Source organism: Tasmannia lanceolata, unplaced genomic scaffold (assembly GCF_043159265.1).
Source record: "Tasmannia lanceolata isolate RefF3 unplaced genomic scaffold, GAP_Taslan_0.1 ptg000008l, whole genome shotgun sequence".
NCBI classification, from domain to species: Eukaryota; Viridiplantae; Streptophyta; class Magnoliopsida; order Canellales; family Winteraceae; genus Tasmannia; species Tasmannia lanceolata.
This window is the reverse complement of record NW_027518685.1, coordinates 57,183,281-57,255,369: the sequence shown is the minus strand read 5'-3', so window position 1 is coordinate 57,255,369 and position 72,089 is coordinate 57,183,281.

Sequence of the window (72,089 nt, the reverse complement as noted above, 5' to 3'; positions counted from 1 at the left end):
AGGCGACCAATAATCAGATGGCACCTTCCTGTAGGACCCAGTCAAGGTGACCAATAATGAGATGACACCTTACTGAAGGATCCAGTCAAGGCGACCAATAATCAGATGACACCTTACTGGAGGACCCAGTCAAGGAGACCACTAATCAGATGACACCTTCCAAGAGGACCCAGTCAAGGAGTTGCATTGCAAAAAATGGATTCTCAATATAATCAATAATAGAATTTCTAATTGTCAATGAATCATGTAATGTCTAAGTACTTATAATATGCTATTTGCAATATGCATCACAGAAGAAAGCATAAGTTTCTAATCCATAGAAATCTATTTGGATTTACCAATATAATTAGACATGCTTCACTATTTTAATTCCAAATTACTGCAAATTTCTAGGTATGGTTAGTTTAACTCAAAAGTAAACTTCAAGTGTTTCGAATAGGCAAAATTTCACTAAATTCGGACTTAAATTGACAAAGTTATGCTAGGAATTTAAAGTTGACACATTTCATTATTTTTGCCATAACTCTCAAAATACTAGGAATTTTTCAATTCCGTTTCTTCTGTTGGAAATTAGACTTCAAATACTTCGATTTACATATAAATTTAACCAATTTTGGTTTCAAAATAGCTGGTCAAATTAGGTTCACAGTCAAGTTAGAAATTTGCTCAGATTTGCCGTCATAAACAGACATGTCTCACAGTTTTCGTCATAACTTTCAAAGCACTACAAAATTTCAATTCCGTTTCTTCCGTTGGAAAGTAGACTTCGAGTCCTTTGAATATAAATTTCACTAATTTTGATTTTAAAATGGATGGTCGAATCAGGTTCAAAATCAGGTCAGAAATATGCTCGGATTTCCTTTCATAAACAGACACGTCTCACCGTTTTCATCATAATTGTCAAAATACTAGGAATTTTTCAATTCCGTTTCTCTCGTTGGAAATTAGACTTCGAGCCATTCAATTTGACTATAAATTTCACTAATTTTGGTTTAAGAATGGAAGATCGAATCAGGTGCAAAGTTAGGTCAGAAATCTGCCCAGAATTCAATAATTATAGACATACAAAACATAATTTTCTCAACTCATAGAATTATTGGGCAATACTTGTTTCATAAGAAAAAAGTACATATAATCCAAAGCAAGAAGTGGAAATAATTGATCTAAATCACTTACCTATAACATTTATGAACCTATAAAACATAACTAAGTCACTTACCTTAACTTTTCTTCAATCCAAGACACAATCCTTGGATTTTCTTCTCTTAGTTTTCTCCTTTATTTTCTTTTGCTCTTCTTATCTCTACACAAGCAGCTCTCTCTTTCTAAAGTGTCCAAGATGATTCTTGTATTTGATAGATGAGATTCATTTAAGCTAATTCTTTAAATTAGTAATTCTAATAAAGTTGTAACTTTATCTTAATCAAGTTTCTACATAGTTCTAAGAATCTCTATAAGCTTATGGTCTACACGAGTAACACCAACTGTACTTTAGACCTTTCCACACATATCAAGTTTCTACATAGTTCTAAGAATCTCTACAAGCTTATGGTCTACACAAGTAACACCAAGTGTGCTCTAGACCTTTCCACACATATGGACCTTCCTACATGGGCCACCTTACACGGGCTTTTCTACATGGGCTTCTTTATATGGGCTTAGAGTTCATGGGTCAACTAAGGTCAAATGTTAAAAGCAACCCATAGACTTTTCTAATAAAATTTTCATTCTAGATCCAAATATCATGTTAAAAATTCTATAAGATTACTTTAGCATTAAGTTTGACTCAATATTATGTTATAATTATTTTACATTTAAAATTTCCATGCAATCCCAATAATTAAAATTATTACTTAAACACACAATTAAACTATTAAACATGCATAATAATAAACCTAATTATCCAAACTAGGTTCAAGTCGTTACAACCATAATCCATGAAAATCTCCTACATGCCGCTGGAGCTAGGATAGACATGAGAAACCTCATGGGTATAAGAGGTACCAGAGATCCTTGTTGAGAAAAAATCCCCCCAACTAGAGTGTTTTAGACATCAATGTCTCCTTCAAAAGGCTTAAGTCTCATCCTTAATCCTCTAGATCCATTGGAAAGGATCAGAGGTTTAAGGGAGGAGGATACTCAAAAGAAGAGAGAGAGAGAGAGAGAGAGAGAGAGAGAGAGAGAGAGAGAGAGAGAGAGAGAGAGTATTCAATCCGCAACATTAAGCCGCAACATTAAGCCACATCCAAAGGGAAAGGCTCAAATTGACTTTCCCTTAAAGGGTCCAAGAGTGCAATGCTACTCTAATCTCAACATCCATGATCCATAGAAGGGATCAGAGAGCTAAGGGCGACAAGGGAAAGGGAAAGGGAAAGGGAGGAAATACAAATTAAACTACCCTACATCAACTTGAAATGGTGGAAATGCGATGGGACTTGGAGTATATGGAGCCCCAAGCTCCATGGCTTCCCCCTAAACTAGCTTGCTACAAAACTACTAAATGAAAAATAACAAAGAAAGAGAAGAGGAAAGGGATTACCCTAGGGATTGTCGAAACTCTAAAACTCCACGACGAAGGGTTGGCGCTGGTAAACTTGCCGGAATTTCGATGGAAGATAGGTATTATCCTCCGGAAATTATTTGGTGAGGATTCCTACAAACTTTCGGCCTCCTCCGGTAGCTTCTCAAGATCCATAGGCACTAAAGACTAGGGTTTCCCCCAACCAAGTGCACTTGGGAGCCCAAGATGTTTATCCCTTAATACCTTGCTTGCCTACCTATTTATAGGCGCGAAAAATAAGGTAGATTTGTGCAATTCCCGATGTGGGACTAGAAGTTGGTTTTTTTCTTATGATTTTTCTCAGAGAATTTATGATTGTAGCCCTCAATCACTTATGATCTCGATAATGTGTTACAATCGTAAGTCATGTCAGGGACCTGGAAACTGGGAATGTTCTTGGTATTCGCTGGTTTCCAGGTTTGATCTCAGGGTTGTGTTGGCAATTTGGTTCTGACAAGTTTAGGCTGATCTTGTGTGTACTTTTAAGTCATAAGGTCTTAGGAATCTTTCCTCTTTCTGCGCCTATAAAGAGCAAGTAGTCAATTCATCGGAGAGGTGAAGCCTGTTGATTACATCATTTGAGTCAACATCGCGGAAAACAAGGTAGATTTGTGCAATTCCCGATGTAGGACTAGAAGTTTGTTTTTTTATGATTTTTCTTAAAGGATTTATGATCGTAACCCTCAATCACTTATGATTTGTGTAATATGTTACAATCGTAAGTCATGTCAGGGAGCTGAAAATTGGGAATATTCTTAGTATTCATTGGTTTCTGGGTTTGATCTCTGGGATCTCAGACTGGCAAGCTCAAGGCTGTGTTAGCAATTTGGTTCTGATAAGTTTCGGCTGATCTTGGGTGTACTTGTAAGTCACAAGGTCTTAGGAATCTTTCTTCTTTCTGCGCCCATAAGGAGCAAGTAGTCAATTCACCGGAGAGGTGAAGCCTGTTGGTTACATCATTGGAGTCATCATCACTGCAACCCATTGTTATTCCGATCTTGGAAAAATGGGGTGTCTATAGATGCCCCTCTTTGGAAGAGGGTGCCTGGCGCTTGCCAAATCTAAAGAGGCAACAACTATTTTCCAAGGATTAGTGATAGGGGGCAAGTTTTCTTGGGTCCTCGCCAAGAATTCCCGCTATCAGGTCTTCAAGCGGAAATTTCTTATTGACACTTAAACTTTTGAAAATGTTAAAACATGCAATGGGTCGGTGGGTCCTTGAAAGACATCTCATCACGTATTGGGGAGGGAGGTGGAACATGTCAGACCCCCCAAGTCAGTAGTTTCTCTTTGACCGCTCAAATTTTGAAAAGGGGTAGTTAGATATGTCCCTGAGGGGACATCTCACCATACTAACCATTGAATGAGATAGGCCAGACCCTCGAACTTAGAATTTCTCATTGGGCTTTCTCAAAAATCAGCTTCCCACGTTGGGGAAATGAATCTTTGAGATTTTTGGACGGGGGTGCCCTTCTGACACCATGTGCAAAGGATTGATGAATGCTAAGGCATTTGAAAGATGCCATATATGTGATTAGAATCTAAGGAATTCTATAGAAGAAACATTAGAAATACCCTCTCGGCGATCTTAGTATGATTCTAAGAAATCCTATGGAAGAAACCCTAGAAATGCCCTCTCGGTGATCTAAGTCTGCTTCTAAGGAATCCTATGGAAGAAACCCTAGAAATGTCCTCTCGGCAATCTTAATTTGGTCCTAAGGAATCCTATTGAAGAAACCCTAGAAATACCCTCTCGGTGACCTTAGTTTCAACCTCTATGCTGGAGATTTAGACAAATGAGGGTTTGAAAGATTCCCAGTTTCACTGGGAATAGCAAGAATCTACTAAAGATAAGAAACATAGGAAATGGAAATATTTCTTGGAGACTCTATGGTAGCGTGGCTCGAAGAGGACCAGATGTCTAGGAACACAGAAGGCCCTATTCCTTTGGAGGAATTCGAGCATCTTTGATGCTTGAAGGAAGGAACTCTGCTAAGGGGCTAAGGTTCGGAACCTCGACACCTCAGGGGAAGACTGATGTTCGAGATTTCAGAAGATTTGGTTGAAAAAAGAAGACCATTAATGTTTGCAACATCCTGCGGGGATTGGAGGAGGGATCCTTTCTCCCGACCAATGACAATGATGGAAAGATTGACTTTGCTGAGGATGTGACTCCAAGGAATCTTAGCAATTCCGGGAATTTAGACTCCACCGGGGATAAGTAATCCCTTTTGTTGAGAATGGAGACAAAATGGAATGACCTTGCTGAGATTTCAGAATGGTGAAATTGGACCTGAAAAGACCACTTATGATTCAAAATTTGTAAACGAGAAAGGGTTACAATTTACAACTCATAAACACTTACGAGGTTACGATCATAACATGAGAATTTGTGGACCCCGATCCTGAGGAGGCGGCGAGGGAATGAGTCCCCCATTGGTCCTTTGGATCTCCAGATGAAGGAGAGCTCAACCAAGGAACTCTCGAAATAGGTGTCACATTCATAGCATAGCACGAGTGGCAATATAAATGAGATACCTCTTGATCCGGAGCCAGGGCTCAAAACCAAGATCTACCTAAAATAACTCAGAGTCGCCATCCATGGATAGGCCATGGAACCCAAAAAAACAAATCCTCTGTGAAATTCCACTTAGCAACCCAAGAGGGGGGAGGGTGAATTGGGTTTCTTATCAAATTTTACGGATTTAAAAACTTTGGTTTGCACTAGTTTTAGTTTGTTTAGAAAACTAAAATTAAGATTCAAATGCAAAAGTAAAAAGCTTACCACAAGAGAAGAAGAGAAGAGACAAGATGGAAGACACAAGAATTTTTATAGTGGTTCGGTCTTAATCTAAGACCCATTCCACTCTTCTCAAGTTGCTCTCCTTGAGGATTCCACTATCTTCTCCAAGGAACTTAAATACGGCGTTTCTTCCGCCTTGTACAAACCGAGCTTCGCGCTCCAAGGGTCTTCTACGGCGCCCTTTGTGCCAAATACAAAGAAGAAATGAAGGTGTAGCTTACTTGCCTCTAGATAGGCTGATTACATGTAAAGTACACTCACTCTCACAAGAATAAGATGAACAAATGAAAAGCTTAAGGTCTCTTAAGGATAATCTAAGGTAAAGGCACAAGAGAGAGAGGGAGAGTGAAAATCTTAAGGAGAATGAGAATAAATGCCTTTGAATGCTCTTAGAATTTTAGGTAAACTCCTTAAGTAGTTTCCCAAGAGTCCCAAGGTTCATATATATAGGGGAGCAACAAATATGCCTTTTTTAAGCTCCCCAACGGTCTTCTCGGAGTCCGGGCTCGGAGCTTCGAGTGGACCGTAGTCCCTTAATGTTTTGAACCTGGAACGATTCTCGGATCTCTGAGAATTTTCTCAGAGTTCTGAGCTCAGAGCTCCAAGAATAATCTCGGAGTTTCGAGAAGCCTGAAATCAGCATATAAAATGTGTTTTTGTTGCTGTTTTGGTTTGGGCTTTGAGAACTCAATTCTATCATGTTAAATGGAATGTCATGAGGGTCCAAACATGTGTGGATACCACTATGAGCATTCACTAACCATTTAAGATCGATTTAGGTTGATTTTAACTCTCTTGTGTGCCTTTGACCTAGACTATACATGACAAACCAAATACATTCTAAAATTGCTTGGTCTTTAATCTTGTTGGCACTTTGTAGAGGCTTTGACATGTCTTCAATCAACTCCTTTGATGCTTGAGCCAAGCTTGAGCCTTTGAGTTGATTTGCATCCTTGTTGGGCTTGACTTCAACCTTGACTTTGAATAATCTTGACTTGCCTTTGTGTTGGTCTTGTCTTGCTTGATTCGCCATTGTGTTAATGATGCATTCTCCAAGTATTTAAGCTCACTTTGAGCTTGAATGATTTTTCCATTTGTTGTGCAATCTTGAAGGTGCTAAAGCTATGAACATAATCACTTAGCCAATGAAAATCATTACTATATAGAACTTTTTTTGTCAAATTGAGTTTGTTACTCATCAAAACATTTCAATGGGAGTACTTATTGAACCATTGGGCTAACAATCTCCCCCTTTTTTATAATGACAAACACAATTTGCCTTAGGGAAAGAGCTCCCCCTAAGGGATGAATATAACAAATAATGCTCCCCCTAAGAGATTGATTAGATTGACCATTTAACGCATTAATTACAATGATTGAAATTGATTGCAAAATTATAAGCATGGAGCTTTGCTCCACCTCAATATATGCATATTATTATGACTTGGGAGCTCAAATATTCTCCCCCTTTTGTCATCACCAAAAAGGGAAAATAAAAGGAAAGAGGGTATGTGAGAACCAAGGAGACAAGAAAAGTGCAATGACATAGAGATAATATAAAGCGAGTACCACACAACACATCAAGGAGTGTAAGAAGATAGAACCATGAATACAAATGTAGAGCAAACCATAGTATGTATATATATATATATATATATATATATATATAAAGTGAAATGGATACATAGAGAGATAATCCAAAGTACATCCAAATTTTATCCAAAACACAGCTAGAACCATCCAAATATACGCCAAGCAATAGCCATATACACACGAACAACATCTACATAGAGATGAGCCTAATACATCTAAGGAGAACCATACAAGCATCCAAAATGATCCGAAGGATCCAAACCATCATGAGTCCAAATAGAAACAACTAAATACGAAGACAGTGAAACAAACATGCAGAAAGGTAATCCTGATATGTCAGAGGAGTCTGATAAAAAAGATGTCCATCATCAGAGAACAGAGGCCGGCTACTGCTCGGGAGGAGGCGATGACTGATAAGATGAACTGCCTGGCTGCTGACCCCACTAGCCACTGGAGATGTAGTGGTAATAGGCGGCCCACTGGTCATCAACGTGTGTAGTAAGAGTCTGGAAGTGAGTAGAGATCTCAGAGTCGACATGAGTAGACAGCCGCTCAAACTGTGAGGCCATGGATCGCTCAATGGCTTCCTGCATGTGGGCCAAATCCTGTCGAGTGCAGAACTGAGAAGTATCCTGTGATGCCTGAGGTGCCTGTGCATCTAGGTCCTCCGCTACGTCTTCTTCTTCATTGTCGGAGTCGGCGTCATCAGAGACAATTTCAACCGCTGCTTGATCAACTGCCATGTGTTTAAATGTCTGATCATCAAATGGGACAGTAGGAGTCATACGGCAAGGAAGAGCGGTAGCGGCCAGGTGTCTGAAACATGTATCGAAATATGACATAGGGGAGACAAATCTGGTGACCCTCTAGGATGTAGTAGATAAGATTGACTTCTAAGGGTCTCAGGGCTTCACACATCCCAGCATGAGGGGTGAAGATGTGGTACATGAAATTATGAAGCATTTGCCTAACCGGAATGAGGTTGGCAGCTTTCACGGGCATATTTGGTTTGTAGCGCTGGATAATCCTACCATAGATAGTGTCATGAGTAAGATTATCAAGTGAATGGGTCCCATCTTCCGGCCAAAAATAGTGTAAAAAGCCCTCATGGCTAATCCCAAGAAGAGCGGCAAAAGTGTGATAGTTGAGTTTGATGACAGTTTTCTTGACCTTAGATCCGATTTTGAAGAAGGAAGGGGAAATGGTGAGATTGGCGGAGAAGAGACGCACCAATCGAGGATAAATGGGTTGTTGATGTGAAGGATGGGCGTCCAATGTAGGGCATCAAACTTGGCTTGTAAATCAAAATATTGAAGGACAGGGGGATCAATGTACCTACCGGTGAGGATGCCCATAGTGCCGACATCGGCCCATAGTTTCATAGCCTTATCCACAGTAAAGTAGAAGTTGGGCACAACCTCTGCTGCCACATCCAGAGCCTTGGCCTTTGCCCTCTTCCGTGAAGGTCCTTCTTCCTCGGGATCATATTCGTGTTCTTCAACTTGAGAGGAGCCTTCAATGCTTAGATTTTTGGTTTTAGGAGCCATGGTGAGAACGTAGGGTGTGAAGAAGAGAGAAGAAGTGAAGAAGAATTACAAAAAATTGGAGGAAAACTAAGAGAGAATTGACAGAACCAACTAAGAGTGGGAGGAAATGGAAGAAAAATAATGGAAAGGAAGGAAGAACACTAAAGACAAAAGAAAATGAAGGAGACAGAAGAAAAATTGGGGAGAAATTTTGGGATTTTGACAAAGGGGCGAAATCCTAGGGTTTGGATGGAGAAAAATAGGTTTTAATGGAGAAAATAGGATTTTGAAGGTAGAAGAGGGTGGATTAGGGTTAGATTGAGGTGGAAAGTGAAGGAAAAGAGAGAGAATAGAGTTAGGGTTTAAAGGGAATGAGAGAGAAGAAGAAAGAAGAGAGAAAGGGAAGAGAGAAATGAAGGAAAGGAACCGGGTCCAGGCCTTTAATTGTGCCTGGATCGATTCTCGGAGCTTCGAGAAAAAATCTCAGAGTTCCGAGACCCCAACATATTTTTATATTTTCTTCTGTCCCGATTCTCTGAGTTCCGAGAAATTTTCTCGGAGCTTTAAGGATCACCTGGACATATGCTCGGAGTTCCGAGAATTCGTCTAGGGATCTTCTGACCCTTTCTCGGAGTTCCGAGAGATCTCTTGGAGTTTCGAGAGTTTTTTTTTTTTTTTTAACAAGTGTCATTCAACAATAAAATTTTGCCATTAAAAATAACACATTTGTAGTACTCAGTCATTGCACATTCATTGTATTTACTCATGAATAATCGTATTTATATATTGCCAATAGATATAGCACATATTTATCACTAAGTCAAAACATGAATTTCATATATGACTTACCAATGGTTGAGATGATGGCACATGACTAAAAGCTCAAGTGTTTTTTTAATTAAGGTGACGGTACCGACTCCCCCTTTGTATAAAGTGGGCTATGGGCACCAATTGAGTGAGTTTTAAATTAAGTGTTTGATCATCTTAAACCATGTAGTCACTACCAAAACAAGGGTGATACATATACACATATAAGTAGAACACTATCACCAATTCATGCTTCTTTGTTAAACTCTTTAACTTGATCGAAGTTCCAAATATTGAGTCCACTCCTAATGTCACAAAATCTATCATCATTTAGGGGTTTTGTAAAAATAGCCGCCAATTGTTCATTGGTGTGGATATACTTAATTGAAATATCCCCTTTTTTAGAATGATCTCTTAAGAAATGATGCCTTACCTCTATGTGCTTGGTTCGAGAATGTTGAATTGGATTCTTTGTCAAGTTGATTGCACTTGTATTATCACAATGGATTGGAACATTGCTAAATTCAAGATTATAGTCTATGAGAGTGTTCTTCATCCAAAAGATTTGTGCAGAACAAGCTCCAGACGCAATGTGTTCGGCTTCGGTAGTAGACAAGGCTACGAAGTTTTGTTTCTTGCTAAACCAAGACACTAGAGATCTACCAAGGAATTGACATGTGCCACTTATGCTTTTTCTATCAATCCTACAACCGGCAAAGTCGGCATCCGAATATCTGAATTCATTTGATCTTTCATACCATAGACCTAGAGAAGGAGTTCCTTTAAGATGCTTGAATATTCGCTTAACGGCACTCAAATGGGACTCTTTAGGAGCCGATTGAAATCTAGCACAAATGCACATACTAAACATTATATCCGGCCTACTAGTGGTCAAATATAATAGGCTACCTATCATGCCTCTAAACTTCTTTTCATCAACCGGTTTACCAACTTCATCATTTTCTAATTTGGTGGATGTGCTCATGGGAGTTGGCTTGATTTGAGAGCTATCCATTTCAAATTTCTTAAGGAGTTCCTTAGTGTACTTCTCATGGCTGATGAAAATTCCATTATTATATTATTTAATTTGGAGTCCTAGGAAATATGTAAGCTCTCCCATCATATTCATCTCAAACTCTTTTTCAATGGATTGAGCAAATTCTTCACACATCTCATCATTAGTAGCTCCAAATATGGTATCATCCACATAAATTTGAACAATAAGCATATCTTTTCCTTTTCTTTTAATGAACAAGGTTTTGTCAACCTTGCCCATTTAAAAGCCACTCTCTAATAGGAAGGAGCTAAGTCTCTCATACCAAGCTCTAGGAGCTTGCTTTAGACCATACAAGGCTTTATACAACCTATATACATGATTAGGGTATTTAAAATCTTCAAAACCGGGAGGTTGTTCAACATACACTTCCTCCATGATATACCCATTAAGGAATGCACTCTTCACATCCATTTGATATAATTTGAAGTTCTTATGGCATGCAAATGCAAGAAGCATCCTTATGGCTTCCAACCTAGCAACCGGAGCAAACGTCTCATCATAATCAATGCCCTCCTCTTGGTTGTAACCTTGGGCTACTAATCTAGTTTTATTTCTTTGGATATCTCCATGCTCATCGAGTTTGTTTCTAAATACCCATTTTGTTCCAGTGACCGAGTGATGATTAGGCCTAGGAACTAATCTCCACACTTTGTTTCTCTCAAATTGGTTTAGTTCCTCTTGCATAGCAACCATCCAAAATTCATCCTTCTCGACTTCTTTTATGGACTTGGGTTATATTTGGGAGATAAATGTCATGTTGGCACACACATTCCTATAATGAGATCTTGTCTTGACTCCTTGTGATGTTTCACCTATGATTTGTGTAGAAGGGTGACTACACATGATTCTACTATGTTTAGGAGGACCTTCTACTTCAACTTCTTCTATAGGTTGACCATCTAAATCAAGATTTTCTAGAGGTTGAACAAGAGAATCTACTTGACTAGGAGGTTCTAGAAGGTTGGCATCATCATTATCATCATTATTAATGACTTTAGGAGGTTCAAATGACTCATCAAATTTAACATGCACGGACTCTTCAACAATTTGAGTTCTTTTGTTGTAAACCCTATAAGCTTTACTATGAGTTGAATAGTCTAAGAAGTTACCTTTAACGGATTTTGAATCAAATTTGTGCAAAGTATCTTTCATAAAACTTTAAAATAGCTAACTTTAGGGGGTGTTCCACTCCATAGTTCATAAGGTGTTTTGTTAAGGTGAGGTCTAATGAGCACTCTATTTAAAATATCGCAAGCCGTGTGAAATGCTTCCGCCCAAAAATTGCTTGGAACATTGTGCTCATTTAACATAGTTCTAGCCATTTCAATGAGTGATCTATTTTTCCTTTCAACTACCCCGTTTTGTTAAGGTTCTTCGAGCCGAGAAATTGTGTTTGTTTCTATTTTCATTACAAAAGATATTAAACTCAATGTTCTCAAATTCGGTTCCATGATCACTTCTAATTTCATTTATGAAATCTTCTTGTTCATTTTGAATTCTTTTGCACAAGTTGACAAAGTTTTTGAAGGTCTCATCTTTACTAATTAAAAATTACACCCAAATGAATCTAGAATAATCATCAACAAGCACATATACATATCTACTTCCACCTCTACTACAAGTCTTCATGGGACCAATAAAGAATTTGTAGTGGACAAGATGTGGATATCACACTTATGGGTTTGAAAGAATCTTTTGTATGTTTTCTATGAATGCAAGCACTACAAACTTTATCTTTAACATACTTGAGCTTAGGTAGCTCTCTCACTAGGTTCTTAGAAGACAATCTTGAGATCAAATCCATATGAGCATGACTAAGTCTTCTATGCCATAACCAAGGGTTATTTTTCATGGCGGAGAGACGTTGGATGTTTTGATTCTCAAGGTCCTCTAAGGCCAATGACTACATGTTACCATCTCTATATGCAACAAATTCTACTTCATTATTCTTAGCATTCAAAATCTTGCATCTATCTTTTTCAAAGAGAACTTTATAACCAAGATCACATAGTTGACTAATGCTTATCAAATTAAAAGAAAGACAATCAACAAGCAACACATGTTCAGCTTTAATATCTTTAATTTTAAAGGTACATTCACCGATGATTTTGCTTCTTGTGTCATTCCCAAATGTGACATTTCCTTGGTGGCTCATGGTGACAAAGACGAACTTGGTTACGTCTCCCGTCATATGCCTTGAGCAACCACTATCCAAAAACCATTTGTCTTTTGAGGGCTTCCCTTTCAAGCATACCTACAAGAATCAAACCTCATGTTGAAGCTTTAGGTACCCACTTTTTCTTGGGTCCTTCAAGGATAGCAACATCATAAAGTTCATCTTTTCTAACCCAAACAAGGTTAGATGATTTTGATTTCTTGACATTACATGCGAATCTTAAGTGTCTTACTCTACCATAATAGTGACAAGTAGGAATAAATGAGCTAGAGCTAGGATGCATGTTAGAAGAATACAATTCAAACTTACTCTTGAATGTGGCTTCTCCTTTTGAAATGGGTTGATATCCAAGACCAACTTTTTTTAAAGAGATAAGCTTGTTTTCAAGAATTTCATCAAACTTGTTCTTTCCACATGTGAATTTTCTAAAAGTCAAATCTAGTTCTTTGCATTTTAATTCAAGTTTTTCATTTTCCTCTCTTAAGTTCTTGTTTTCAAAAATCAACTTGTCAATTTCTTCATTCAAAGCCTTATTTTCCAAAATCTATTTTTCAATTGTATTGGTTTGCAAATCAAGTTCCTTTTTCAAGAAGCCAAAATCCCTAGTTATATCTAGCAAGGATTTTTTCATGGTTTTATTTTTGGCAAGTTGGAAATTCAGATTTTCATGAAGTTTTTCACAATCAATCAATAATTCATCATTAGAAAATTCATGAGAAATATTATCAAGATCATTTACCTCAGAAATGGTGTCACTTCGGCTAGTCCCATGAAGCGATGGTCATCTTCATCCTTTCCGTTGGATTCATTTCCGGATGAGGCACTCCCTTCATCCCAAGCCACACATAGAGCCTTCTTGCCAAATTTTTTCTTCTTTTTGTTCTTGTCATCATTTTGGTTGAGTGGACAATTTGGCCTAATATGCCCAATCTTCCAACAATTGTAGCAACGCATTTCTTGTTTGGTTGTAGGTCGATTTCTACCTTGGCTTGTGCTTCTTCCTCTCTTGAACTTGAGGAATTTTTTTAACCTCTTAGTGAAGAGAGCAAGATCATCATCTTGTATGTCTTCTTCACGCTCCTCTTCACTTTCAACTCTTGCTTTGAAAGCTATACTTTTCTTTTTAATATCTTCTTTATGTTTGGTTAATGTGTCTCTTCCTTTTTGAACTATTTCAAAAGTGATTAATTATCCTATCAAGTCTTCTAGTCCCATTTTAGACACATCTTTTGCTTCTTCAATGGTGGTGACTTTAGGGTCCAATTCTTTAGGTAAAGATCTAAGAATTTTAGTGACTAATTCCTTGTTGGACAATTGTTTACCTAAAGATTTTACGCCATTTCTTATATTAGTAAACCTAGTGTGCATTTCGGCTATTGTTTCATTTGAGTCCATCATGAAGAGCTCATATTCTCTAAAGAGAAGATTCATCTTAGACTCCGTGACTTGATTTGTTCCTTCATGTGCTACTTCAAGCATATCCCAAATCTCCTTAGCGGATTCAAGAGTCGAAACTCGTGTTGAACTCCTCGGGAGATAAGGCACAAATTAAGGCATTCATGGCTTTAGCATTTATGGTGGAGTCTTTTTTATATTTTCATCCCATAGTTTCATGTCAATGGTGGGTTCCTTATATCCATGTTGAATACTTCTCCATACTTCAAAATCTAAGGATTTTAAAAAGACTTTCATTCTAGCTTTCCAATAGGGATAATTCAAGCCATTGAAGAAGGGAGGTTTAGTAGTGGATTGCCCCTCACTACTATGAGAATAGGTTGCCATTTGGATCTTTCCCTTGTAGGTTTTCAAGAGAAATCCTATATAAGAGCCTAAGCTCTGATACTAAGTGAAATTCCACTTAGCAACCCAAGAGCGGGGTGAATTGGGTTTGTTATCAAAATTTATGGATTTAAAAACTTTGGTTTGCACTAGTTTTAGTTTGTTTAGAAAACTAAAATTAGGATTCAAATGCAAAAGTAAAAAGCTTACCACAAGAGAAGAAGAGAAGAGACAAGATGGAAAACACAAGAATTTTTATGGTGGTTCGGTCTTATTCCAAGACCTACTCCACTCTTCTCAAGTTGCTCTCCTTGAGGATTCCACTATCTTCTCCAAAGAACTTAAATACGGCATTCCTTCCGCCTTGTACAAACCAAGCTTCGTGATCCAAGGGTCTTCTACGACGCCTTTTGTTGCCAAATACAAAGAAGAAATGAAGGTGTAGCTTGCTTGCGTCTAGATAGGCTGATTACATGTAAAGTACACTCACTCTCACAAGAAAAAGATGAACAAATGAAAAGCTTAAGGTCTCTCAAGGATAATCTAAGGTAAAGGCACAAGAGAGAGAGGGAGAGTAAAAATCTTAAGGAGAATGAGAATAAATGCCTTTGAATGCTCTTAGAATTTTAGGTAAACTCCTTAAGTAGTTTCCCAAGAGTCCCAAGGTTCATATATATAGGGGAGCAACAAATATGCCTTTTTTAAGCTCCCCAACAGTCTTCTCGGAGTCCGGGCTCGGAGCTCTGAGCGGACCGTAGTCCCTTATTTTTTTTAACTTGGAACGATTCTTGGAGCTCTGAGAATTTTCTCTGAGTTTCGAGCTCGGAGCTCCGAGAAGCCTGAAAACAACATCTAAAATGTGTTTTTGTTGCTGTTTTGGTTTGGGCTTTGAGAACTACATTCTATCATGTTAAATGGAATGTCATGAGGGTCCAAACATGTGTGGACACCACTATGAACATTCACTAACCATTTAAGATCGCTTTAGGTTGATTTTAACTCTCTTATGTACCTTTGACCTAGACTATACATGACAAACCAAATACATTCTAAAATTGCTTGGTCTTCAATCTTGTTGGCACTTTGTAGAGGCTTTGACATGTCTTCAATCAACTCCTTTGATGCTTGAGCCAAGCTTGAGCCTTTGAGTTGATTTGCATCATTGTTGGGCATGACTTCAACCTTGACTTTGAATAATCTTGACTTGCCTTTGTGTTGGTCTTGTCTTACTTGATTCGCCATTGTGTTAATGATGCCTTCTTCAAGTATTTGATCTCACTTTGAGCTTGAATGATTTTGCCATTTGTTGTGCAATCTTGAAGGTGCTAAAGCTATGAACATAATCATTTAGCCAATGGAAATCATTAGTATATAAAAGCTTTTAATCTCAAATTGAGTTTGCTAATCATCAAAATATTTCAATGGGAGTACTTGTTGAACCCTTGGGCTAACACTCTGTTTGCAATGGATAACCAGAAATATATATGGGTCCACCGTGCCTGATTACGAATGAGGAAGGTCCAGAGAGCACACCATCCGCCCGTGTGCAAGCACTCGATCTCTTATGCCATTTTCATTAACTTTGAAGAATGTTGGGCGAAAATCATGTGAAATGGGAACAGATATCCCGGTGAAGACAGACACCTAAGCATGCATGACCCAGGGATAGGTAAAAGAGAAATAAACATCCAAGTCCTAACTTATCACATCTAATCCTAACTCAACATATCTAAGAAAGCGGTAAACATACGCATGCATAGCTACAGCTAAACAAGTAATAATGAGCAGATATAAAAAACTAAACTAAACAGATATGATGAGATATAATAAGCAGGAAAGCAGTAAAAAAAGTTACAGTTAAGCATGTGATCAAGAGATAATAAACAAGTAACTAGTAAAATGCTACAGCTAACATGTGAGTAAGCAGTAAACTAGATAAGATATGCATACAAATGCTACAGCTAAACATGTAAATCACCTTAAGAAAGTAATCACTCAATAATGTTAAAGGAAATCACACTTGAAAATAGTAAGCACACACAAAATAAATGAAAGAAGTGTCACCTAAGCGTAGCTAGGTCATGAGTGTCATACCTAATTGGTGTCTAAGTTCTGGTGGGCAAACACATGTATGTTACAACTAAAGGTATAAGGTCTATACAAGAAAATAAGAAATTTGATGCCACACATGATACTACACGACAAACCCTAAGACTCTAATGTGAAGTTTGACTCGGACTAGGATGGCCATTCCGGCTTCTCTACGTATCCCGGTCTCGGAAAGAATCAGAGTCAACGTAGTTCGGTGGTCTATTCTAAGCTACGATGCCTAAATGTGCCTACACCACACTAGACTAGACACGACTCGACTCATGTTTGAGTTGTTTAAGTATTTCAGACACGCCTATATGGTCATAAACTAATGCAAATCAACCTAGTCTAATGTAAGTGGGCCCTACCTCCTATGTGTAACTAAGCTGAGGCCCTAAAAAGTGGGCTAACTAAGTGCATCCTAATCTAGCCATTGGCTCGACTAAGAGTCTAACCGACCACGACTCGAGGCCTCCTAACTCTAGGGACACTCACACGACAAGACACAACAAACAAGACCAAACAAGACTCTAGACAATCTAAACCCCCTTTCATACCATCCTAGAATCTAAGGGAAAGAGCTTTTAAAAAAAATTAATTTTTTAAAAGTTTTCACCTTTTTTTAGGGTTTAGAATTTATCAATGATTTTTAAGGAGTTTTGGTTTATTTATTTATAAAATTGTGAGAAATATTTACAAAAATGTGACTGGACCTGAGGTAATGACCTCAAGCTGCCTACATACCTCGTGGAAGAGGATCAAGCAAACGTAGTTCGGAAACAAACTTTCCTAATACGCTTCTAAAAACTTTAACTTTTCAAATATTTTTGAGATTTTAAATTTCTGATGTTTTTTAATTTTAAAATATTTTCAAGTGTTTTTAGATTTTAAGATTTCAAATGTTTTTTGAATTTTTAAATGTTTCATTGTTTTTTGAGTTTTTAAAATATTTTCAACCTTTTGGTCAAAGGCCAAAGAGAACATACAAAACATAACACTAGGGCCAAACCCTAGGGCTAAGGGGAAACCCCAAACAAACAAACTAGTGCCTCAAAGAGAAATAAGTGATAAGGTCCCAAAGCAAGCAAACTAGCGTCCCACCATGAAAATGATCTAAGATTCTAAATAGGCAAACTCTAATAAGACGGAGATAGTATCTAACAAAGGGGAGTGGCAACAACTCTAAAAGGCAAACTCCTAAGCTAAGGACAAACTAAAAATCTATAAAATGGACTCCTAGACAACCGACTCTAAGAGTGGGCTAAATAAGTCAAAGAGTGTCTCACACTCTAAAGTGGGTGCAAATGAGTCAAAGAATGTCTCACACTCTAAAAGTGGGTGCAAATGTGTCAAAGAATGAATAGTAACACAAAAGAGATAAACAAGGGTGCTAGTGAGACTGGGCAAGTCTCCTAGACACAAAAGCGGGCTCCAAGTATCCCTATCATTGCCCTTGCAATGATAAATAGGGGTATAAAGGCAACTAACAGACTAAGATGATCTTCTAAAATTATAGGGGTATAACTTAGAGGGGTTCTGTAAATGAGGCAAGGCATGCCTCCTATGGGTACACTCTTTAACATAACTAAGGTGACCTCCCTAAGGATAGGCTCTAAATGAGGCTCGTCTCCAAAGGAGAATTGCCTTAATGAGACATAGTGTGTCTCCTAGTGGGGCTCTAGATGGCTCCTTCAATGCCCTTGCAATAAGGGATAGAGACTAAACAAGTCCCCCTACATAAAGGAGAAAAGAGGGGAAAGCTACTTGGACTGAGCAAGTCCCCTAAAAGATGGGTTTGGGATGATTCCTTCATCGCCCTTGCAATGAAGGATAGAGAACTAAAATATTTTAAGAGACTAAACAAGTCCCCCTACATAAAGGAGAAAAGAGGGAAAAGCTACTTGGACTGAGCAAGTCCCCTAAAAGATGGGTTTGGGATGACTCCTTCATCACCCTTGCAATGAAGGAACTAAAGGTTTAAGGGTATCTAAAGGACTAAAAACTCTAAGGATTACACACTCTCTATCTAAAGAAGAGGGAAGAAAAGGAAAAATGGTACTACCCTGACCTGGTAAGTCCTTCTAATGATGGGCTTGGGCTAACGCTTTCATTGCCCTTGTAATGAAGGAAGAATTCTATCTAAAGATACATATCTAAAAGACAGGGAGAATTTCTTAAATGAGAGGGGAACGTTATTAGGACTAGGTAAGTCCCCTAAAAGATGGGCTTGGGCTAACGCCTTCATCGCCCTTGCAATGAGGGAAAGATTAAAGGAAAAATGATGATGTGTGCAAAAGATATAATCAATGGGCAATGATGCAACTGAGAGGCAAGAGATATAAGCAATGGATCTCAAAGACGACATGGCATGTCTCCAAGAATGAAACTCGCAAGATTTGGAAGGTTTAAATATGTTTTAGAAGTGATCCTATGAGTTTTAGATGCTAAGTTGTCATTTAGTTCAAGAATCGGAATAATGGAGCATGCTTGTTCGTGGTGCGTATCTAGCAAGGCCTTAGCTTCTTTTAATGCTTAATTTCAGTTTTTTTTAGATATTTTCAGTATGTTTTATTCAGGTTTGATCATGATTAAATCATTTGTTTGCATACATCATTGATTTCATTTAGCATTGAAAAGGCATTGGAAGCACACAACACAACATGCAAATTTTACTAAAAATGCCCAAAATTTAAAATAAATCATAAGAATTACTCCATATATGATTTATAATCTGCTAACATACTCAACATAATAAAAAACATCCATTTAAATTAATCTAAGCTCAAAACAATATTAAAAAAATGTGAAATTTCTACTAAACATGCAATTTTCACAAACAAAGTCTAAAAATACTGAGTAAATCATGAAAAACATCCAAAATATGATTCATGACTTACTATCAAGTTCAAAACATCTAAAACAATCATTAAAATTGAATAAAACTCAAGTTGTCCATGATAAACAAAAATGACATAATTATGACAGTAGTGTGAAAATGCCACTTTCTGTTGAATTTTAGACCTATCAAATATCAAAACCACCAAAAATCTCAGCATTCAAAGTTGTAGATCCCATCATGAATGACCTTCTCTCAGGTGACCACTTTATTTAGTTCCGGCTAAAAGTGACCGTAAAACTGCTGTTTCCGGCTCATCGCTATTAAAAAGCACATTAGTGTTTCAGCTGAAAGTTTGCACTCAGTTTTGACACTTAAAACATCGTTTCTGGAAAAGTTGTTCAACGACAAAATTTTAGGAAATCATTCAAGGAACAAATTTGTCTTCTACGTCTCCGGCCAGATCCAGCTGGAAGTGTTCCAAAAATGGCCGATAATCTGTTGTTATAGTAAACGCAGTTTTTCCAGATAACTGAAATTTTAAAAGTGATTTTTGATACACCAGACATTGTTTCTGGAAAAATGCACAAAAGGACAAAGTTTTAAAAAATCTCATGACAAACAACTTTGTCTTCTATGGTTCCTACCGAATCCGGCTAGAAGCAACCTAGAAGTTACTCGACGCGATAAATTTTTAAAAAACTAATAAAAATTTACACATTGAATGACTGAAACTTAAAAAGAGCATAACTCTCTCATCCTTTGGCCAAATTTGGGCCACCATATGTCGAACTAACCGGCTGGATGAGATCTACAAGATTGATATGTTTGTTTTTGGAAGTTTTGAGCATTTGAGGTCAAAAAAGGGGAAAATTCAAAACTAGACAACTTGCATGTAACCGGTTTTTTATTTTTAACAACAATGTTCCAAATCTAATAATCACACAGATTTCTAAGCAAAATCTCACAATATGCATGTAATAAACATCGAAACCTCAGAAAAAAAAATCATAGCATTTCATGTCATCCATGATGAACTAGGCTAAACATGAATCAAGCATCAAAAGCACACATTTGCATTCTACATGGAAGTTAAAAATTTATATTGAAACTAAATCTATCCAAATGGAAATACTAGCAAACGTGAAAAACATCAAAGTTGTAGAGAACACCTCATGGAACATTTGATTAGTTATGCACTTTGGCCGTTTCTCTCTGGAAGTTGTCGGAAAACGGCCATCTTTGGGCTGATTTCAGATTTCATTTATGCAGTTTTATTTGAAAAGTTTCAATTTTGTTTTGCAAAATAGAGAACCAAAACACATTTTTATGAAAAGTATTCAACAACAAAGTTTCAGTAAATTCATTGAGAGAAACTTTCCGAGTTGACAACTCCGGCTGGATTTGGCCGGAAGTGTCCGGAAAACAGCCATCTTCGGTCAAACCGCAAGCTGGAAATATGGTATTTTTCGCTGATATCTTAAAAATGTCAACGTTTTCATTCCTTAGCCAAATTAGGACCATGATATGTCAAATTGAAGGTATTGAAAAGATCTACAACTTTTATGTGTATCACTTTTGTGAATTCTAACCAAAAGTTAGCGAAAGAGTACAAATACAAATCTGGATAGCATGTATTTTTAAAGTTTTCAACATTTTACAAGAGCATTTCACATCAAAACCCTAGATCTATCATTGATTTCACTAAATATTCACGTTACACACATTGACACATATTTTTGAATTCCAAAGCCTAACACATCATATCTAAAGATTTTCACAAAAATCATCCAAGAATTCACCATTTTGACATAAATTTTCAGCTGAAATCTTAAAATTGGCATGACTTCTTCGTTTCTTGGCTAATTTTGAGCCATTATACGCCAAATCGAAGATCTCAACGACCTCTACACCTCTTGAGAGAAATTTTTATGAATTCCAACAAAACATTGATGAAAAATGATAAAAATGAGGCTGGGCAACACTTAGTTTTGCCATTTTCACATCGAAATTCAACTGGAACTCAAAATCAGAGGTGAATTGCTTTAGATCTTTATATGAGACATGTTTTTAAACATATTTTTATAGATTTTAGCCCTAGGTTGCTAGATCTAACAATTTTTAAGCATTTTCCTCTTAGATTTTCCATTTTAGGTTAGAATTTCAAAGAAAACTAAAAATAAACTCAAAATCTACTAATTTTGTTCTTTTCTCTTGGATCTCTCATTCAAAGCTTCTTCACCTCCTTTCTCTCTCTAGAAAGCTCCCTCTCTCTCTCTCTAGAAAGCTTCCTCTCTATCTCTTTAAAATTAGATTAAGAACCCTAAATTTTTTCAAATGAGAGCTTAAATGCTCTACTTATAGAGTTTTCCCTTAATTTTTGTCTTCGATTAGTTTATAGGACAACCCATTTTCAAAAATTTTACTTTGGTTTTGGTTGCAAAAAGGTGGTCATTTGGAAAAAGTTTAATGAAAAATTAACTAAAAGAAATTTTTCGCCCCTTGAGTTATCTTGGACAACCCCCCTATTCATGTATATGTTGTATTTTAACTAAAAAATGCATAATTTCAAGTAAAACTTTTCATGGGCGATATTACAAGGATAATGCACCCCCCCGTTTTGCTTTAGTTTAAAAACTGACGGCCTTACAGGATATTTCACTCTTCTTTTGCACTATCTAGCTCGGCTTGTCTTATTAGGCAATTTTCAACGTATTTAAACAAAATTTTATTGGGACTTACTTGGGATCCTAACCCACTTTAAGGCATAATTTGGGACTCTAAAACACTAATCTAATAGGGTTTCTAATCGAACCAAGTTATTTGGGGTTCGATCAAAATGGGGTGTCCACAAAACTCGAAGAGTTTTAAAACCCGCCGCGTGGGCTTTCCTTTTTTCCCTCCCCTTTCATCTTCCACAATCCAACACTTCTTGGGTTTTCATCTTGATTTCTCATTCCCTCAACCAGCTTGAATATTTCTTTAACTTGGATTAATGGCCCCCTGCCGCGCTCGAGCAAGGAACAATCTGATCCGAGGATGGCGGAGGAAGGGGCAAAAGCCACATGCCGCCGAATGCTCTCCCTCTGCAATGGTACGGAGGGGAATTTTTGTGGCGCACGGATACACACATATCCAATCGGTTGAGGCTTGGGATTCATCAATTTCATTTGATTTTGGCCATGTTTTTTAGGATTATTTTGCATGGGATCATCATCTTTGATGTTAGGAAATTTTTCCTTCCGTTTTCCCCTCATTTTTGTAATTTTCCATGAAATAAATGATTTTTTTCACACAACCTGTAGGTACTAAATTCGACTTGTAAATTACGATCGCAAGCAATTGTTCCTTACGATTGAAGCTTTATTACTTGTGAGAGATTATTCGTAAGCAAGGTTTTAAATTTCACTCTTCACCGAAACCGAAATCTAAAATTTCGGTAGAATTCTAATACGCCAATTAATATAATATTATATTTAATATGAAACTTTGGACGACATTACTGAAATTTCGGTCGAAATTTCAGTAATTTATGTCACGCCCCGAGACCCTCAGGTCACGTGGCAGATGCCGCACGCTCACCAGGGCGAACCTCGCAAGCGTTCAAGGCCGAAACTCGAAACCGAAGCTCATCAGATCAGATATCATTGGTTCAGAATACAAATCAATATCCAAAACAAAACTAAATAACCAAACTGATTCACACACACACACACACACACACATCTATATATTTATACATTTGTGAGTATGACAAAAGCACATATATACAAGGTAAAAAAATGTTAATTCTACCTAATCAATTACGAAGCTCCCGGATAACCAAATCCGTCCTTATCGATCCCTCTCCAACCTTAGCAATTGAATCTGAAAAATGTTGTTTAATCCACATCAGTTCCGCAGAACAGCCGATTAAATACAACATAGATGTAGCATGTCCAATGCGAGTTTGAAAATGACAACTATCAAAGCATTTTAAATCATATCTATCGCTGGGCATGGCTAAACATATATACAAAACATACTATCAAAGTCATAACATATAGCTATAGTTCACACAAAGATGCTCATGAAACAGAAGGCAATAAACTATCGCTGCGGATCAGGCAAGTACAAAGTGGATACATGTATACGTGGTCAATAATTTTTTTTCTACCTCCATTAACAAGAGGGCCAATGAATTTATATCCCATTGGCGGGCTTACAAATATTGTCCAACTTTTCTTGAGCCAGATACGAGCAACACCGAGTGTTGACTTCGTAATCTAAAATTCTTACATACCCAGGAGTTTCAAAGCACATCACAAAACATATCATAGAAAACAATGCAAGTTTTTACATAGATAACCTTTTCATGTCACATGCAGGGATAATGCTATAAGTGTGCTGAATTACTCACATTCGAAAAAAAAAATTTCCCTTATTCTTCTTCCTTTCCCTCTGCTATGTGCTTTGCAGCCTTAAATAATAGGGCTTTTAAGTACTTTACACAATACACATATTGGGGTTTTCCAAATCAATGCCTTTCTTAGGTCTTAAACATTAAATACAAGTCATATAAGGTGGTGAAACCATGATTCAAAACCCAAAACACACTTTTAAGCAAAAATTCATATCTGCACCCTCTGAAACTCAAATCAATTGCATGAATTATCAAAACTTGTAAACATATAACCTATAGATTATAAACCAAAGAACATCTGTTTAGTTGACAACTCCGGCAAAATCCCACTGGAAATGGCCGAAAAAATTAAAACTTCAAAATGTACAAAATCTGTCTTCTTTCAAAACTGAAGTGTTGTTATAATCTCAACTCTTAAAATATTTCAAACTGGGCTTAGTTAAAAAAATGTTGTTGGACTGATATTTGAAATAGGGTTTCAAGAAAAACTGAAATCTTAAACTCAGTATATCTTTTTGTACACTCAAAACTGAAATAAATCATAAACATAAAAGTTGTTCTACATAATATTTCCAGAAAATTTTATGTTCATCACTCCGGCCAAATATGGCCGTAAGTAACCAGAAAATATGAAAATCACTATTTTATGTCTTTAAAAACTGCAGTTTAATAAAACTGCTACAACTTTCTCAATTCAAAACCAAATCAGAAAAAAATTATATGTAATCATACTAGAACGAAAATATATAAAATTTTGTAGTTAACCAGAATTGCTAAAAATGAGGGTAAATCATATAGAAATCAAAAGAATCTCGGAAGACAATATTACACTTACACTTTTAAGAAATTTCTTCTCTTTTTCCACTTCCTTGTAATCAAACTTTGGTTTCAAACACTTTCAGACCACAAATCAAATAACATGCATTTTATCAAATTTTTACATGAATTTCTCTTGAATATTTCCCATTTTTATCTTCCTTTTTTTCATAATTAAAATGAATTAATATGAATTTGTAAGCTTTGAATGAGAGAGAGATGGCACCTGGATTTCCAAGTGTCATTCTCCTGAGTCTCCCAGCCATGCAAATCTTTAATGCCCAAAATGTCCTTGACTAATACACTTAGCCTTCTACTAATTCCACTTGTGTCTCTTATGAAGTTACCAAAATACTCCCTTAGCTTAAATAATTAAATAAATCAAATAATAAACACCAATAAATTAATCACTTTTATTCTCTAAATCACTTATGATTAATGTTAAACCTAAAACTTGGTCCATTCATTCTCCCCTCCTTATAAAAATTTCATCCTCGAAATTTTAAAACAACTTATTACTATTACATATCTCATATCTATACGAGCTTCCCATACCGTTCACACTAGTACAATTAACTCATATACTAATACAGAATAATATATATAATTTCATTTGAACATATAATATAGTTAATTTATCTAATACACATGGTTCACTATACTGTCCCATACCAGTGTAGTGGACTCACATAATTTCTGATACAAACATATAAGTTAACTATAATGTCCCATACCAGTATAGATAACTTACGGACAAAGTCACATACGCCGTTGTACTGTCCTATACCAGTACTGCTTACTCACGCACCTATACTTATTAATGCAGCACAATAATTCATTCTAATCTCTAACTAATGGCGTTCTCAGTCGACTCGACTTCGTCACCAGTTTATTTTCGCACAATTGCCTTGTGTGTCATCCAGGCGTCCCCAGTACACACAAATCACTTATGCTTTCCTCAAGTTCCTCCTTATCTACATCTAATACTAATTCCCTCTGATCTTAATTGATACCATCTTTTCCTGTCATGCCCAGAGACTCTCAGGACACGTGGCAGGCGCCGCACGGGCGCCAGGGCGAACCACGCATGGGTGCAAGGCCGATACTCGAAACCGAATCTCATCAAATCAGATATCAATGGTACATAATATAAATCAATATCCAAAGCAAAACTAAATAGCCAAACTGATTCACACACACACACACACACACACACACATATATATATATATATATATATGTATATATATACATCTGAGAGTATGAAAAAAGCACATATATACAAGGTAAAAAAATACTAATTCTACCTTACCAACTACGATGCTCCCGGATAACCAAATCTATCCTGAATCAATCCCTCTCTGAACTTGGCCACTGAATCTGAAAAATATTATTTAATCCACATCAGTTCCGCAGAACGGGTGAGTAAATACAACACAGATGTAGCATGTCCAATACGAGTTTGAAAATGACAGTTATCAAAGTATTTTAAATCATATCTATCGCTGGGCATGGCTAAACATATATACAGAACATACTATCAAAGTCATAATATATAGCTATAGTTCACACAAAGATGCTCATGAAACAGAAGGCAATAAACTATCGTTGCGGATCGGGCAGGTACAAAGCAGATACATCTATACATCGTCAATAATTTTTTTTTCTACCTCCATTGACAAGAGGGCCAACAAATTTATATCAAATTGGCGGGCTTACAAATATAGTTCAACTTTTCATGAGCCAGATACAAGCAGCATCGAGTGTTGACTTCGTAATCTAAAATTCTTACATACCCAGGAGTTTTAAAGCACATCATAAAACAAAGCATGGAAAACAATGCAAGTTTTTACATAGATAATCTTTTCATGTCACATGCAGGGATAATGCTATAAGTGTGCTGAATTACTCACCTTTGAAAACTTTTGTTTTTCCCTTATTCTTCTTCATATCTCTCTGCTTTGTGCTTTGCACCCCTAAACAATAGGGCTTAAGTAACAATAGGTATTTAAGTACTTTACACAATACACATATTGGGGTTTTCTAAATCAATGCCTTTCTTAAGTCTTAAACATTAAATACAAGTCATATAAGGTGGTGAAATCACGAATCAAAACCCAAAACACACTTTTAAGCTGAAAATCATAATATCTTGTTTTTGCACCCTCTAAAACTCAAATCAAATGCATGAATTATCAAAACTTGTAAACATATAACCTATAGATTATAAACAAAAAAAAACATCTGTTTAGTTGACAACTCTGGCAAAATCCCACCGAAATGGACGAAAAATTAAAACTTCAGAATGCACAAAATCTGTCTTTTTCTTTCAAAATTGAAATTTTGTTATAATCTGAACTCTTAAAATATTTCAAACTGGGCTTAGTTCAAAGTATAAAATTTGTTGAAAAAATATTTTCAAAAACTTTCATATTGACACTTCCGGCCAAATCTTGCCAGAAAAGTACCTACCGGATATTTGAAATAGGGTTTCAAGAAAAACTGAAATCTTAAACTCAATATATCTTTTTATAAACGTAAAACTGGAATAACTCATCAACATAAAAGTTGTTCTACATAATATTTTCAGAAACGTTTATGTTCATCACTCCGGCCAAATCTGGCCAGAAGTAACCCGAAAATATGAAAATCACTATTTTATGTCTTTAAAAACTGCAGTTTAATAAAACTGCTATAACTTTCTCAATTCAAAAACAAATCGGAAAAATGTCATATGTAATCATACTAGAACAAAAAGATCTACAACTTTGTAGTTAACCAAAATTGTTAAAAATGAGTGTAAATCACACAGAAATCAAAAGAATCTTGGAAGACAGGATGAAACTTACAATTTTAAGAAATTTCTTCTCTTTTTTCACTTCCTTGTAATCAAACTTTGGTTTTAAACACTTTCAGACCACAAATCAAATAACATATATTTATCAAATTTTTGCTTGAATTTTTCTTGAATATTTTCCATTTTTCTCTTCCTTTTTTTCATAATTAAAGTGAATTAATATGGATTTTTAAGCTTTGCGTGAGAGAGATATGGTACTTGGATTTTCAAGTGTTATTCTCCTCTCTCCCAGCCATGCTAATCTTTAATACCCAAAATGTCCTTGACTAATACACTTAGCCTTTTACTAATTCTACTTGTGTCCCTTATGAAGTTACCAAAATACCCCCTTAGCTTAAATAATTAAATAAATCAAATAATAAATACTAATCTCACTTAATCACCTAATCACTCTTATGCTCTAAATTGCGTAGGAATAATGTTAAACCCAAAACTTGGTCCTTTCAATTTTGGTCTAAATTTCTGTAATTTCAGTCGAAATTTCTAAATTTCTGTAGACACCCCATTTTGACCGGACTCTAATTTTTTGAATAAAACTCTCATAAATGACTGAATAAAGGTCCCAAAATTTACCCTATGTTAGGTTAGGATCCTAGTAAGGTCCCTGTAAAATTTCGTTGAAATCTGCCAAAAATTACCTAATAAGACGAGCCAAGTTAGGGTTGTAGTGTAGAAGAATCTAGTTCACCTGTTTAGGAATTCCCCTTAGGCTCTAAGGATTCTGTCCTTAATGTTGACACTCCGTCAAGCTGTGTATCACGGAGTGTTGTCTTATAGGTTCCCTTTAGGCGAAAGGGTGAAAACACTTAAAACTACGAAAACATTGAAAAAAATCTAAAAGACACAAAAACAACTTAAAAAACTCTAAAAATGCATTTCAAAAAGCTGTTTTCGAACTACGTTGGCTTGATCCCTTTTCACAGGGTGCGTAGGCAGCTTGGGTCTTTCCAAGTCCAGTCAAACCTTTTAAATAAAACTTTTCAAATCTTTACAACAAATTTCTCAAACATTTCTCAAATCTTTAAAACAAAAAACCTTTACAGAGCCTTATTTTCAAATCTAATAAAACAGTTTTTGAAAATCTAAGAGAAAAAACAATTTTGAACCAATAACAAGGAAAAAAAGGGTGTTGTCGACGGCATTTTGAAGTCAACACTCTTTTGAGAGTTGATTTCATTGGACACAGACTGTAGGTAAGGACGATTGTCCTCTCGAGTTTATAAGCCCATTTTCTTCCGCAAACCCTTTTTATTGATTTTTTTATTCTTTCACTTGTGTGTTGACATGATTAGCATAGTTTGCTTTGATCACCTGCTTACTTATGCTTAGTTATAGCATTATCTGTTTCCTTATTGCTTTATTCATATGCTTAGCGATAACATTATCTGTTTCCTTATTGCTTTGGTCATATGCTTAGTGGTAGCATTATCTGTTTCCTTATTGTTTTGATCACATGCTTAGTTGTAGCATATTTGTCTTTTCTTACATTGATCATATGCTTAGCCGTAGTATTACCCGCTTATTTTATCTTGATTATCTGCTTATTGCTTCCTCGTTATTACCTACTGATATATGCTTATCATCTGCTTATTTGCTTATCTATGGCATGTTGTGGAGGTTTACTGCTTTCTTAGATGAGTTGTGCTAAGTTGTAGTGGAGATAGGTATCAGGTTCATCTGATATTGGATTTGCACTAGTCTTTTCTGCCTCCCCATGAGTGATGTGAGGATATTTGATTCATATTCTGTATGTATATGACCTGTATATTGAGAGGGGAGACGGAGGACTCTAGTATTTCTTTTAATGTCAGGTGATACTGATATCAACCCTCCTTAGGTCATTGATGGTTTTTCCTTTCTTTTGTGAATGTGATTGCTCATCCTCAAGCTATGTATGTTGTAGATATGTCGTCTTCCTAGGGATGGTTCTCATTACATGTTTTCACCCGAAATTCTTTATAGTGAATAAAAAATGACATTAGAGACCGAGTTTTCTAGGGCGAGTGGGTGCCTAACACCTTCCCCACTCGTAACCAGGTACGAACCCTTCATTTTATGGTTATCCATTGTACAAAGATCATTATGGGTTCCAGGCCTAAATCTGGATGGCGGCCATATTCTGTAATTTTCCATCATATCCTTGGATATGTGTATGGACACTTAGTCAGGTAGGACTTGGTTTCGAGTTTTACTCCAAATCAAGTGGTATCGCATGCCATAAACTCATACTGTAAGGGCACTATATTCGAGAGCCACCACAGAGCTCAACATCTCATGTGGAGATCGAGAGAGGTTTCCCCAACTCCCTTGAGGGTCCCACAATTTTGGGCAAATATTAAATAATTAAATAAATCAGAGATTCTTGGGTTGAAATTTTGAAATTACCACAAATTCCAGGATCTCTATAAATCGTCTAACTTTTTTGTCTCATCTCTCTCTCACACACACACAAACACGCGTAACTACTCTCTCTACTCATATTCCACGTTTCGCCTTTCTCTCTATGTGTCCCTACTCTTCTTCCACGTATCCTAAGACTAAGGGTTTTGCAGTTATCGCAAGGAGAGATAAGAGAAAAGTGCTTTAGAAAATTTCAGCCGAAATTGATTGAAATTTCGCTGAAATTTCAAAATTTTGGCTGAAATAAAGTATATTTTCAGGTATTCATGATTTCACTTTCGGTGCTGACCAAAATCCAAAATTTTGGCACCAAATTTCGGATTTAGGTTGAAATTTAAAACCTTGATCGTAAGCACATTTGCCTACGATCTAACTTACGAGGACCACTTACGAGTGCTTAATCGTAAGGGATGGACCTTATAGGTGTTTTCAATCGTAAGGCCCTTTTCTTACGATTAACCCTAATCGTAAGTGTAAGCCCAAGGGTTCAACCCTACCTATGTTTCGATGATCTACAAACTCAAATTGATTATATGTTGCTAATGTTCTTGCTAGTGTTGTGATTTAGACAGGTTACATCCATATCAACACTTGAAGCAAGAAGAACATGGGCTAGTATTAGAGAAAGTCGAGTCTTGGTGGTCATCCTTCAAGCCGTATTGTCTATCGAAGATTCAAGGGAACCACAAGTGCGAGATCAAGTTTGAAGACTATCTCAAGACAAGAAGAAATCCATGCAAGCAATCAAGAAGATCGAAGCAAGAGAAAACTCAAGGTTCTTTAGTTATTAGAATGCATTGGAGTCCTCTTGGCATTTAGTGTTTGCATGACTTAATATTTTCAAAACTCATTTAGACCTATCTTTACAACTCACAAAAAGTACATGAAAACACATATTAAAGCCCAAAGACCATGGCCCAAAGTCCCTTGGAATAACCTTTTAAAAGCAAGTTTTTAAAATGGCCCGGTCGACCGGGCGACCGCGGGATGATATTTGGAATTCCAGGATCAACCGAATTTAAGCTGTTCGGTTGACCGGGCCAATCTGGTCGACTGCGGATGGAGTTTTTGAAAAGTCAGAAACCATCCAGGAAGATCTAAGCGGGCGACCGAGATGATCCGGTCGACCGCGGAATGTTTTTTCGAGCCAAACAATTTTCAAATAAAAAAGCCCTTGGCGGGCGACCGACGTAGCTCGGTCGAGGGAGCCATATTTTGAACCAAAATGTTTATCGGACAGGAAGCCCTCGGCGGGCGACCGCGACCACCTCGGTCCACCGCGGATGTTCGAATTTCACAGTTTGGGTATTAAAATAAAAAGGAGGCCCCGATAAGAGCGGGTGACCGCCCCGGTCTGGTAAAAGAGCCCTTGGGGCCTGGGCAGGGTAGGTTTATCTAACCCAGAAATCACAGTGTGGCCCCCAAACGGTGATAAATCCTTTAGGGCTATTTAAACACCATTAAAGACCTTCATTCCAACCTTTTGAAACATCACTTATCAAAATCCTAGAGCTTTAACTTTGAAAATCAAAAGGAATCATCTTCTACCTCTTGTGCTTTTGAACTTGCATCCATTATTTGTCAAGAGGGTCTCCAAGAGCATCTAGTTTCTATCATTTGGAGATTTAGTGAGCTTGAGAATTGTATTTGCCTATTAAGAGGCTTGAGTGTTTATTTCTTTCTTTCTTCCATTTTTGTGAAGAGGGTTTCTACACTTCAACCCTAAGAAGAAGAAGCTTGTTTGATGAGAGGGTTTCACGCTTCGGCCCTTGAGAAAGGAGAAGCTTTTGGAGAGGGATTTTACGCTTCTGCCCTTGAGAAAGGAGAAGCTTGGTTGTAAAGGGTTCTACGCTCCGGCCCATGAAAGGAGAAGCTTGATCATTGTAATTGGCTCATTTATCCGGCCATTTGAAGGAGGATCGAGATAGTGGAACCCGTGCATAGACGTGAAGAGTGGAGTAGGTCTTGTGATAGACTGAACCACTATAAATCTCATGTACATTGTCTCTTTCTCTCTTCTCTCCTTTTGTGCAAGATTGTGGTAATATCCTTTACTTATTCATTTATAAATTAACAAGGGCTAGTTGCACTTCTGATTTCTAGGATTTAACCAAATTACAAATTGTAGAGATTTTTAATTAGGCCCAATTCACCTCCCTCTCTTGGATTGCCTTTGGGATTTCAGTAAGTGCCAACAGTTACGATTGGTGAGGCTCATATCTTAATTGTAATAGTAGTAAAATTTGTGGTTTTTTGAAAAAGATTTGATTTTCCTGACATTTTCAAATCTTATTGCAGGGACCACTTGAAATAGTCATTAGAGGGTATGCCTCTGTGGCGAAGAAACTCTGGGACTCTCTTCCGCCCGAGTCTGTAGTCCTGATCAAGCCCCCCGGCTTACAGATCCTTAGCTTTCTGGACCCACGCGGTACGAAAAGGGCTTCATTCTCGCATTTTGATCATGGATCACTGATCATAAGTTCATCTTTTGTAGAGACTGTTGTTGTAGAATTTTCCTCTTAAATTAAAATTATGGCGTACCTGATTTCTGATTTCTGTGAAAAAACAGAGAAATAGATGATTAGTAAAACCTTTTCGATGCGGCGAGATGAGGCACGGACTAGGTCACTTTCTTTAAGGTGAATTTGTGTCTCTGCGGAAAAACCTCTGATGCAACAGATCCGAATGCAATCGCCCCCAGGATACAACAGCCCGATGCATCGTCGATATTTCTTTGAATTGCACGATCAGATAAATTTGGACCAAATAACAAACACTCTGAATGCCCATCAAACAAAACAAAACACAGAGAAGGAAGAAAATGACAGGAACAACAAAACCAGAGAGAAGATCTGAAATGTATGTAAATCAGTATGTATAATACGTTGGTAATGATTCTGCTTTTATAGATAAAAAGTGTCTGTTGAAAACATCCTTTAAAAACAGTAAAGACGCCCTTTAGAAAATGTAGAGACACCTTGTAAAACGTTATTTAAAATATAGCTGTTTTTAAACGTTATTTAAGAAAGTTCTAACGGTTGGATTAAGAGGACTCGTCTTTCAAGATCCGACGATCCGGATAGCACCTGTCCGAGCACTAGCCATTGGGGTGCCAACCGTTTGGTCATCCCATGGGCCCGAGCTCTCAAGCTGCACTGACTGAGCGCTTCTTGACCAACCCCGATAGGCCGACCGACCGACCGGCTATCCGACCTACCCCTTAGAGTTTTAAAAAAATAACTTTGTTTAGGAAAGAACACCCGCACCCACCCCCGCGCCCTCGCCCCGACTCGACACCGTAAGGCTCGGGTCGGCACGAACGCATGTGTGTGATTATAACTTGAATTATTTTGTTCTATGTAAATGCTCCAACCCAAACAAAGTTAAATGCCCTTGAAAGGCCCAAGCCTTTACTCAACATTCCCTCTTATATGGATGTAGAAATCTTTCCCACTTTCCCATGTGGGACTATCTTTTCAAGAAGGTAAGAGAGCTCACTCCAAAGCATTTGAATTATTTGGTGGGAAAAGTACAAAAGAGAAAATCTCTTTGAAAGCTTCAAATTTGGGTGGGAAACTCAAAAAGCAAAAGGAATCTTTTTAAAAGAAAAAAGGAACTTCTTTTTGTTTTATTATTAAAATACTAACAATTCCCCACTTATTATAATAAGAATAGGAATAATAAAACTTGACGTTGGGCAATCAGGAAAGTAGCACGTATAATAAAGGTGACTATGTCTTGAACCTTTACTTAGTGTTAGTGCATTATAACTGTAAGGAATTGATAGTGACTATGTCTTGTACTGCAATCCTTGGGTACAGAAAGACAAATTGATAGTGACTATGTCTTGAACTACAATCCTTGGGTACAGAAAGACGTGCACCACACATATGATACTAAAGTGTTCAATTGGTTCCAAAAAGCTCGCACATTACGGCTATGTGCTACATCCCAGTATCCATGTAAGCATAAGAGAATAAGCCCTCTTCTCTTTTAGAAGTGGCCCACTGTAGACACCCCATTTTGACCGAACCTCTAATAGCTTTGATTTAATGAAAATCCAATCAAATAGGTGAACTAGAGTCCCAAATTTGTCACTAAAGTAGTTTAGGATCCCAATTAGGTTCCCGTAAAATTTTGTCAAAATCCACCAAGAATTGCTTAATAAGACGAGCCGAGTTAGATAGTGCAATAGAAGAGTGAAATATCCTGTAAGCCAGCCAGTTTTTACACTAGCATAGAAAGGGGGGTGCATTATCCCTGTAATGTCGCCCATGAAAAGTTTTACTTGAAATTACCCATTTTTAGTTAAAACACAAAATATACATAAAATGGGGTGTCTTTTAAACTTAAATGGGTAAAAAATTATGCCTAAAATCTATAAATAGAGGGTGTGGGCTCTCATTAGGAGAAGAATTATGGTTCTTAATCTAATTTTAGAGAGAGGGAGAGAGGGAGCTTTCTAGATAGATAGAAAATTCTAGAGAGAGGGAGAGAGGGAGCTTTCTAGATAGAGAGAAGATTCTAGAGAGCTTTCTAGAGAGAGAGAAGGAGATCTAAAGAGAGAGAAAGAGGAGAAGAAGCTTTCATGGAGAGATCTAAGAGAAAAGTCCAAGAGATGCTAGAATTTGAACTTTCTCACACAAGATTGGTGGATTTTTTAGTTTATTTTAAGTTTTCTTTTGAAAATTGGCCTAAAATGACAAATCTAGGCTAAATATACATGAAAATGGTTAGATCTAACAACCTAGGGCTAAAATTCATCAAAATATGTTTAAAATCATGTATAATAACAAAATCTAAAATAATTCACCTCGAATTTTGAGTTTTAGTTGAATTTCAATGTGAAAATAGCAAAACTAGGTACTATTGTGGACCCCGATCCTAGAGAGAGGCGGGGAACGGGCCCCACGCTAAGTCTCAGGATCATCCACGTGAATGGAGAGCTCTACCAAGGAACTCTCGAAAGAAGTGCATCTCACAGCATGAGTGGCGATATAAGGTGAGATACCTCTCGATTCGGGGACTAGCCCAGATTCGAGGCGTACCTTAAACAAAGAAGAGTCGCCATCCAAGGAAGTGGGCCAAGGATCCCATACTATGCTTTGTTGCAACGGATAATCAGAGATTATAAAAAGAGGTTCGTGCCTGGTTACGAATTTGGAAGGTCCGAAGAACACCTCGTCCGCCCAAGTGCAAGCACCTGGTCTCTTATGCCATTTATTATTGATTTTGAAGAGTTTTGGGCGAAAGTCATATGAATAGGGAACGAATATCTCCGAGAAGACGTCTACCTAATCATGCATGTCTCGGAGACGATTAATGAGCACACTTAAAAAGAAATAAAATAAGTCTCACCTAAAAGTAGCGAGGTTATGAATGTCATACCTAATTGGTGTCTAAGTTCTGATGGACATACACATGCAAGCTACAGCTAAAGGTATAGTATCAGTACAAGAAAGAAAGAAAACACATCAAAACATAAAACACAAATCAATCCTATATATGACAGGACAAGACAAATCCTAACTCTAATGCGACTTGACTCGGACCAAGATGGCCGTCCATCCCAACTGCTCTACGTATCCCGGCCTCGGGAAGAATCGGAGTCAATGTAGTTCGATGACATATTCTAACTACGATGCCTAACCATCTAGAACCGCTATCCTAGACTCGATCCACTAGACTCGACTGATTTTTTAAAGCTTTTTTGTACAATCACTTAAGTTCATGTGAATTGTAATTTGTAGGACTCTCTATATGCCCTAACTAATGCAAGTTGATTAGCCTTAAGCTAATGCAAGTGGGCCCTACATCCTATGTGTAACTAGGCTGTGCAACCTAAGGAAAACTATGAGCTGACTATATGCTTCCTAGTCTAGCCATCGGTTCGACTAGATGTCTAACCGATCAACTTGAGGCCTCCTAACTCTAGGGACACTCACACGACATGACACACCATATCAATACAAATCAGGACAGCCTCCTAACTCTAAACACCCTAAACAGCTAGGACAGACTCCTAACTCTAGGGGAAGATCTTTTTGAAAAAGGTTTTGAAGAGTTTTTGTATTTTTGGAAAGTTTGAAATGTTTATTTTTAAAGGTTTGGCTGGACTTGGGATGTGGATCCCAAGCTGCACTACGTACCCTGTTGAAAGGGATCAAGCCAACGTAGTTCGAATCAGAAATCCTAACTACTACTAAAGACTCAATACTTTTGAGATTTTCGGTTTTTAGATGTTTTTGAATTTTCAAGTGTTTTTGTAATGTTTTTGTTGTTTTTAACACAAGAGGACAGAACCCTATCATCATAAGGGGAGGTCAGACTCCTGATATCCCGCAAAGGTTGGACAGCATCCTACGCTCTGCGGGGGAAAAGAACAGAATCACAGCTCTGCAAGGGTTGGATAGCATCCTATACCTTGCAAGGAACTGGATAAAATCATATGATTTGATGAGAGGTTGGAAAGAATCCTAACCCCTATGATGATAGGACATGCTCCTGAAAGATTAACTCTCTAGCTAAGGACAAACTCTTATGCTAATGACTCTGAGAAGGGCTCTAATGAGACATGACATGTCTCCTAAAACAAAAGGATAAGTAGAGCTAATGAGACAAAGCCTGTCTCCAAAAGGTTTGAATTTTCCTACATGAGACATAGCTTGTCTCCTCCATGCTCAAGATGACTCTTTTATTACCCTTATAATGGAAAGGCTCCTAATGCTTAAGGGTATACATCTAAAAGACTAGGCAAGTCTTTTAAATGAAAGTGGGAAGTGCTACTTTGACTGAGCAAGTCCCCTAATAATGGGATACTAATGTCTTAGTTTCATAACTAAAGACTTTGAATGCTCTCTAAAGAGGAAAAGAGGGGGAATGTTATATTAACGAGACTGAACAAATCTCAGAGAAGACAAGAAGAAATAAAGAATATTGATTTTTATATTATTTGTATATACCCTAAAATCAGGAAAGAAATAAATTTATTCCCATTAAGAAATACTATCACAAAGTTATTACATCCAAACAACACTAGTGATAAAATATGGTCATTCAAGTAATGTTATCCAAGCAGCCATTCATTTATAGCTATTCCATATATGGTCCATCGAATCTTTTGAAATAACATAGGAAGAGTAAAACTTACACATAGTCCCTGCTAATGACGATAATGTAAAATGACTACTTGATTTATACAGGTATGAAGACACGTATTATGTGAGCAAAATAGTATGAATATATCTAAGTTCTTTTAAGGACATGTATAGGAATGTTCAGACCTAATATGAAAAATACCTAAGTTAAATGAGGGTAAGGGATAATAGATGCAGGATAAAATCTATACAACCAGAGACTTATAATAGATTACCATAGGGCTCAAAATCCCACAACAGCCAATATCTTCATCATTTCCTTTAAGTACACACCAAGTAGAGAATTTAAATTAAACTACCAATAATATCATATATATATATATAAAACTCTATTACTTGCTTCTAAATTCAAATATACAAAATTGAGCCTCACAATCATTTTGAGTTTGCTATTTTAACATCATCTCAATTTCACTCAAACATTCTCAACTAAATGTCAAACCAGGGGAGATTAAACCAAAGTCCTCTTCTCTTTCATTTCCAATGGATTAAGAGAGGGGCAAAAATGTGCAGAAAATGTACTAAACCAGTGTCAAAACAGTGCAGAAAATGAGCCAAACCAGTGTCAACACAGGGCAGAAATGTGCAGAAAGTGAGCCAAACCAGTGTCAACACAGGGTAGAAATGTGCGGAAAATATGCTACACCAATACCAAAACAATGCAGAAAATGAGCCAAATCAGTGCCAAAACAGTGCAGAAAATGAGCCAAACCAATGCCGAAACAATGCAGAAAATGAGCCAAAGCAGTGCCAAAACAAGGTAGAAATGTGCAAAAAAAAAAATATGCTACACCAATACCAAAACAGTGTAGAAAATGAGCCAAATCAGTGCCAAAATAGTGCAAAAAATGAGCCAAACCAGTGTCAACACACAGGGCAGAAATGTGCAGAAAATGTGCTTAAACCAGTGTCTAAACAGAGGCAGAAATGTGCATAAACCAGTGTCTAAACAGAGGCAGAAATGTGCAGAAAATGTGCATAAACCAGTATCTAAACAGAGGCAGAAATGTGCAGAAAATGTGCATAAACCATTGTCAACACACAGGGCAGAAAAGTGCAGAAAATGTGCTTAAACCAGTGTCTAAACAGAGGACAGAAATGTGCAGAAAATGTGCATAAACCATTGGGCTGGTTAGGCACTGGTTATGTAATGGTGAGGCACTTGATGGGTACTGGGTGGGCACTGGACTGGTTGTCCATTTGACGGGCTAGGGGATGTTCATATACAAATGGGATGGGCTGTGCCTATACAAATGGGATGGGATGTGCCTATCAAATGGGCCATGAGAGCTGTGCATATCAAATGGGACATGAGAGCTATGCATATCAAATGGAATGGGGCTGAAATAGGGACTGGAATAAAATGGGAAGGAGATTAAACTTAACTAATTATAGATGAATCTTATGATGATGGTGGTTGAAATCCATGAAGAAGAATGAGGAGAATGTAAATGATGGTGGTAAGAAGATAAAAACAACCCAAACAGATTCAAGATAATTTGAATACTGTCAAAGGATCAATAAATATCACTATTAAAGCTAAATGTTATTGATCAACTTTAAGTAGAAAGGCCATTCCATAATTAAGGTGAAAAGTAGGCTGCAAATATCAAAGTGAAGTGCAAGATACAAACACCCAAGTGGCGAGAGGGCTGTTCATATCAAAATGGTGAGAGATGGCTACTAATATCATAAGGATGTAAGGGCTGTCAAAACAAGAGAAAAAAGAAGGGTTGCTGATGGGGTGTAAAAAACTCCAGCCTCTCACAGGCCGCCACCTGTCCAGGAGTAGGTGAACTCCAGCCTCTCACAGGCCGCCACCTGTCCAGGAGTAGGTGAACTCCAGCCTCTCACAGGCCGCCACCTGTCCAGGACACCTGTCCTGGACACCTCACCAGGTTTTCCCCTATAAATAGGGGTTCAAAGCTCAAACCAACGGGTAATGCAAATAACCCTCTCCACTCAAACTCTTAGACTTCTCCCCTTCACTCCTGCTCATACTGACTTGAGTGTCGAAGGGCCTGTCCGGAGTAAAACCCGGGTTGGTCTTCTGACCTCGCTTGACTTGTGCAGGACTCAGCCCTCACAGCAGGACTCGCTTCTAGCCACTTCACTACTCGTTCACTCCGGTCCCCCAGGACTCAGTTCCTTTGGTTCTCCAGCTCAGCTCTTACGTCACTGCTGTACCTGTTACCGATTTTCGGTCTAACAGATTGGCGCCATCCGTGGGACCCCAGAACTAAAAGTCGTTCTCAAACATCTCACAAAAAATGGCAGGGCGCAAGAATGCGCGGGTACCAGCTGCACGGACTGATCAAGCCGTGCTGCCTCGCAGGACCCGAAGTGAACGAATCGCCTCGCTGGTAGTGGCGGCCTCTGCAACAGCTGAGCAGAGCCCCGCTAGCTCAGAGCACCTGAATCCGCTGCCCACTCCGGAGCAAGTTCAAGCTCTATTTCAACAAATGACAGCTCTCGTTGGGCAGTATCAGCAACTGCTTCAGACGCCTTCGCAACCTCCCCCAGAGGCTCCGCGATCTGTCCAAGGAAGGCCAGACGTCCACAGGGGAGAGTCGTCGCGCCATGGTGAGGATCGAACTCACCACTCTACCAGACAAGTTCATCACCCCACAGCGAGGCATGCCCGAGCAGAACCTTACCACCGTCAGAGGTCGCGGTCCCGCTCCGCACCAAGGCCCCGCGCTCACGAAGACCGTGCTCCACCAGTAAAGTCCCTGTCTCGTCGAAGGAGTCCGGAGAGCCAGTCCGGCTCCGCGGTAAGCCGATCAATGGGAAGAATCAGGTCCGCGGAACATAGAACGGACCCGCTCCTACAGAGAATGGAGGAAATGGATCACCGGATAGAGGAACTGGCGAAGGACCAGAGCCGGCCCGCCTCCAGGGCATTCTCAAGCAGAACGCCGTTCACGGATGATGTCCTGGGTGCTCCAGCACCCAGAGGGTTTAAATTGCCCACCCTCCCTCAGTACGACGGCACCACTGATCCCGTGGATCACTTGGAGACATTCAGAACAATGATGCTCCTCCACGGAGCTTCCAATGGCTTTCTTTGCAGAGCGTTTCCAACAACGCTAACTGGTGCGGCGAGAGACTGGTACTCCCGGATCAAACCGAACTCCATCAGCAATTTCGATGATTTTGGAGAGAATCTTGTCCGCCATTTCATGAGCAGCCGCAGGCCAAGGAAAACAACAGCATCCTTGATGGCCTTGCGGCAGGAGGATAATGAACCTCTGAAAGCCTTCGTCCGCCGCTTCAACAGGAAGGCACTTCAGGTGCCCAATCTAGATCCCTCAGCAGCTATGAATGCGCTTCTCGCGGGTGCCAGATCTAATGACTTCCGTCGGGCCGTAGCCCGACAAAATCCGCACTCACTGGCAGATCTCATGGCCGGGGCAGAGGAGTACATAACGGTGGAAGAAACACTGGCAGCTCTCAATTCAAATCGGAGGATAACCTCCGAAGAGAAAAATCCCACCAAGCAGCGCAGGGAGGATAAACCTCCGAGAAGAGAGAAGTCTCCACCTCCGCAAAGAAGAGAAGAGAACTTCACGCCTCTCAACACCTCCAGAAAGCATATATTGGTCGCAATCAGCGAAGAAGAATTCGTGAAGTGGCCTGCGAGAATGATCTCCAAAGGGAACAGAAGAGATCCCTCAAAATACTGTCGCTTCCACAAGGACCACGGCCACGACACGGATGAGTGTTGGCAGCTCAAAGAAGAAATTGAGCAGCTGATAGGCTGCGGTTATTTGAAAAGATATATTCGAACTGATGGCCGCAAGCAAGAACGAAGAGAGAAGAGCCCCCGAGGCCGCAGTTCTCGAAGATCTCAGCCGCCCCCTGCTCGCAACAAAACTCCTCAGCGGCCCAGTACGCAGCAGGAGGCACCTCGGCCTCAGCCAAGGGGGGTCATCGGTACAATAATGGGTGGACCAGCCGCCGGGGGCACATCCTCTGCTGCCCGCAAAGCATATGCGCGGCGAGTTAACGCCGTGCACACAACCAGCAAAAAGACGAGGACGGAGAATGAGATCTCCTTCTCAGATGCAGATCTGGACAACCTTATTCTACCCCACGACGATGCATTGGTTTTAACCATGCTCGTGGCCAACTGGGAGGTGAAGAAAATTCTCGTAGACAATGGGAGCTCAGCGGACGTTTTATACTACCATGCCTTCGAGAAAATGATGATAGGCGACGACCGCCTGAAGCCGGCGAACTCGGATTTATTTGGCTTCTCCGGAGAGGTCGTGAAGGTGGTGGGGCAGATTGAGCTCCCCGTTCTTGTCGGAGACCCACCTTGTCAAGCATTCGCCATGGTCAACTTCCTGGTAGTAAAGGCCACCTCGGTCTATAATGCTATCCTGGGACGGCCTGGCCAGAACCTGATCCGTGCAGTGGCCTCGGCTTACCATCAGAAAATGAAGTTCATAACGCCCAATGGCGTGGGCGAAGTCCGAGGAGATCAGCCTCAATCCAGGGAGTGCTACGCGACAACACTCAAAGGCAAAAATGCAGTAGAATCACTGCCAATTGAGCTACTTGATTTAAGGGACGAACTCAGGGGGAACCAACCCGTTGAAGATCTCATCTCCATCCCACTATGCCCAGGAGACAGTGAGAAGGTGGCTCTGATCGGTTCTTCTCTCAACAATAACATTCAGCATCAGCTTGCTGAGTTTCTCCAAGAGAATGCAGATGTTTTTGCATGGGTTCCTGCTGATATGCCAGGCATTGACCCAGAGATCAGCACCCACCGACTCGGCGTCGATTCGACCTGTAGACCGGTCAAGCAGAAGAGGAGACATTTCGCTTTTGAAATGCGACAGGCAATAAAAGAAGAAGTGGAGAGGCTTTTGAAAGCTGACGTCATTCGCAAGATTCGGTATCCGGACTGGTTGGTAAATGTAGTCCTAGTCAAGAAGGCAAATGGAAAATGGAGGACCCGCGTCGACTTCACCGACCTGAATAAAGCTTGTCCTAAGGACAGCTATCCACTCCCGAAGATCGACCAGCTCATTGACGCCACGGCGGGTCACGAATTGTTGAGCTTCATGGACGCCTTCTCCGGATACAACCAGATCAGGATGTATGAATCGGATATACCAAAGACCTCCTTTGTCACAGATCAAGGGACTTATTGCTACCGAGTTATGCCCTTTGGCCTCAAAAATGCCGGAGCTACTTACCAAAGGCTAGTGAATCGACTCTTTCAGCACCAGATCGGCCGGAATATGGAAGTCTATGTGGACGATATGCTGGTCAAGAGTCGCAGTGCGCAAGATCATGTATCTGATCTCAGGGAAATGTTCCAGGTCCTGAAAAAGCACAGCATGAAACTTAATCCCACCAAGTGCACCTTTGGTGTCAGTTCAGGGAAGTTCTTAGGATTCATGGTAAGCCAGCGAGGGATAGAAGCAAACCCGGAGAAGATCAAAGCTGTGATGGAGCTCACTGTTCCAAAAACTATCAGAGAAGTCCAGCGGCTCACGGGAATGATAGCCGCACTGGGACGCTTTATCTCGAAATCAGCAGAAAGGTGCCTGCCCTTCTTTAGTGCGGTTAAAGGACTCAAGGCCGCACCCTGGACGGAGGAATGCCAGACCGCATTCGAGGAATTGAAGAAGTACCTGTCCTCCCCACCACTACTAACAAAGCCGGAGCCGGGCGAGGAGCTATTTCTGTATCTCTCCATTAGCTCCACGGCTCTGGCAGCTATCCTCATCCGCGAAGAACATCGACAGCAAAAGCCTATCTATTATGTTAGCAAGGTTCTTCACGATGCAGAAATAAGGTACCAGCGGGTCGAGAAATTGGCTTACCCGCTGGTAATGGCGGCCAGGAAGCTGAGACCTTACTTTCAAGCCCACACCATAAAAGTCATGACTGATCAGCCACTCCGGCAAGTACTTCATTGACCAGATATCTCCGGGCGACTTGTGAAATGGGCTGTGGAGCTAAGCGAGTTCGATATCCAGTACGTGCCTAGGCCAGCCATCAAAGCTCAAGTACTGGCAGACTTCGTGGCTGAGTGCACCATCCCCCAACAGCTCGTTGATCCTGAAGCAGTACAGCTCCCAGTTGCAGAGAGAGCAGTTCCTGAAGAATGTATAGCAGAGGAAATTCAGACGGAAATCAGGCCGCCATCCGCTGAGCAGGACTCCATAACCAGCACACCGACTTGGGAAGTATATGTCGACGGATCTTCAAATAAAAACGGCTGTGGAGCCGGCCTCGTCCTCACTGGGCCTGATGAGTTCACTGCGGATTACGCCCTGAGATTCGGATTCCGTACATCCAACAATGAGGCAGAATATGAAGCCCTCCTTGCCGGAATGAGCCTAGCAATCCAGACCGGCGCCCAGAAATTAAAAGCGTACTGCGACTCGCAGCTGGTAGCAAACCAGATCCAAGGGGTCTACGAAGCTCGGGACGAGCGTATGATTAAGTACCTCGCCAAGGTTCGCCAACTTTCCAGCCGGTTTGCAAGTTTCGAGGTCATCAGAGTACCAAGAACAGAAAATGCCAAAGCCGACGTGCTGTCAAAACTGGCTGCCTCTGGATATACTACTCTCGGAAGCATACACATGGAGTTCCTACAAAGGTCCAGCATCGAAAGTAAAGCCATAGAAGTCATGCAGTTGGAAGATGAGCCGTGCTGGATGGATGAGATCATGGGTTATCTGCGCGACGCTAGACTCCCGGTGGATAAGAAGGAAGCCCGCAAGGTGATACAGAGAGCTGCCCGATTCTCCTTCAGTGGCGACAATCTGTATAAAAGGTCATATACCCTCCCATATATGAAGTGTTTGAGGCCGAGCGACGCCGCGTATGCATTGCAGGAGACTCATGAAGGAATTTGTGGAGAACATCTGGGGGGCAAAGCCCTGGCGATAAAGGTGCTGCTCAGAGGACTGTATTGGCCTACCATTAAGCAGGATGCACTGGGTCTGGTTAAAAGGTGTGAGAGGTGTCAGAAATTCTCTCCCACCATCCACCAGCCCGCTGTAGCAATGGCTCCAATTATCAGTCCACTCCCCTTCGCAGTATGGGGGATGGACATCCTGGGCCCTTTCCCACCGGCCTCTGGAAAGCGCATGTTCGTGGTAGTGGCGATCGACTATTTCACTAAGTGGGTGGAGGCAGAACCTCTAGCACAGATCACAGAGCAAAATGTGCAGAACTTCTTCTGGAAATCAGTAGTGTGCCGATTTGGGATTCCCTGTGCCTTGATAATCGATAACGACAAACAGTTCGACTGCCGGAACTTTAAGAAGTTCTGCTCCGATCTAAAGATTGAGCAGAGGTTCACTTCGGTGGCTCACCCCCAGACCAATGGGCAAACGGAAGTGACTAACAGAATCCTGCTTCAGGGGATAAAGAAGAGACTGGATGAAAAAGCTGGTCGATGGGCAGATGAGCTCTATCACGTTCTATGGGCATACCGCACTACTCCTCGTACGACAACTGGTGAATCGCCGTTCAACCTCTCCTTTGGTACTGAGGCTGTGATACCGGTTGATATAGGCGCTCCATCTCCTAGAATCACCAGCTTCAATGAGCAGCTTAACAGCGACGGGCTCCGCGCCAATCTCGACTTGTTAGAAGAGATCCGGGAAGAATCTCGAATCCGGGTGGCTGCTTACAAGCAGAGGGTATCCAATTATCACAACTCCAAGATTCGTCCCAGAGAATTCAAGACAGGGGATTTGGTCCTAAGAAAGGCAGCGGTCTCCCAACCGACGAAAGTAAAAAAACTCTCCCCGACTTGGGAAGGGCCGTATCGGGTGAAAGAAGTTATCCGCCCAGGAAGCTACAAGCCAGAGACACTGGAGGAGTACTTATTACCCCACGCATGGAACTCCAAAAATCTCAGGAGATATTATCAATAGACAAAATGTCCTGCGTAAAAAGGTGACTTTGTAAATTTGTAAATTTGTTATTATGAATAAGTAATGTTTTTTGCAGACTCAGTTTCACCCTTACTCACTGGAAACTCAGTTCACAAAACTTGGGTACTCTCTGGAAACCCAGTTCACAAAACTTGGGTACTCACTGGAAACCCAGTTCACAAAACTTGGGTACTCTCTGGAAACCCAGTTCACAAAACTTGGGTACTCACTGGAAACCCAGTTCTTAAACTTGGGTACTTTCTGGAAACCCAGTTCACAAAACTTGGGTACTCTCTGGAAACCCAGTTCACAAAACTTGGGTACTCACTGGAAACCCAGTTCTTAAACTTGGGTATTCACTGGAAACCCAGTTCACAGCACTTGGGTACTCACTGGAAAGCCGGTTCGTCAAAATTGGGCCATCAACAGCCTTGGTCCCAGGTTATCAAAACTAAAGGGCAAGTCGAGCAAGTCACTCAGTTAACAGCTAAAGCTTATTAGAGACAAAGAAAACAGAATAGGACAAGTATGATTTCATTAATCAGAGTATCGGGCCTCGAGGGCCATTACAAAATTAACCTCAAAAGGCTATCAAAAATTCCAGGGTCTCAAGGACCATTACAAAATGAAAACAGAAAAATACTAAGCATCTGGAAGAGAGGTGATGTCAGCAGGAGCATCAGCAGGAGCATCTGGCTCCTCATCAGTAATCTTCGGCCTGGCAGGAAGAGTCATATTCTCCATCACTAAGTTTGGATTGCAGGCCTGGAGCTCCTGGAGGCAGTCGTAGTATCCAAGACTATAAGCCTCACTCGACAGGCTGAAAAGTTCAGCCTCCTTCGCCTCTGTGGCCTCCTTCACTGCTGCCTCCTGCCTCTCTTTGGCTCTTCCTCTTTGGGCCTCCATGGCTTCGGCAGCCTTGACCAGCTTCTTCTTCTCTGTGGCCAGGTCCTCTATCAACAGCTTCTTCTCCTCCTGTACTCGTCCGATGCTCGTTTGAAGCTCTTGGACCTCAGCGGCCAGCTTTCCGTTCACCTCTTCAGATGTGGTGATGGCGTCGGAGAACTTCTTACCCTTCTCCTTGAGATCATTGTAGTATAGTGAGATCTGCAGAAAGGAGCAAGCATCAGCGATGTATAGACAAAAGAAAAAATGGACAGAAAGGTAGCAAACTACATCTTTTTCTTACCTGGTAAAGCGAGGACAACACCGCCTCCTCCCCTGTAGCTAGCGGCTCGCGAAGGACCTGTTGCTTGTCCTTTCGCAGCAGACACTTGCTCATGATCTCCCCTGCTACTCGGCTCTCGCCTAGGGCAGTATCATCCTTCAGAACGGCCCAATTGGGCCGAAAAACCTTCTCACTCAGTCCCGTAGGAGGACGGGCTCCAGAACCGATTCCAGTAGAAGCACCACTGGACCTAGAAGAGCCACCACCCTGGGCAAAGGGGCCTACTAGCTTCACTGTAGTCTTGGCCCTCTGAGCTGGGGGTGGAGGAGTGCCTCGTGATGGGGCCGGACTCGCCAGTACAGTCGCCTTTCTCTTCTGGCGCTCCTGTTGTGCCTGTGTAGCACCCTCCTGTGCCCGCGGCTGGGCTCCCTGTCTTATTTTCTCAACTGTTGATTGTTTCTTCATCTCTGCAAAGCAAGTAAGCAGTCAGAAGCAAGTATACAAAAGTAAACGAATTCTAAAGACATGTCTAGTTACATACGTTCTGGGGTCGCGGCACTCACGCCCAGCCCAACCAGCATCTCCTCTCCTGAGAACTCTGCACAGCGGATAAGGCCCGATTGCTCAATCTCCTTCCGCATCAAGGCGAAAGTCTCTCTGTCCTCACTCTCGAGGAGCGGCTTTCGACTTAATTTGGAAGTGTCCGGAGTGTCCCACACTAGAGGGACAGGCCAGGGCTCACTGGCCTCCTTATCCTCGACGTAGAAGAACCTATTCTTCCACGAATGTATTGATGAGGGGATCCCGGTAATGATTTTTAGCTCAGGGCGCTGGCTGATGTAGATCCAGCCCCCTTCCTTATGCCTCTTCAGATGTGCACAAGCACGGAATAGTGACAAACTCACGCTCCTCTCTAACCGGCCGTGGACAAGATACAAGAACCCAGTCAGTAGTCTCCACGAGTTCGGAGCTACTTGAGTTGGGGCCAGTCCGTAGTATCGAAGCACCGCTGCGAAAAATGGGTGCAAAGGAAATCGGAGTCCCGCCCTCAGCGACTCCTCGTAGATACAGAGATCCCGGCTCTCGTTACAGGCTCTGTCTCCCTCTATAGCTGCCCTCAGTTCAAATCTTGGAGGCACGCAGTACTTGTCTCGAATATCCCCCAACATGGACCTTGTGAGGTAATTTTCCTCGACCAAAGCTCGCAGATTGTACTTTGGGTTGGCCTCCATTCGTGCTCTAGCGACCACCTCCACTGCCCGGCCAGGAAGGAATGTTGTGGACGCCTCGCCAACGTCGCTTTCAATACTTCCTTCTGATCGGGGGAGACTACCAGTCGGGAGTGGGGTGGTGTTCAAGTCTAATATCACCTCGTCCCTGACCCCTCCGTCGTCGCTATCTACGAGGTCTATCCTAGCGGATAACTCAGCCATTACAGGCTCCTGAGGCGGCCTAAATTCTGAACTACTACTAGTGGAGGATTCCGTACCGGACTCAGAATGGGAACTACCATCAAACATGTGTAAAGAGAAGGGCTGAGAGGAATACCGGTGAGTAGAGCTCGTCGAACCCTTGCGCCACTCCAACTACGAACTGCGAACTCGAGCTCACAGAGAGAGAAGAGAAAAGAAGATAAAAAGTGAAAAGTAAAAAATGAAAGGGGAAAATCTCCTTTTATAACTTTTCAGAGGCGGTGGGGCAATAAATGTGATGCACGCATCTCAAGAGCACTCAAATAGCGCCACGTGTCCCTTATTAATGACGGGCACATTCTCCCACTCAAGAATACGGCCAAGCACGCGCGTGTCTCTGCGCGCGTAAAAATTTGCATCTCCAGAAAAATTTCCGTACTCCATGCTCCGTGCTCCGTACTCCATGCTCCGTACTCCATACTCCGTACTCCATGCTCCGTACTCCGTGCTCCGTACTGGATTTTCCCCAGCCGGACTGGATATAACGCGTTTCAACAAAACGACAAAAAGCAGTCCGGTCCGAACCAGACTGGGCGGAAGACGACAAAAATCAGTCCGGCCCCAGCCGGACTGGATATAACGCGTTTCAACAAAACGACAAAAAGCAGTCCGGTCCGAACCGAACTGGGCGGAAGACGACAAAAATCAGTCCGGCCCCAGCCGGACTGGATATAACGCGTTTCAACAAAACGACAAAAAGCAGTCTGGTCCGAACCGGACTGGGCGGAAGACGACAAAAATCAGTCCGGCTGGGGCCGGACTGGATATAACGCGTTTCAACAAAACGACAAAAAGCAATCCGGTTCGAACCGGACTGGGCGGAAGACAACAAAAATCAGTCCGGCCCCAGCCGGACTGGATATAACGTGTTTCAACAAAACGACAAAAAGCAGTCCGGTCCGAACCGGACTGGGCGGAAGACGACAAAAATCAGTCCGGCCCCAGCCGGACTGGATATAACGCGTTTCAACAAAACGACAAAAAGCAGTCCGGTCCGAACTGGACTGGACTTCCGGAAACAATTTCCAGCCAGACTCCGGACTGGATTTCCGGACTCAACTTCCAGCCGGACTCCGGACTCAACTTCCAGCCGGACTCCGGACTGGATTTCCGAACTCAACTTCCAGCCGGACTCCGGACTGGACTTCCGGACTCAACTTCCAGCCAGACTCCGGACTCAACTTCCAGCCGGACTCCGGACTGGATTTCCGGACTCAACTTCCAGCCGGACTCCGGACTGGATTTCCGGAGTTAATTCTCTGATTTCCTCCCAGACAATGCCTACCCATTCATAGAAACGATTGATCACACTTTTCCAAGTCCCTCAATGACTTGGAAAACTGGGGGGCAACTGATGGGGTGTAAAAAACTCCAGCCTCTCACAGGCCGCCACCTGTCCAGGAGTAGGTGAACTCCAGCCTCTCACAGGCCGCCACCTGTCCAGGAGTAGGTGAACTCCAGCCTCTCACAGGCCGCCACCTGTCCAGGACACCTCACCAGGTTTTCCCCTATAAAAAGGGGTTCAAAGCTCAAACCAACGGGTAATGCAAAAAACCCTCTCCACCCAAACTCTTAGACTTCTCCCCTTCACTCCTGCTCATACTGACTTGAGTGTCGAAGGGCCTGTCCGGAGTAAAACCCGTTGGTCTTCTGACCTCGCTTGACTTGTGCAGGACTCAGCCCTCACAGCAGGACTCGCTTCTAGCCACTTCACTACTCGTTCACTCTGGTCCCCCAGGACTCAGTTCCTTTGGTTCTCCAGCTCAGCTCTTACGTCACTGCTGTACCTGTTACCGATTTTCGGTCTAACAGTTGCCATTATCAAAATGAAGAGGGATGCCAAGATATGGGTATGAGCAGAGGTGGCAAACCTCACCCCATCATAACCTGGAAGATAAAAATGATGGACTCTATATCATACATGAGCATAGATAAACAGTGATATCCACACTGCCATCACAACATCTTTTTGTACAATGGGATATATCATGATATGAAACATTAGCACTAACTCCCTGCCAACAAGAAACATGAACTAAGAACCCTCCCCTTCTTTATTTTTGGGTTTACTTATTGAAGGGGAATCCATCTCATCTAATCATTTGATATAAAAGGCATGAGTGACCCTCTCCAAGGTTATTCTAGAAAATAACATAGCTACTACTACTGTTCTCCTAAAGAGACATGCCCTCTGTTTCTGTCTTTCCCCAAAAAATAAAAATAAAAAATGAAACCTATGGAATACCAACACAAACATTATCATATTTTCAAAGCTTAATAATCAGGTTGAATTAATAATCAAGTGTAACAATATGACCCCTCAATATGATACAAGATCTGAGAGTAATATATTTATTTTTTTATTATTATTTTTTTAAACGTACTAATGGCATATAAAAAAAATGAGACGGACATAATCACAACTATATTCATATTCCCATGCCTAGTCAAGAAAATGAAATCAAATAATCAAATGGGGAACCAAACTCATTCTGAACCTTTGATCCTCAAATTGATCAAGTGCTAAAGTAAAGGGACATACACATTTCACACAACACATTCACACACTCAGGGACATATTCACCTCTACACATGCACTCCATATTAAACAAATAGGTTCAATTGGCAACCATTATGTTTTCACAACAGAATATGGGCTGACATATCAAGGGGTGGGGGCTGATATCAAGATGATGGCTGATATATATCAAGAGGATAAGGGCTGAAATTACCAAGGGTGAGGGCTGCTATATATCAAGAGGATAAGAGCCGATACAACCGAAAGTGTGTGAGGGGCTGTTATTCTCAAAGGTATAGGTAATAACAATGGCCACACTCCCATCATAACGTTCATAGCAGGTCCACTTCCCTTTCAACTCATATTAAATAATGGAGGTGTAGACACCCCATTTCGACCGAACCCCGATAACTTTGTTTTGAATAAAACCTTAGCAAACTAGTGTTCTAGGGTCCCAAATATGTTTTAGGGTAGGTTAGGGTCCCATGTAGGTCTCCGCAAATTTTCGTCTAAATCCATTGTGTATTGCCCAAAGAGCGAGTATAGTAAGCAGTATAGTGTGTGTATATTGTTGATGGCATCTCTTTCATATAAAGTAAAGAGGAGTGAATTATCCGGTCCAGGGTAGTCTAAAAGAAGAAAAAAAAGCTATTGTGTCATGTAATTTTGCTTACCCCTTTCATTTTGCTTGGACCACCCACCCATGCAAAAGAGTAGTCATAAATTACACTAGTTGGGAGGCTGTCCAAAGAGAAATAAAGGAGAGTCAAAGATGTCATCCACCTTAAGACCATTTTCTCCACCCGAGCCACCCCTCTACAGTGTAAAAGAGAGTCATAAATACATTGGTAGGGGCTGTCCAGGGCAATTTAAGGTGGGCGAAAATTTCATCTCCCTTATAAGTTCCACCAAATTAGGGTTGGAGAAGAGGGGGTCTTCATTTTTCTTCTCCAAGAGGAGAGCCTCATTGACAGGCGCAAGAGGGGAGATAGGGGAGAGCAAGAAAATGGGTCTTCATCATTTTTTTCTCTCCCAACAGGGAATCCCTATTTTTCTCTCCCAACAGGGAATCCCTATTTGCAGCTAATAGAGAGAGAGAGAGAGAAAGACGACTCCGATCATCATCTCCGGCGGTCCCGCCGGAGATCTAACCTCCATCTTCTCCCAAACCCTCCTCCATTGCAACCTCCACCTCCAAGACCTCTCCAACATTTATGCTGCCCCATCACCCATCTCACCCACACCTAACAAGACCCAAACCCAACTCCGGTTACCTTCTCCGGTCAGATTCTCACCGGAATCCGACCATCCACCATTAACCCTGGCAGGCAACCTTCATTAAACCCCTTTCTCAAACCCCACCATCAACATCCTTCAAATCAACCACCACTAAACCCAACATCCTTTCCACCCAAACCCATTTCATTTCCACCCAAACCCATTTCATTTCCACCTGTTTCTTTGCCCAAAACCACCTCTACTTCCCATCAGCCACCTCCACCACCGACTATTTCTTCACCCCAAAACCCATTTCCACCACCACCAACCATTTTCACCACCTTCACAGCCATTTTCTCCGGGTATCTCACCCAAATCCGGCCGACGACCACCTTCGCCCCATAATCCCCATCTCAGCCACCAATTTCACCATCAAACCCTCTTCTCACTTCACAAAAATCCCCATTATCCCCTTCATCAGCCTCCACTTCCCTTATTTTAGAACCCAAAATCCCATTTTCCTCCGACCACTCTTTCTTCTCCGTCGGTCTCGCCGGAGATCCGACCCTTTACCCCTTTCCTCCATTCTCCGGCAAGCTTGTTTTCTTCGGTTGATCTCAGGTGGGGGTTCGGCTAGTTATCATGCTCAGCTCATTGCAGTGGCCGCTAATTGCTTGCAAAAGTGAAGCAACTTCCTCTTAAGCAATTTCGTTGAAAAGGTAATTTTTCAGGCACAAATCACTCATTTATGGTTGATATGTGTAGATATTTCTGTTTGGATTAGACTCATGATTCTGAAAGGATTAGAATAGTGTTTGTTTTGAAAATCCTATGTTTGAATCTAGGGAGTTCACCTTATTTCGAATGGATCTATATTATTTCCTATGCTATAAGTAGAAATTGTGCAAGATCTCACAAGTAATATTGCTGTTCAAAATCTTTAATCGTATGAGGAAGGCATGAAGTATAATATTTGATAAAATCTGAGATGTTGTTTTCTAGGCCTTGGTGAATTCTTCGTGTAGAAAATCGACAGTAGCATTGTAAGATTTGGATTTATGGCATTATAAAGCTTTGTGTGGATTGTTGACTGTCTCATTGTGCTTAAGAGACAATGCAAAGCAACAAGCATATGTATAGGCCGGCTCTTGAGTAATCTATTTCAAAAAAAAAAAAGAACTGTTACATGCATGCTTGCTGTCCTGTTTTGAATTTTCTCATTTTCGACCTCAAACGCTGAAAACTTTTAAAAAATAAAAATCATCAATCTTGTAGATCCCGTCGAGCCGGTCAGTTCGACATATGGCGGCCCAAATTTAGCCAAAAGACGAGAAAGTTATGCTCGTTTAAAGTTTTCAGCCCATAATGTTGTTTGTTTTTTTTAGAAATTATTGTGTCGAGTAACTTTTGGGCGGCTTCTAGTCGGAATTGTTCAAAACTGTCAACTGGAAAAGTGTTCATTGTAATATGTCCTAAAACTGTCTTTTTCAGTAAACTTTTCCATAAATGCTTTTTAATATGTCAAAAACTACTTACAAGCTTCAGTTTTTCTGAAAAGAATGTCATTTCTGCAATAACAGTTTTTTGGCCATTTTTAAGCTATTTCAGGTCTGTTTCATCCAAAGTCGTAGAAGGAAAAAATGTTCTTCACAAGATTTTCTAATACTTTGTCCTTTAGCGAATATTTTCAGAAACGATGTTTTGAGTGTCGGAACTGAGCCCGAACTTTCAGTTAAAACACTAATATGTCTTTTAATGGCGATGGATCGGAAGAGGCTATTTTCTGGCCACTTCTGGACAGATCCAAACGAAGTGGTCAACTGAGAGAATGTCTCTTATGCTGAGATCTACAATTTTGATTAGTAGATTTTTTTATGGTTTTGATGTTTGAGGGGTCCAAAAGTCAGTACAAAGTTGCATTTTTCACACTATATGTCATAATTGTGCTATTTCTTGAAAATCACCTACAACTTGAGCTCTATTCAATTTTAATGATTGTTTTGGATGTTTTGAGCTTGGTAGCAAGTTTCAAACCATATATGGAATCATTTTCATGAAGTTTTTGGCATTTTTTTACCCTTTTTGGTGAAAATTACATGTTGGGTGGAAATTTCATCTTTTTTTTTTTTTTTAGATTGTGTTGAGCCTATATTGATTCTAATGCTTGTATTGGGATATGATGAGCATGCTAGCAAGTCGCAAATCATATATTGATCGATTTTTACGATTTAATTTATATTTTAGTGTCTTATTTGCGAAAATTGCCTATTGTGTAGAGTGCTTTCAATGTTCTTTTTTTTAATGCTAAATGAGTGGAACCTGTGCTATATGTCAACTTAGACATCTAAACTTCTAGGATCACTTCCAAATCATGTCCAGACCTTCCAAATTCCATGAGTCTCATTTTAGGGGACACACTTTGTCTCATTAGAATTTTTTCCTTTTTTGGAGACAAGTCTTGTCTCATTTAGAGAGTTTACCCTTTAGAAGGCTTATCTAGCCTCATGTTAGAGCCCTCCTTTCTAGAGCAAGTCTTTGATTCATTTGCCCTCCCTTATAGAGCAATAGAGAGTCTTGGACTCATTGGCTTCCCATTTAGAGTTGGTTATCCTATATGTTAGGAGTTTGCCCCGTAGCCTTTTGGTTCGTCTGTTAGATAGGAGTTTATCCTTTTAGATGCTTTTACCTGCTAGGGATCTTAGATCATTTTCATTGTTCTTGGGACACCAGTTACTTGTTGTGGATCGTCTCTTTGAGGCGTTAGTTGCTTGTTCGGGGTTTCCCCTTTGGATTTAGGGCTTTGCCCTAGTTTGTGGTTGTGCTTGCGTGTTCCCTTTAAGATTAAAAGCATTTAAAGGTCCGGAGCATTGGAAAAGCTTTAAAATCCAAAAACACTAGAAATTTGAAATTCAAAAACATTTGAAAACTTTAAAAAATATAAAAAACATTTGAAAAACATTAAAACCTTTAAAAAAATCTAAAGTGTTGAGTTTTATAGTATATTAGGAGAGTTCGATTTTCGAACTACGTTGGCTTGATCCTCTTCCACGAGGTACGTAGTGCAGCTTGAGATTCACATCCCAAGTCCAGCCAAACTTTGTAAATAAATATTTTAACTATTTTTCTTTAAAACCTTATTTTTAACAAAAATCTTCCTCTAGAGTTAGGAGTTTGTCCTAGATAGAGAGTTTTAGAGTTAGGAGTTCGTCTTTGATTTGTTATGTGCTTGTTTGTGTTTGTGTTAGAGTTAGGAGTTTGTCCTAGCTAGGAGCGCCTCCGTCCGGTCAGTTGGCGATTCACATCGCTGACTGATGACTAAGTTTAGAATGTGTTAGTAATCCCATTATTTTCCTTAGGAAATACAGCCTAGTTACACATAGGTTGTAGGAACCACCCGCATTAGCTTAGGGCTAACCTGCATTTAGTTAGGATATATAGGGTGTCCTAAAATTCACAATTCACTGGAATTTAAATAATCGTTCATGAAGCTTTAATAATTAGTCCGGTCTTTTAGATCGAGTCTAAGATAGAGGTCTAGGTGTCTTAGGCATCCTAGCTTAGAATAGGCGCGAAGAACTACGTTGCCTTGATTCTCGTGGAGGCGGGGATACGTAGGCTTCTTTGGATGAATACCAGACCATCCGAGGACTCGGGCTAAATCGTTTAGAGTCTTAGGGTTCGTTGTGTTGTTATATTGTATATTTGTGTTGTGTTTTCTTACTTTCTTGTATCGATCCTATACCTTTAGCTGTAGCTTGCATGTGTATGTCCACAAGAACTTAGACACCTATTAGCATGTCACTCATAACCTAGTTATCATTAGGTGACATTTATTTCGATTCTTTTGTGTGTGCTTATTTTCATCTTCGAGACATGCATGATTAGATAGACGTTGTCTCGGAGATGCGTGTTCCCATTTCATATGATTTTCGCTTGAAACTCTTCAAGGTTAATAATAAATGGCATAAGAGACCAAGTGTTCACACTCGGGCGAATTGGGGGCGCTCTTCGGACCTTCTCCATTCGTCATCAGGCACGGACCTTTTGTATCTCTGGTTATCCATTGCAAACAGAGCATTTGTTTTGGTTCCATGGCGTGTCCATGGATGGCGACTCTGAGTTATTTTTAGATCTATCTTGGTTTCGAGCCCTGGCTCCGGATCAGGATGTATCTCTTTCTTTTTATATCGCCACTCATGCTATGCTGTGAGGGTGGCATCCGTTTCAAGAGTTCCTTGGTAGAGCTCTCCTTCACGTTGTGGAGATCCAGAGGGTGTTAGGGACTCGTTCCCTCGGCACCGTCCTCAGATCGGGGTCCACAGGAGGATGCTTTGATATACAACAGTAGTATCATTTCTACACAGAGGCAAATAATATAGTACATATGGTGATCCATGATTATGCTTGTTCCATCTTACAAGAGACACACACAGAATAAAAATAAAATAAAATAAACATAATGATTTAAATATCTGATAATTAAGTATTCATCCAATCGGGAAAAAGGTACAAAGACTACTCTGTTATTTTCTAAGATCACATCATCTTTTAATATTTATAGGATTTCTAAAGCATGACCCCAACTTTTAAAAAAAATTTGCAAGCACAACCATGCTTCAAATGAGGAAATTCCACAGGCAAATTGAGCATTAATATAAGGGGGCTTATCACAACTTTGTTCTGAACTTCAAGCTAGTTATAAAAATCTATGTAAAATCTAGGTAAGGTTAGTCACAAACTAATGAACTGATTTTTATTGCACTGCCTATCCTTCGTTATATTAAGGTCAGGACAGGAAGACTACTAAAAAAAATCTAGAGCACCACTGCATTTATTCATTGTACGAAATCATTTTACCTATGTTCAATGCTATGATTATCCTCGTAGGTCACAATAAGGACAAGTCACAAAATAATTCATAACAAAGTTTCCTTAAACATGAGACTATGTATATACCTGTATATCAAATGTGGATAAGGTCAGAAAATCATCACATATACATCAAGGCCTTATCCATATATTCTGAAAACTTTTTATCAGAGTCAAAATTGAACTATAACACACACATGTACAAAGAATGCTGTAACCAGAATTAAATTACAAAATCTAATACAAACTTTCTCTGCCTTTAACAATAGCATAATTTACTAAACTTACAGAAAATCCAGAGATGAAAATAATGCCTTAATCTTAACCCTCTAATTGATACTTCGATTAACAAAACAAAATTATTTTACAGAGTTAAATCAAGCTAAAGTTATTCAAAACAGAATTTGTTGTATGCTTAACATGAATTTTAAAGCATGAATTTCTAAGATCGCCTATTTTATGAATTTCAGAGAAATTCATCCACAGATTAACACTATTCCATAGCACAATTACGAGAAATTGAGATAAAAACTTCAAGAATTATATCCATATAATCACAATTCTTTGTATAAAATGAACTTACCTGACAATATGAAATTTAAGCTCTCAAAATTCTTCTTCTTTCACCTTTGCAATTTCACCGAAAAGAAGATGCAAATCCTTCACTAAAAACCTGAAATTGAAATTATCCAGTTCTAGCTACTACTCTGTGAAATCTAAGGTTTAGAATTTAGATCGGAGGTCTTAAGCTTAGGCTAAGGTTTCAGAGATTGAGGATGAGAGTTTATATTTGCAAAGAAGAATATCTAGGGTTCAAAACAAAGAGATAACTTTGCATAGAAGGAGAAACACAGCAGCTAAAAGGTATACAGACGACCGGAGTTTATCGGAACTCGCCGGAGCTCAGACGAGATCAATCGGAGAAGAAGAAGTTAAGGTTTATGGATTGGATCGAATTTTTTTCTCTTGCTCTCAGATCTAATCTCTCAGTTAGGGTTTCAAGTTGTAGATCTGAGATTTTGGATGAGTTAGGGTTTCAAGAGAGGGATCTAAGGTCGAAATATAGAGAAAACAATGGAGAAGAAGAAGACCGGAGAGTATGACCGGAGTCCTGCAGATGATCGACCGGAAAATACCGCCGGAGAAGAAGGGGTTTCGAGAGTAGATCTAGGATTTTCAGAGTACGGATGGGTAAAACAAGAGTAGATCTAGGATTTCTAGGGTACGGATGTGTAAAATAGAGCAGATCTATGATTTCAGCCGGATTGGATCAGAAATAGCCGGAGTTCGGCCGGAGGACAAGAAATGAAGATTGGAGTTTTTGAGATGGAAGCAAAGAGAGATCAACAGATGCAGTGTAAGATGTAGAAGAAAACGAGCAAAATCTCTTGGCCAGAACTCCGATGATGTTGCCGGAGAGGATGATCAGAAACCAGAAAAAGGGGAAAAATCTCTCGTTCTCTCTCTCTGCGAAAATCCTTTTTTCTCTTTTTTTTATGAGGGTTAATTTGTTATTTATAGGCAGAGAAAGATGGTTGATAAAGGCACTCCAAGTTAATGAAGCGCGCGGAATTTTGATAGGCGCGCGAAATTGCGTGTCCTTTTCGGTCCATGTTCGTCTTTTCCAAAATAAATTCACCCCCTTTCCAGTTTATACTACGGTTCTCATTCATTTTGTTCGCTAAGCAAACGCACTCGGAATTCAACGAAATTTTACAGGGACCTAGCTGGGACCCTAACCTACCTTGGGGTGAAATTTGGGACCCTAGTTGATTGATTTGGTTGGGTTTTGCTCAAACTTAGAGGGTTTAGGGCACGGTCAAAATGGGGTGTCTACAACTGTCCAGCCTCCTTTTAAAATTTTCATCAATTTTTGGTTAAAATTCATAAAAATTTTTGCTTAAAGGTGTAGAGCTCGTTGAGATCTTCGATTTGACACATCATGGCCCAAAATTGACCAAGAAATGAAGAAGTTATGCTAATTTTAAGATTTCAGCTGAAAATTTAGGTTAAAATGGTGAATTCTTTATTGATTTTTGTGAAAATCTTTAGATCTGATGTGTTAGACTTTGGAATTCAAAAATATATGTGTTAATATGTATGTGATGTGAATATCTAGTGAAATCAAAGATAGATCTAGGGTTTTGAAGTAAAATGCTCTTGTAAGATGTTGAAAATATTGAAATACATGCTGTCCAGATTTGTATTTGTACTTTTTAGCTAAATTTTGGTTAGCATTTACGAAAGTGATACACATCAAAGTTGTAGAGCTTTTCAAGACCTTCGATTTAACGTATTGTAAGCTATAATCGGGTTAGAAATGAAAAAGTTATGGTGATTTTACTATTTCAGCCATTTTTAAATGCTCAAATGAAAAATCTCCTTGATTTTTCTCACTTCTATCATCTTAAGCTTGGAATTTAAGTCTAATATTCATTAATTCAAGTCTGAAACATATGTAATGCAAAGGTTTAGAGATAGGCTTCTTAGAAGTGAATTTTGGCTTTGAAATGTCATGAAAAACCTTAAAATTACATGCTGTATAGATTTGTTTTTCACCATTTCCTTAATTTTTAGTCAAATATGAAAGGGATGGACAAATTAGGGTTGTAGAGTACTCCAAGACGTTCAATTTGACATATCATGGCCCTAATTTGGCCAAGGAATGAAAAAGTTATGACATTTTAAACATTTTAGCCAAAAACACTCTATTTCCAGCTTGCGGCTTGACCAGAGATGGCCGTTTGCCGGCCATTTCTGGCTAAATCCAGCCGTAGTTGTCAACTCGAAAAATTTTCATTAATGAATTTGCTGAAACTTTGGATTGGAATACTTTTCCTAAATATGTGTTTTGGTTTCTTTATTTTGCAAAACAAAATTAGAGCTTTTCAAAACAAAATTGTATAAATGAAATCTGAAATCAGCCGAAAGATGGCCATTTGCCGGCCACTTTCGGCGAGATCCGGCTTAAGTACATAACTAATCAAATGTTCCCTGATGTGTCTCCTACTACTTTGAAGTGTATCACGTTTGCTAATTTTGCCATTTGGATAGTGTAATGTTCATTACAAATTTTAAGCTTCCATGTAGAATGCAATGCATGCTTTTGATGCTTGATTCATGCTTAGCCTAGTTTGCAATGAAAGAGTCATCTAGAGTCCTCACTAGGAGACGCATTCTGTCTCATTAAGACGATTCTCCCTTGGAGACAAGCCTCGTTGTCTAGAGCCTCCCCTTAGGGAGTCTAGCCTCATATATTGTACCCAAACTTGTACCCTCTACTAGTTGAAGACCAACTTGGTCTGTTTGTTGCCTCGTCCCTATTCGTCATTGCAAGGGCACTAGGGATACTTGGAGCCCACCTCTGTGTCTGGAGACTTGCCTAGTCTCAGTAGTACTCTTGTTTATTTCGTTTTCATTCAGGAGGCATGTTTTAACTTATTTGCACCCCCTTATAAAGTTGTTAGTCATTTTTTGACTTATTTACACCTCTTTTATAGAGCTGTTAGACATGTTTGGTCTTATTAGTACTTCCTTAGTGTTGCCAGTTAGGAGTTTATCCTTTAGTGTTATTACCACTCCTCTTTGTTAGGGACTAGTTTAGTCTTATTAAACCTTTACCTGCTTGGGATCCTACCTTTTTTGTTTTACTTTGGGGCACTAGTTTATTTGTTTTGGGATCATTTCACTTTTAATGAGTTTACTTGTTTAGGGGTTTCCCTTTTTAGCCTTAGGATTTGGCCTTAGTGTGATGTTTTGTTTGGTTGAAAAATATTTTTAAAATCCAAAAATATTAGAAATTTAAAACTCAAAAATATCAGAAACTCTTAAAAACTCAAAAACATTAGAAAGTTGAAACTTAAAAACATTGGAAAACTAGAAAATTTTATAGTTTTAGGAACGTACTAGGAAAGTTTATTTCCGAACTACATTGGCTTGATCATCTCCCACGAGGTACGTAGGTAGCTTGTGATCTTTATCCCAAGTTCAGTCAGACCATTCAAAATAAAGATGTCAAACCTTCAAAAACAAATTGTTTAAACTCTTTAAAAACACAAAAAGCTTTCGAAGCTTCTCAATAAACCTGTTTTCGAAAAGATCTTCCTCTAGAGTTAGGATTTTTTCCTAGATGTGTTGAGTGTTTTGAGTGTTTTGTGTTTGTGTTAGAGTTAGGAGTCTGTTTTAGCTGGGAGTTTGTCCTTGCCTCTGTCCGGTCAGTTGGCGATCTTTATTGCTGACTGCTGAGTAGAATAGGGTGTGTTAGTGAGCCTATAGTTTTCCTTAGGTATACAGCCTAGTTGCACATAGGATGTAGGGCCCACCTGCATTAGTTTAGGATTAACTTGCATCTAGTTAGGACATACATGGTGTCTTAAAAGCTACTTCACTTGAACTTAAATAATCGCTAAAGAAGCTTTAATAACAATTCAAGTCTAGTTGATCGAGTCTAAGATAACGGTCATCGATGTGTTAGGCATCATAGTTTAGAATAGGCGAGCAAAAACTATGTGGTCTTGATTCCTGTAGAGGCGGGGATACGTAGGCGGCTTCGGATGAACATCAGACCATCCAAGATTCGGGCCCGAAAAACAATTGGAGTCTTAGGGTTTGTTGTTAGAGTTTTAGGGGTTTGTGGTCTGGAACTTGTTTGTATTTCTTATATGGTGACATGTTTGAATATTTTCTCTCTTTAGATACATCTCTCGTATGATTTTAGTTGTGTGGCTTGTTGCTTGTTATGATGACATGTATAGGTACATGCTAGTGTGTTCACTCCTTGCTTCTAGTTATTTTTATTTTTACACAGCCTCACATGTTTGTGCACATTTAGCTGTAGTATTGGGTTGTTTTCTTTATTGTTCTTCACATGTTCAAACATAGTTTATTTACTCTTTTATTGCTTACTTTATTGGTTATTCACATGTTTAGCTAGTTCTTTCTTGCTTTCTTTATTGCTATTTCTCATGTTTAGTTATAGCCTTTTACCGTTTTCTTTATTGTTCTTCACATGCCAGTTGTAGCTCTTTACTACTTTACTATTCATCATATATGCTATGACCTACTTAGTTGTAGCTATGCATGCACATGTTTATCGCTTTCTAGATGTGTTGAGTTAGGGCTAGATGTGTTGTGTTAGGACTTGGATGTTTATTTTCTTTTGCTCATCTCCGGGTCATAAATGCTTAGGTAGACATTTTCTCGGGGATATTTTGTTCCCATCTCACATGATTTTTGCCCAAAATTCTTCGAAAATAATAATAATTGGCATAAGAGACTGAGTGTGCTCGGGCGAATGGGATGCCTAACACCTTCCACATTCGTAATCAGGCACGAGCCCAATTATCTCTGGATTTATCCATTGCATAGAGTAGATTTTTAGTTCCATGGCCTATCCATGGATAGCGACTCTTTACTATTTTAGGTACGTCTTGGTTTGGGGCTGTGTCCTTGGATCAAGAGGTATCTCATTTATTCGTCACTCATGCTATGCTTTGAGGGTGGCATGAGAGTTCCTTGGTAGAGCTCTCCTTTATGTGGAGATCTAAAGGACCGACGGGGAATCGTTTCCTCGCCGCCTCCTCAGGATCAGGGTCCACACCCACTTCCGCGCTAACATGTAGGTGAGTCTATCAATGATGCTTCTGTAGCCTAGACATCACACTCATACGAGCTATAGATCTCATTAAGAGTAATAACTCGACCTTACAAACGCTTCAGGATATCATGCTTAGGTTACACCATAGGGATGGACATTGAAATAAACTCGAAATCAGCATGATCGTCCATAAATTGTACTATGACTCGTTTTTCCCATTGAAAACCTAGTCTTCGGATCTCCAGTCCCTAGGGTATCCATCACTGGTAACTATTTACAAATGGGCTTAAGTCCCATCCCCTTCGATGTATTGAAGATTTTCTCCCTTGATAAGGCCTTAGTTAAGGGATCTACCAATTTATCACCCGATCTCACAAAGTCAATGGTGAAAGATCCATTAGAGATCAACTCTCTCACAATACTGTGCTTTCGGCGTATCTATCGCGACTTTCCATTATAGTACTTATTATGTACTCTTCTAATAGCAGTTGTGCTGTCACAGTGAATCAAAGCAGCAGGAACAGGTCTTTCCCAAATAGGTATATCAGATAAAAAGTTTCTCAACCAAGTAACCTCTTCACATGCAGAGGTTAGTGTAATTAGCTCAGATTTCATAGTGGACTAAGCAATAATAGTATGTTTCTTGGATCTCCAAGAAACCATACCACTACCAATAGTAAACACATAACCAGTGGTGGCCTTGGAATCTTCTGACAAAGTATTTCAATCGACATCATTGAATCCCTCTAAAACAATAGGAAATCTCTGGTAGTGTATACCATTATTAATGGTTCGTTTAAGGTATCTCATGACTCGTGATATAGCATTCCAATGTTCTATATTTCGATTACTAGTATATCTACATAATATACCTACCGCATATGCTAATCAGGTCTGGTACAGTTTGAAGCATACCTTAAACTACCAGTAATACTAGCATACTCTTTTTGATTAACACTATCACCTTCATTAAAATACAATCTAATACTAGGATCAAAATGAGTACCTATTGGATTGCAATCAAAGTACTTATACTTTTTAAGTATCTTTTCTATATAATGGGATTGATCTAAACGTATACTATTATCTGTTCTAGTAATTTTAATTCCTAGAATTACATTTGCTTCTCCTAGATCTTTCATATAAAAGTTTTGCATTAACATATTTTTGGTTTCTTTAACTACTTGTAAATTTGAACCAAAAATTAAAAGATCGTCCACATATAAGCAAATAATAGTACAATAGCAATTATCAAACTTATAATATATGCATTTGTCACTTTCATGGATTTTAAAACCATTTAATATAATGACATTATTAAATTTCTTATGCCACTGTTTTGGTGCTTGTATAAGACCATCAATGACTTCATCAATTTATATACTTTATTTTCTTGACCTGAAGACATGAAACCACTAGGTTGGTCCATATATATCTCCTCTTCTAGACTACCATTTAAAAAGGCAATTTTAACATCCATTTGATGAATTACTAAGTTATGGATTGCCGCTACTGCAATCAAAACTCTAATAGATGTTATCCTAGTAACTGGAGAGTATGTATCAAAGAAATCTATATTTTTTTTGTCTAAAACTTTTAGCAACAAGCCTAGCCTTATAATTGTCTATGGTTCCATCTAGTTTCAATTTTCTTCTAAGAACCCATTTACATCCTATGGTCTTAAATCCTGGACGTAAATCTACCAATTTTCAAATCTGGTTTGACATCAAAGACTCCATTTCGTCATTGATGGCATCTCTCTAAAAGTCAGCATCTGAAGAGGACAAAGCTTCCTCTAAAGAAGAAGGATCTCCCTCCAAACTAAAGACATAGAAATTAGAGCCAAAATCCTTAGCTATTTTAGCTCTTTTACTTCGCCTAGGTTCAATTTCAACTTCAGTGTTTGCCTCTAATCTAGGCTTGGTACCCTCATTATCTCCAATAGACATGGTACCCCCACTATGTCTAGATTTAAAAGGAAAATTATCTTCAAAGAATTCAGCATCCACTGACTTCAATAATATATTATTATTAAGGTCTAAGAACCTATATGTTTTGCTTGTAAGTGAATACCCCATAAATGCATACTCTATTGCTCTACTTCCTAGTTTTGGTCTCTCAATTTCTAGAAGTCTTACATAAGCTAAACATCCATCCCCAAACCCTAAAGTAACTTATATTGGGTTTCATATTCTTCCGTAGTTCAAAAGGTTAGACTTTAGTTTTATAATTAAGAATTCTATTAAGAACATAGCAGGAAGTTAGAATTGCTTCTCCCCATAAGTTAGAAGGGGCTCCTGCCCTTAGGAGTAAAGCATTCGTAAGTTCCACTAGTGTTCTATTTTTCCTTTCTACAACCCCATTTGAGGCGGGAGAGTAAGGAGCAGTTGTTTTATGTATAACTTCTAATGACTTAACAAATTCAGTGAATTCTAATTACTCATATTCACCTCCTCTATCACTTCTAAGTTTCTTAATCTTCCTATTAAACTGGTTTCAACCTCTAATAGGTATTCCTTAAACATTTTAAGGCTTCACTTTTATGTCTAATTAAATAGACGATTGTATACTTAGAGAAATAATCAATAAATGTTATAAAGTATCTTTTACCACTTCGGTTTAAGATACCATCTAGTTCACATATGTCACTATAGACTAAGTCTAAAAGTTCTGAGTTTCTTTCAACTCTTTTGAAAGGTTTTCTAGAAATTTTAGCCTTACTACATGATTCACATTTTTTAAAGTCTTCTAAGACTACTTTAGGAATCATACCTAATACACTCATGTTATGTACATATTTTCTATTTATATGACACAACCTAGCATGCCATGAATTAACACAAGAAAACTTGTAAACAGAAGAATCACTTTCATTCATCATTTCAACATTCAGATTGAACATTCCATCACATGCATATCCTTTACCAACAAAGGATCCAAACTTGGTTACAACATACTGGTCAGACTCCATGGTTTGCTTAAAACCAGCCTTATTAAGAAGAAAACTAGAAACTAAGTTCTTCCTCATGTCTAGAGTATGAAGAGCATCCTTCAGTATCACTTTCCACCCTGAAGTGAAACAAAGCTCAATGTCCTCAATACCGAGTACCTTTGTAGTGTGAGAGTCCCCTAACAACACCTTCTTTTCATCTTCTCATTGCCTGCAGGTACATACGTCTTGAACCACTTCCTGTCAAAACACACATGACGGGACTCACTAGTGTCAACCCACTATCATTCAGATCCACCAACTGCACTTCAGTGATCATAGCCACAGGTGGCTCTTCTGTCATGTTGGCCTGAGGGATCGATGCATTTTTCTTACATCCACACATCCGTGCAATATGACCTTTGAGACCACAAATATAACACACAACTTTGGAATAGTTATTCTTCCAGAAGTTGTATTTTGGTTTTGACGTTTAAAGGTACATCAGTTTTAGTTCTGTTGCTTTTTCTTGAACTACTTTTTGGGCTTCAGATTCACTTCCGGTTTTTAGTTTTGGTTATTAACTACTGGTATCACATTCACATTTGTTACATTTTTCATATTCCCTTCTTTCTTATTTTGGTTAAGGTTTTCTTCTTCGATTTGAAGACGAACAAGAAGACTTTCCAATGACAGTTCTTTGGTTTTATGAAGAAGGAAATTTCTAAACTCTTTCTAAACCAGAGAGAAGATCTGAAATGTATGTAAATCAGTATTATAATACGTTGGTAATGATCTGTTTTTTTAGATAAAAAGTGTCTGTTGAAAACACTCTTTAAAAACAGTAAAGACGCCCTTTAGAAAACATAGAGACACCTTTTAAAACGTCATTTAAAATATAGACGTTTTAAACGTTATTTAAGAAAGTTCTAACGGTTGGATTAAGATGACACATCTTTCACGTTCCGACGATCCAGATCACACCCGTCCGACCACTAGCTGTTGGAGCACCAACCGTTTGGCATTCCCACGGGCCCGAGCTCTCAAGCCGTACTGACCGAGCACTTCTTCACCGACCCCGACCGACCGACCCCTTAGAGTTTTAAAATGATAACTTTGTTTAGGAAAGAACACCTGCCCCCGCCCCAGCACGTCTCGGCGCGCGCATGCGATTTTAACTTGAATTATTTTGTTATATGTAAAAACTCCAACCCAAACAAAGTTGAATGCTCTTAAAGGCCCAAGCCGTTGCTCAACATTACCTCCTATATGGATGTAGAAATCTTTCCCACTTTTCCATGTGGGACTATCTTTTCAAGAAGGTAAGAGAGCTCACTTCAAAGCAAGGTTTAAAATTTCGGTTTCGGTACCTATTTCGGACACCACCGAAATCTGAAATTTTGGTCCGAAATTTGGTATTAAGCTTCGAAATTTGGGTTTGAAATTTTGAGTCCGAAATTCCGAAATTTCGGACGAAATTTTGTAACATTTTTTTTTAATAAAAAAATGCCATTAAAACGAAATTTCGGACCGAAATTCCCAAAAATTTTGAAATTTTGGCCGAAATTTGGTAATTGGCGAAATTTGGAATTTCGGTTTTGGTCCCTACCGAAATCCGAAATTTCGTATTTCGTTCGAAATTTAAAACCATGCTTCAAACCATTTGAATTCTTTGGTGGGAAAAGTAGAAAAGAGAGAATCTCTTTGAAAGCTTTAAATTTGGGTGGGAAACTCAAAAGCAAAGGAATCTTTTTAAAAGCAAAAAGGGACTTTTTTGTTTTATTATTAAAATACTAATAACTGTGACATTTCACAATTCACTTTCTTGTTCTCATTTTCTCTTAGTATCGACTCCTTAGAGGGGAAAAATAGGCCATGTTTGGCGACGAAGATTTTTATTTTCATGTAATATTAGTTTACCAAGTGTTGAGAGAGGAAGGAAGAGTGGCAGGGAGAGAATTGAGAGCGCATGAGTGAGAAGATGATGTGAAGTGGCATAAAAATAGAGAAACATGAAACTCTATCTTGAATAGATTTTTTCTTTTCCATATTTTTAGCTACTTCTCACTCTCTCCTCACCCATGCCCTCTCAATTTTCTAGGCCCTCTCAATTCTCTTTGGCAATGTCTGGCTGCCTGTAATTTTTTTTTTCAATGATAAATTAGTGTCTCCAAGTGGTAAGAGAGGGGTAGGGTGGGTAGGGGAGCGATATGAGAAGACATGAATAAGTTGAGTGTGAGAACTAGCCAAAAATAATAAAAAAAGTCGATCATATTTTTGAGTGGAGTTTTTTGTTTCCTTATTTTTAAGCCTTCTCAGTTGTTCTAGTATCTATCCCTCTCCCACCGTCCCTCAGCATTGGGTAAGCTAATATTCCAGGGAAAAGAATTTCATGTAGCCAAAAGTGTCCACCGTCTCTCACTCTCCTTGCCCCTCACTCACCACTTTGTAAACCAATATTCCATGGAAAAAACTTTCATGGCTGCCAAACATATCCTTAGCAAACTAGCAATTGGAATTTCGCGTACACAGGGTAAAGGCCCGTCGATGCCACAAAAAATTGATTGCCAATGGGTCCAACCGAAAATTACATTTTCACACCCTCTTCCAGCATTCAACTCGATCTTTCTATTTATTTTCAGAAAAAGACAAACAAAAGGAGGTGGAAATATCATTTCCTAGTGCCAAATAAAAAGTCCGAGACAAAACAGCTTTTGAGCCTTGCCGATTACGTTTCCATCGCATCATCAACGTGGCCTAATGATAACACCTTCCACATCACAACCACGTGGCAGAATGATTCGCGCAGGGAGCACCTGTACTCCGGTGGGCCCACCGTCTTCATCGGTCATTTCAACGAATGATAGCCGGTCATCTGAAACTTCCGGCTTCTTGTTCCCTTTACCAGGTACATGACTGACACGTGTACATCAGTCAGAGTACCTCCATGCAAACGTGTCGGTCTCCAATTTGTGAGTTCCAAGCACCCTAAGAAACGAAAGAATATTTGGGAAAATTCAAAAATTTTTCTGGGCCATTGTATGGACACGTGGAGGGTGATTATATCGCCACGTGTAAGAATGACGTGGACTGTTTGCATTCCGCGGAGCTTTGCCTTTCTTGGGCAGACATTCTCTGTTGTGTTTTAGAGGAAATGATTGTTATAGGGGAAATGATATATTTGCCCCTTTTTTTATATGGGACAGCACCCTCTAGTGTAAAAGAGCAGTCATAAATACACTAGAGGGGGCTGTGTTATGATGAAAAAAAAAGAATATATTAGGTCATCGCTCTTTTTTTCTTCTATTGTAATGATGGGCCCACTGCTTATTCTGTTTTATCACATGATTGGGCATTTAGTACTGGTATATCTGCTTTACACTCTTGGCTTTTCTAAATAAATGCTGTTGTTAGGGAAATGATATATTTGCCCCTTTTCTTACTTGGGACTCGTTCCTTATTTTTAATGTCAAAAGAGAAGTCATAAATTCACTAGAAAGGGCTGTCTTAATAAGAAAGGGGGCGAATATATCACTTCTCTTTTCTAAGGATCATTACCAACGGGGGACAAACATTAGGCAAAATTATCAACAGACCCATGCTTTTCAAAAATTATCAACGGGGGATAAAAGAGGTCTTGTCAGTAAAAGCTGGACGAAAATACCCTTTGGCATTTACAACACGTTTTGACATTGTTTTCTCCTTCTTCCCTCTTCTTTTACTTTTCCATTATCACCTTTTTGAGTTTTTACCCTACTAGTCATCTTCCTCCTTGTTCAGCCACCATTGTTACTGGCAAATCTTGAAAACTTAAATGTTGAGTTCTTACCATCTATCTCTTTGTATTTAGTCTTTTTTTTTTTTTTGCACTATTTTTCATTCCTTTGTTTCTGATTTATCTTTTTTAGAGTTTAAGCGATTTGTTTTTTAGGATGAGTTCTGGAGATAATGCATTGATGGCTTCACTCACTTTTTTGGAAGACAAGTGGTTGCATAAGAAAAAGTTGATGTAATACATGAATGGATGGCTACACATTTTTTGATTTACTTAATTTTTTTTTTTTTGTAATACAGAAATTGGGATGTAATACATGAAGCACATTTAATGAAAACAACATCCATTTCTTTTGTTATTTCTATCATGAGCAAAATTATAATGCCATTGAAAGAGTTGCTATAGGCCGGTTTTGTAGCAGAAGGGGTTTATCAACTCTCTGGAAGGGGGTTAGTAGCTCTCAAAAGTAGGGTTACCAATTTTCGAATGGGCTTATCAAGTCCTTGAAAATTGGCTGAGGATACTAGAGTTTTGGAAGGGGGTTTTCAAGTATTTGGGATTAGGGTTATCTAGTATCAAAATGGGGTTACGAATTTACGAATAGGCTTATCAAGTCCCTTAAAATTGCTCAAGAGTACTGGAGTTTTGGAAGGAGGTTTTCAAGTCTCTGGGGTTGGGGTTATCCAGTATCAACATGGGGTTACCAAATTCTGAATTGGCTTATTAAGTCCCTTATGAACACTTTTTTACTTCCTGTTTTTCTTCACTCGTTCATTTTCATGTTTTTTTCTTTCTACCGTACGATTCATCTTCCTCATCCTCCATTGAAAGGGAGAAGGAGAAATGCAAAACCCTTAAACAAATGAAAAACAAAACCTAGATATTGAGAGACTCACGTTTCAAATTTTCTAGTTTTCCCACCTCCAATGGTGGCTAAATGATGAAGAAGATGACTGGTAAGGTAAAAAAAACAAAGTTGAAAATGAAAAAGTAAAAAAAAAAGAGGGAAAGAAGAGAGAAGAGGGAAAAGTTGAAAAGCAAAACGTGTTGCTTAAGAAAAGGGCATTTTCGTCCAGCTTTTAATGACAATACCTCTTTTGTCCCTCGTTGATAAAAGCATGGGTCTTGTTGATAATTCCACCTAATTTTTGTCCCCCATTGGTAATTGACCCCTTTTCTAATTGTTATTTTCTTGTTGCGACGAGGCAAGCATATATTATCCATCTATTTCAAGAGGAATGATAGAATAAAGGGCTCCCTTGCAAAATTCAGCTACAAAGGCGCTCCTATTGGTCAGTTTCAGCAAACCACACTTATGGCAAAGCCGTTTCGGTGCCATCATAAAGAGGCTTTGCTGAAAATGACCAATGAGGACGTCCTTGTAGCTGGTTTTTGCAAGGGCGCCCTTCATTCTATCATTCCTCCTATTTCAATGATGACCTCTTGTAGAGAGTCTCACCCCCATAAAAAATATAAAAAGAGGACAAATTAATAAAAGAATGTGATTGATTCATAACATTAACAAAGTTCGGTTTTAACAAGGACTTTTTTTTTTGGCAACCATGAGACAATTTTCAGTGGAATATTTATGGGCCCGTTGTGAGAGATGAGAGGGAGAAGCGAGACTTGAGAGGGTGGGTCTGAGCATGAAAACTCACTAAATAATAATAGGAAAAAAATCCCAATTTTAAATTGCATATTTGCTTTAACTTTGTTTTGGCCTTTCTTGAGCTCTCTCCACTCCTGCCCTAAATAATGACTACCGGGATATGTGGTGGTATGATAGAAGTACCATACTTTGTGTGTGCGTGTGCATATATATATATATATATATATATATATATATATATATATATATATATATATATATATATATATATATATGATGACGTAGGATGTCCCCACCCCCTTCCGGAGTAGGACTAGTCCCTACGGATACACGCAACGACCCACTCACCACGTGTATTTGATCCAACAGCAGCTCCTCCTCAAAAAGTGAGGAGCTGTTGGATCAAATATCAAGGATTGGATGATTAGTAAGTGTTTACACCGCCCTTCACCGTACATCTTCTCATGAAATATATTGGGTGGCGCTTTTGAAAAAGGTCTAGAGATTTGATTTTTTTATATTTTGAGTAAAGTTTTATAGTCACTTGAAAGGGTTGCAAACTTGCTATGAAGAGGTGGAGGCACTCCAAGAATAAATGGGCTGCACTTTGATGGGCTTTTGGTTGTATATTAGCAAGTATAATTTAGAAATAGAATACTAATGGGGCTTTCTAGGAAGGGGTAAGTGTAGCTATTCTTGGAGAGTTTTAACGCATGGGCGTATAGCGGAAGCTTGTATTTGAAATATTCAACAGCGGGTGATTGAATTGAGGCGGCAAAAACATGCAGCAGATGGCTTGTTGTAGAGATAGCAACAGGTGGCTCTCTCATAGAGGGTCAAAAGAGCAGCGGATGACTCTAGTGTACGTTCTCCAAAAAGGCAACAAGGGGCAACCAAATTTTATTCATCAAAAGCTTTCCAAACGTTTACACAAAGTAGTCTATTTATAGACTTTGTAAAAGCTTCATAATCCTACTCAAACTAGAAAACAAACAAGGCAAGCAAATCCCACTTTTCCTAAAAATCCTCCAACTTCCCACGTTTCTTAGAGAGTTGGGGACGTTCAAATAAAAGAAAGCTCCTTAAATTTCTCTAAAAGTTGCTAAAATCTCTAATTCAATATTTTAAAATCCTAAATAAACTCAAACTCCTAAAAATACTCTCTCCTACTCTATCTTGAATTTCTCCGAGGATCGACGATGTCGACCGTTGAAAATTTTGATTCCAGATGCACCTGCATCAGACCCCCTTTCTTGAAAGAACTCGACCACGAGTTCAGATCAAAGTTGATAATGGCGCTGAGAGTAAAAATGGGTACTTTGGATGTGGTTCTCGTTCCGATTTCAACTGGAGGCCTTTCCAACGGATTAGATATTTCCACTTGGAAATTACTTTGGCATGCATCGACGGATGGTGAGATTTGATTCGAACGAAAAGTAGGCCATCGATATACTCATCGAATTTAGTTGACGAAGGCAGAAAATAACTTTCACTTTGAGCAACATCAATGAATTTGAATTCGTGAAGGCGGACATGAAGTTTTTCTGGAGTGAGATCGTTTTCAATCGATTCGTTATCGTCGGCATCCTGCTATTTTCCTTGAAATTTATCTTCTGTGAGGGAATCCTCAAGGTGTTCGTTTGTCGTATGTGGATCTTCAATGACGGGTGGAGGTGATGCTTTGCTCAAGCACATGCCGGTCTAATCCATCAGTTCCCGCCTTGATTTGCTCGGTGAGTGCATTGATTTGAGCTTGAAGTCGTTCACCGCGAACCCGTTCTCGTTCTTCCATATCACTTATAATTTTAAACATCTTGGCGATTATATCCAATCGTGACAGAGACATGGTGAGGCTCTTAATCTTATAACTTAAGATTACAAGAAGATGGGATTCTTATTTTCCTAAGCTCTGATACCAAATAACGCATGGGAGATGCAGTAGATTGATGCTCTGATTTTAGGTGGTCTTGGTTTAGGCACTGATTTTTGGCGGTCTTTGAGGAGTTGGAAGGAGGTTCGAATTGTGTGAAGGTGAAAGTTGAGGGCCTTATGGAGGCTGATTTGTGGGGGCTAAGAAAGATGGTGTTAAGATGAGTTTTGGGTTAAATACAATTGAGTAGTAGGCTGCAAATTAAGGGGTTGGATCTAGGTTTTATGGGATG